Below are 67,522 nucleotides of genomic sequence, written 5' to 3' on the forward strand. Positions count from 1 at the left end.
CCACCCCAAACCAACCACCCTGTAGCTCTGTCATCAAAGCCAAAGAAAGTGAAAGCCAGCCACCGTGTCCCACCCAGCGCAGGCTGGTCCTCCTGTCATCTTGCTCTGGGGCGGCCTTTTTCTCGAGTGCGGGTAGGTATCTCGCTGTTTACATTTTAATCAAAAATGGAATACAGATTTTTGGTTTCTGTCAAAATCGGGATCTCCTGCAGGAAGGGACCTGCCCTCTTGGGGAGGAAGGAGGAGGCTTGGCCTTTGGGACTGGCCAGGGCTTCTCATGGCCAGCGGAGGACGGGACCAGAGCCCTCTGGGAGAGGACCCCGGACCCCAGGGGTCCTGTGCTGGTCAGTGCCCTCCTGCTACCCTGAGGACATTGCCCGGGGCCGGGGGGGGGTGGTAGCGGCTGCTGGGCCCCCGCAGGGCGTGCGTGCATGCTGGTGTCCGTCCGGCGGCACTCCCCGGCCTGAGGGGTCTCCACCCCCTGTGGGGCGCAGGTTCTGGCCAGGGCCCCTGACGTCAGTGCCCCTGCGGCCCCGCTCTGCTGCCTCTCCTTCCGCGGCTGCCTCCTCCCCACTCCCCCCTGCACCTTGTGCCCAGGCAGCCTTGGTCTCGCCAGCTGGCCTGTCGCTGACCAGCTGTGTGGCCTTGGGCAGGTTGAACGGTGTGTGACGGAGCCTCACTTTCCCTGTCTGTAAAAAGACGGTGATGCTTGTAGTTTTTTTGAAAGGCCTTAACGAGATGCGTGTTCTGCATGCCCCGTGCTGGGTCCCACACGTCGGGGCTCTCCGCGGACACTGGCCGCGCCCCTCCCCGGCCGGCATTTACAGTGGCCGTTGGGGCACCTGGCGGGGGCCTTCTGCCATCTGTAGATGCAGAGGCTTTGGGGAGGGGCCTGCCCAGCTTCCTGCACCGGAGACCGGGGTTTGAGGAGGCAGGAAGCCACAGTGAGGGCCAAGGGCACTGGATTTTGGGAGCCCGCGGAAGGCTGCAGTGGGTGGGTGCAGGATGCACGCACTTCCCCGTGGCTGGCCGGGCTCGTGGGCTGGGCTGAGCTCACCTCCAGGCCGCGCCTGGTCTGTGTGTCCTGGCCCCACACCCTCCCTTCCCCCAGTCACACTCTGCGGCCATTCCTGACAGGCCAGCAGCACCCCCTGGAAGCCCTGAGACCCCTGGCTGAGGGGTGAGCCTAGTGAGGGGCCGGCACCGGGAGCAGGGAGCCTGGCCAGGCTTGCTTAGCATCTGGGACCTCGTGGGAGACAGAACTCCAGGCTTGTTGCTTCTGAGCTGTGGGGCCGGGGGAGCCTTCCCTCTGTTCCCGGGGCCCCTAGGCGGTGTTGGTGGTCACTGCTCTCGGCCAGTACCATGGGCTGGGCTGGGTACCCCCCAGTCACCCTGTGCCATCTCCTAGTGCAGGGGTGGTGGCCCAAGTTCCTGACCACCTGACCAAGGAGCCCGCTTGCTCCGGGGCTGTCCATCCGGGGGGCGGGGCCAGCTGAGCAGGGTCCCCACTCTGCAGCCCCCTTGGAGGGAGGCCCCTACGTGGAACTGCCCCATGCTTCGAGGCAGAATGTGCTGGCCATAAACGGTGTCTTCTGCTCGTGTGCAGCTCTGTGGACCTTGGTTCCGGGACCCCACGTGGCTCCATCAACCCCATCACCTCTGTCTTGACGGCTGTCACTCTGTCTCTCTGGCTCTTCTTGGGCCTCATGTCAAGGGTCACTCGAGTGGCCTGTCCTTCTCGAAGCCTTGCCTGCGTAGTGCGTGCGTGTTTTGGTGATGAAGCAGGCCTGTGCCTGGTGAGGCCCACGGGGCGCTGGCCTGGTCGCCCGGGGTCCAGGTGCCACCTTCTCCAGCACGGGTGTCCGCGGGGGCATGGGGTGGTGGGGAGCCTGCCCCCAAGGTCATCACCACGAGATGAAGCAGGGGCTCGCATGGCCCGGTCTCCCCCTCTGTTGGATTTGGGGGAGCAGGCAGTGCCCTGTTCTGAGGATTCAGAGTTTCTGTTTGGGGCTCAGCTTTCTCCTTTCTGCTCCCGTATGGTGTGTTGTGTCGGTCACAGCCTCACGTCTGCGGAGGCGACAGGGCGCTGAGCATGGCCCCTGGGGGCTGGGGCGGTGCCAGGGTGGCCGGGCTGGTGTGTTGTGCTACTGCCTTTGGGCATCAGGGGCACACTCAGCTGGAAGCGGGCAGGGCCGGGCAGGGGGCAGGAGGAGAGCCCCCCCAGGCGGGTGGCACTGTCCTATTTCCTCAAGGTAGAGAAGGAAGGGGGAGCCTGCCCTCGGGGGCTCTGTGGCCCCGAGGGAAATGAGGATCCTTGCTGGTTTGTTTGCTTGGAGCCAGGCTCAGGGCGCCTTCCCTATCCCCATGGAGCCGTCTTCTGGGAGCGCGGTAGATGCTCTGTCCGCCGCCCCTCCAGCTCCGGGCTGTGGTTCACCAAGTTCGGCGGACAGCTCCGTCACAGCCAGGGAGCGGGGGCCTCTGAGCCCCAGGTGCTTGCCCTGCCCAGCTGCTCCGCGCAGAGTTGGGGTTTGCTGAGGGAGGTCGGTTCTCTGTACACGGAGGGCTCTGGATCCCGGAGGTGCCCCAGCCTGATCGTGTGTCCGTCTGGAGTCGCTGGAGGTCCTGCACACAGGCGGCCCTCCTGGCCCCCGGCCAATGCAGTCCGTGTGAGCCCCTCAAGTGGAGCTCAGGGTGGGAGCCAGGTTGCCCTTGGCTGTGACTTTGTTTTGTTTCCTCGGGTCAGATTGTCCTACTCCATCCCGTGCCCGGAGGAGAGGCCTGCTTCTGTCTTTGGGCGGGGCCGCGAGCCCCTCGCCTTCCCTCCCTGGGGGTGGGGGGGGCTGTGCTGCCGTCTCCTACCTCCTAGCTCTCCTGCTGACACAGCTCCTGGGACCTGGGGCCAGACTCCTGGGCCCCTCCTACTTCATTGGCCCTACCCTGCACACCTCTGTGCAGTGGAACTGGACGTCATGCTGTTCCCTGTCCTACCTGCTTGTCCTTGCTGTACTCTTTCCCAGACCTTTTCCTTTATTTCTCCTTCAGGCTCTGCCCCTGTTCACTTGCACTAAGGGAGGCCCCTTTCCTTCAACATCTCTGCCCACTTCCTGTGGGCTCCCTGAGGGCGAAGCCCTGGCCATCTCGGGGCACCTTCATGACCCATGCATGGGAGACGTGGGTGCCCAGCACTCTGTGCTCCCAGAGGCATCCTGGGACGGGGACTCCCTTGGTCTCTGGCCATCTGTGGGGATGGCCTCTGGGAACTGTGGTCAGGAGGGGCCCTAGTGGAGATGTCTGAGGAGGCCCCCGCCCTTGGGGTGGTGAGTTGGGACAGTGGACGTCACTGCCAGAGGCTGTTCTGTGTTAGAGGCCAGCTCTGGCCCTTTGAGCCAAGATGGGGCTGCCGCCTTGGAGGCGTTTCCCACGCTCCCCTGACGGCTGGCAGGGCCTTACTCTCCTGTCTCTTTCCCCCTTTTAGCACCCCTTGTTCCCGGGAGGTGACAAGACACTCCTGGTGGACAGCTGAGACCTTGGCCTGGCCCGAGCAGAAGGCCCGTGCAGGGACTGGGGCCTGTTGACCTGCCCAGCCCCAGGGTGAAGCTCTGCCTCATGGGGAGAGGCAGCGGCCCCTGCACCTGGATTTGGTGGGTCCAGGACCCTCCCTGGGCGGTCAGCATGCTGGCCTCTGGGGTGTGTTGAGTCAAGGAAGCAGTGGCCCCATCCGAGTTCTGGGGCCCTTTCACGGAGGTGCTCCTCTGGGCCCTTGGGGCCTTTGGGATTGGGGCTCCAGCCCTGCAGGGGTTGCATTTCCTGAGCCATCTGCCTGAGCATGACCTTCCTGGATCCCTCCTGGGAGCCCCTCCGTGGCACGGTGCTTGGCTGGCCCCACAGTCTTGGGGACACTCAGTTCCCAGGCCCTCCTGACGATCGCCAGCATCGAGTCTGGACAGGTGTATGTGCTCAGGGCGGCCGCCTGCGGTGGGGGCCCAGCAGCATTCCAGCCCCGTGAGTCACGCTGATCCTAGGAGTGGGGGTGGCAGGGGCCTGGCTGTGGGGTGGCGTGCCCGGACATGCCACTGGCCTGGTAGCGGGGAGTAGGGGGAGTGGGGTGGGCGGGGGCCTGCTCGTGGCCTCCTGGAGAAGCTGGGACATGGGCCGGATCTCAGAGGCCCAGCCTCCTACCAGCCTGGGCTGGGGGGCTCTCTCGTTGGGGCCCAGCCCTGTGGAGCAGGCTGGGGAGGCTGGGTGGCTGTGAGAAGCTGGTGCCTCCCCAGGTCAGTGCTCCCCAAGGAGCAGATGCTGCCTCAGTGCCCACCTTACAAGTGGATAGCAAACCCACGGGGAAGGGAGGAGGCAAGGCAGGAAGGCAGGTGGACACGGAGTCCGGCCCCTGCATGGCCAGGGGGCAGGTCTGGCAGTGTGGTGGGCCTGAAGATGCAGCCTCCTATGCTCCTGCCCCCACAGCCGCCAGCCCGGCGCTGGCCCACCCCGTCCCTGTGCCTGGCGGGCATAGACCTGGCCGCCGAGCCTCACCAGAGGCCAGAGCAAGGGCTCCGCAGGGCTCGGGGGCCACCAGTCCCGGGATCAGGGGGCTTAGAGCTGCAGGTGTCCTGAGGTGGACAGTAGCCACACTTCCTCCTGAAGGCCTGCCTGGCTGCAGAGACAGCAGAGCCCCAGGAGCGGGTGTGGGGGGCTGGCGCTCCCCGCTGTGGGGACTGGTACGGCTGGTGCGGGCAGGCGCAGGGCCAGGGTGTGAGCCCGGCAGAGCCTCTTGCCAGCTGCGACCTGAGCACAGCTTTCCAGGGCAAAGCCCCAGACCTTCGGGGGGCCGTCTGGGTACCACTATGAAAAAGGACACCCAGGAGCGGGGCTGGTGGAGCCTGGGGGAGACGGGGGCAGCTGGAGCAGGTCTGAGGCCCAGAGGCTTTGACGAGGTCACGTGGCTGGGAGCGGTGACCAGAGGGCCTAGCTTGGGCTGGGGGCTGGGGTCCAGGGATGACCCTGTTGGCCATTGAGCCTGTAGTCTGGGCTGGTGGGCTCAGACCAGCAACTACAGGGCTGGGGTTGAGTGCTCCGAGAGGGGCTTTTGGGGCTGGGGTTCTGTCTGGCAGGGGCAGGGGGTTCTTCCTGGAGGAGGAATTCCTGGCAGGAAGACCTAGAGTGAATGACTGCCTGCTCTGCGGGCCGGGGCTGTGGCTAAGAAGGGAGGATGGGGATACCGACTGGAGGGGGCTGGGGGGCTGGGCAGGCTGGACGCTGAGGCTGGTGTGGGGGCAGGTGAGCGCCCTGTGGCCACAGGGCCCCTCTGAGAGAGGGAGGTGGGCTGGCCTTGGTGGGAGTGTGGATGGAGACCCCTGGGTAAATTTGAGGTTTCCCAAGCTCATGGTTATCGGTCTTCAACGGCCTTGGTCAGGGCTCAGAGGACAGCCTCCCTGCCCCCCCATTAGTCCCCGGGCTCACGGGGGTCCTCAGCGGGGGCTGCTCAGGTGAGGCTGTTGGGGGGCCGACCCCGGACCCGGGAGGGTGGCAGAGGCCGGCTGGCTTCCACGCCGGCGCCTCCTGCCCACCCCTGGCCCCGTTCGCCACCCCCTGGCTGCCGCCGCGTGTGGGGAGGAAGGAAGCTGAGGTCTGGGTGGTGTGTGTGTTTGCTCCTCACGGGGCTCCGGGCGCGCTGGCCAGGGCCGGGCTCCGGCGCCTCAGCTGGGAGGGGAGGCCGGGGTGCGGTGGGTGGGGCCGCAGGGGCCCGGAGCTGGGTGCCGGGGCGGGTTGGCCGCGGGTGGGAGAGGGAGGCCGGCGGCGGCGGGCTGAGGGGGCGGAAGGCCTCCCGCGCCCCCCAGGCCTCCGGGCCGCCCTTGGACGTGGCTGACCGGCTGGGCGGACCAGAGGCAGGGGACTGACTTGGAAGGAGCAGTAGGTCTGTGGGATTCGGGGGTGTCGGCGGGGAGGGGAGGGGCCTTTCCGGTCCCGCCAGCCCCCTTCGGTTATAGACGGGGAAGCTGAGGCCAGGAGGGGGCATCCCTGCGGCTCCGGGTGGGTGTGGCGGGGGAGCTCCGAGTGGTGGGGGTTCCCGGTTTCCGTGCTGTGAACGCTCTGGCCACAGCCAACCTCCGGCTACCGCCGATGTCGTTCAGGGCCGATTGCAAAGGGATTCGTGTGAGCCAGCCCGCCGAGCAGGTGCAGCACCCCCTGGGTGATGCCCCCCGCCCTGCCGCGTTTCTGCCCACCCAGAGGCGGTACACACACTGCTGCTCCCCGTTCTGCTTCGCGCCTGGCACATTCTTGGCCCTTGCTAAGTGTTTGAGATTCTTTGGTTGGGCCCGCTCAGGGCAGGGCCTGTTGGTGAGACCCCCGTGCCCAGGGCCAGCCCTGTGCTGGTAGGACTCGCAGACCCTGTGACCGACATGCACGTGGCTCGTGTGCATGTGTGACGGGGTGGGGGGAGGTCAGCACACAGGTGGGCTGTGGTGGGGACTGGTGCCCAGGCTGCACCACCCGAGGCCACCGGTCGGCGGGATGGGCCCGGTGCCTGGTCGGCTGGGCTTGCTCCTTGTCCTGCAGAGGCAGAGGCAGGAATAAATCTGTGTTGGCTCTGGGGGGGTGGCCCTGCAGTCCTAGCCCCCACTTGTCACCTGTGGCGCTGAGGGTGACCTGGGGGTGGCACCGAGCACCTTTTCCTCCCCGGCTTTCTGGTGAGGAGACACTGTGCAAAAGTGAACTGGCCCAGTGGGATGGGGGCCAGGGGTCTCACAGGGACCACACCTCCCTGCCCTGCCCTGGGAGGCAGCTGAGGGGGAGCTGGGGGGCACTGTTGACCACAAGCCACAGCTGAGCTGGCGTGTTGCCTCTTGGGCGGAAAGCCTCGCAGGGGCTGGGCTGCGGTGCCCATTGCAGGCAGGACCTCGCCCCACGTGTCCATCAGGTGAGCTTATCTGGGTCTGGTCCCGGCCCCGAACCAGATGGGCAGGCGCTGGGAGGCGTGAAGAGGAGTGAATGAGGGATTGCGGCCCACACGGAGGATGAGAGGATTTGCTAAAATCAGGTTGTCAGAGGTGGTCTGTGTCATTATTATGAAAACAACGTGTGCATACGGCATAAAACCCAAACCAAATAAAGATGCAGGAAGTGCCGTCTCTCACCCCAGACCTGGGAGTCCCTAGCCCCTCCACCCCGCAGTATGACTCCTGGGCCTTCCCTCATGATCCTGGAACCCCAGATTGGGCAGATGTTCTTGGGGTGCCTGCCCCTTCTGGCTGGGGTGCAGAGGGGGCTGAGATGTGACATGGGTCCCTGATGACAGGATTGAGTTGGGGGATGTGACAGGCTATGGGGACATGAGCACCAAGAGAGCCTGTTGTGGGGGGAGGCCAGGAATCAGGAATTCAGTGGGCTCCCCGTGAGCGTGGACCTCCGTGGCAGAGGAAAGGGACTGCCGCAGTCCCGCAGCTGGCTGGGGTTCAGGTGGAGGGCGGCATGAGCGGTTGGGTGGGCAGGTGTGTGGTGCGCTGGAGTGGCCTGGGGCAGGGGGCCGGCTGGGCCTGGGCTGGAGGACTTTGGCCCATCTGTAAGAGTCCTGAGGGAGGAACGGCGGGTGCCCGGGGTTTCCACGTGCTCAAGTGAGGCTGCCCACCTGTCCTGTCTCTAGGATGACTGACGGTGCCACCAAGTACGACCTGCGGAGGGCTTCCAGATGGTGTGGGCCTGTGTGTGGGGCGGCCACAGGAGACTCCTCGTGGCCCTCCAGCCCCGGCCACGTCTTGGCGGCCCGTCCCCCGCGCCCGTGATAGAGGGGTGTGTGCTGCTCAGAGCCGCCCGTGTAGCCTCGGCCCCGGCGTCCTGGGCAGCGCAGCCCAGTGTGGAGAGACCCGGTCGGGCCTCGGGCTCCTTGTCCTGCAGGGACTGGTGGGGCGGAGCGCTCGTGCTGTGGTCCCCGTGCCCCCATGCCCACCGCCCGCCCGGAGCCGTTGGCTGATGGGCCACAAAAGGCATTCTGTGCCCTAGAAGAATGACCCGTTGTGTGGCTGAAGAGCGGCTGGGGCCGTGAATCTTCCTTCCCTCCTGCTTCCTGAAGACCCTCTCCCCTGAGAGTCTGAGTCCCTGCTTCCCTGGCTGTGGGGCTCCTCTCGCAGTCAGGCTTCACCCCAGCCTCCCTCTGTCTGTCCTCTCTGGGGCTCTCGGCCTCTGAGCCTGCACCTTTCTGCCCCCTCCTCCTGAATGACCCTTGCCTTCCAGGGCTCCGTGCTGTGCCTGCTGCTAGGGACGAGAGAGGACACAGCATCGCAGGCCGGGCCAGGACAAGCGCCGCGTGTCTGGACGAAGGCGCCCTCGCTGGAGGGCATGCTGGCTGGCAGCGTGTGGGGGGCATGCCCTGTCTGCACAGCAGCGTGCAGCTGGGGAAAGGGGCTGGCCGGGTCCCCTGAGCCGCCTGCAGCCCGGCAGCTGGCTGGCAGGGGCGCGGCTTGGACTCAGGTCTGCTTGCCCTGTTCCTCTGTCCCGGGCCCTGGCCGGGCAGTGTGCCCATCTGCTGCCCCAGCTGCAGGCCTGGACCGTTGTGTCTCAGATTGAGGAAACAAGGCCGGGGTCCCTGTCCTCTTCCAAGAAGTGCTGGTTTCAGCCAATGGGAGCTGCCTGTGGTCACAGGTGTCTGGGTGAGGGTGGTGGGCTGGGCGGGCCCTGGGAAAGGGGAACTCGCCCGCTGGGCCAGCGTGAGCACCACTTGCTCCCGACGCTGGCAGCTGCCCCACCGAGACACCGGTCCTCCTGCGCCTCCTTCCCCTCCCGGTCCCTGGCTGCTCGTGTCCCGCCACGCTGCGTCGCCGGAGGCTGTGGGACCCCAAGCCGGCGGGCCGAGGGCTGATGGGGCCGCCCCCATGGTGGGACCTGTCACCCACGCTGGCCATGAGGCTGCACCTCCTGGCCTCTCTTTCGGGAGGGGGCCTGGCCTGGCGGGCAGAGGACCACAGGTGGCTGGCAGGTGAGGGCTGGGATTGCGGGTCTGGGGGCAGCCCGGCCTGGGTGTGTGGGCACCGGATTCTGGGGTGGGGTGGGGAGGGCGGCCAGCTCTGGGGAGGGCCTCTCGGCGTCTGGCTCACTCCCCTTTCACACGGGCAAACCTGAGGTGGGGACCGTGGGACTAGTCTAACTGGAGGGGGGCCGTGGACAGGGAGGAGGCTGGCAGGGGGTGGGGGGCGGCTGGTGCCTGCTCTGCTGAACGGAGAGAGGCTGGAGTAACCCCTCGTGCTGATGGGGGGGTGCGCTCCCGCCTGCGCCGGCTCTTGGCACTTTCATCTTGGAGCAAGGCTGCCCGTGTGGTCCACGCCTGCCCGTGCCAGGGCCCGTGTAGGCGGCTGACTTGCCTTCATAGACGTCCCTGGGGGCACACGGTCTTCTGTGCCCAGGTTCAGGGGAAACTGAGGCCCAGGTGTGCAGGGGCTTCCCCAGGGCCACAGACGCTCAGGGGAGGGACTCAAACAGACCTGGCCAGCTGGGGTGGAGCTCGGACCACCTCGCTCCCGCGGGCCTTTTAAAGTCCTCTGGCAATTGGTGGACGTGTGACCCTTAATGTCTCAGGCTCCTGCTTGCGTCTCTGTGTCGGGAGCCGTCGCCTGGCCTGTTGCGTACTGTGTGGACAGTGCAGGGAACCATGGGGTTCTGGTCCTGGAATGCGCAGCTGGGCATCTCGCTATCCTGACTGGGGGCCGCTTGCCCCTAACATTCCCTTGGCAAGCCTCTCCTGTGCTCTGTGGTGTCAGGAACTGAGGGACGGGCCTGGCGCGCGCTCGCCCTGCACCCTCGTCCTGGGGCCGGCCCTGGCATGCTGGTGACCCAGAGCCCACTCTGGGCATCTCTGTGCCCCGCTTTGCCCTCTGTGCTGGGCCATCCTGGCCGAGTGACTGTGAAGACCCTCTCGAGGTAGGCCCTGCCCTCCTATGGCAAAGAACCTTCTGGCATGTGTCTTGGAACCAGGGGCTCGGTCTTTCCCGCTTTGAGGTGTCAGTGGGGGTTGGGGTTCACGTCCCTCTGGCGGCTGTTCCTTGAGGGTAAGAACTGCGTCTGCGTCTCTTGTCTGTCTCCAGGCTTGACCCCGGCCAAACCCCTTCAGTTCTTGGCTGTGGTTTCTTATCTGTAAAATGGACGCAGATAGAGAATTTCCTAGGTCAGGTTATTTCTTGTTGTGACAGATGTGTAAAATCATATAAGATGACTTTTATACAGAAAATGTCCGGAGCTATGAGGCCCCTTTCTGGGCTCCTGAACCGAGGATGGGGAACCCGTTCCATCTTGCTGGGCGGCTCTCCGCTGGAAGTGGTGGGGGTGTGTGAGATGTGTGAGCGGAGTAGTGTGGTTGTGTGTGGCAGGCGGTCATCTTGGGCATTTGGTGACTGGGCCAGGCTTTCTGAGTGTCCCGTAGGGCATGCTGACTGTCTTCCCTATGGATGGCATGGGCACGTTGCTCTGGCCACTTGCAGATGAGTGCGGGGCTGCCTGGAACATGGACCTGGCCGCTGGGCGTTTTGTCTGATTTTTAGACTTCTCCCACCGTCCCCTACTTGTCATCCCTCGCTACCACGTTTAGCTCTTTCTGATTCTTCGTTCCCTGGGAAGTCATCCCAGGTGGCATGCTAGCGTTGTGTGTGATGTTGAGTCAGTGGGCTCTGAGCAGGGCTGGCTTCTGTGAGTCAGATGCATGAAGCTCGTAGCCTCTGGAGTCTGCGGCCTCTGGTGGGAGCAAAGCAGGCTTTTGTACTTGCTTCTGGGGTCTTTCTGCACCCGGACCTGTGGTCTTCTGGCATCTGGGTAGGAGAGGGTGTTGTGCTGGAGGCCTCCGATGGAGGGAGGTAGTTCCGGGTGACACAGCTGGGTGGCCTTGGGGCCAGGTGGTGAGGGCTCCCCAGGCATCCGGCAAGCTGTGTGTTTTTGATGGGGGGATCCAGGCCCTTTTTTCCCACCTGGCAGGGGCTACAGCGCCGTGGACAGTGTGTGGGTTTTGGGACTTGGGGTGGGTCTGAAGTCTCAGAAGGCACGTTTCTGGGCCCCTGCTTTTCTCTCTCAGATGTTGAGGGGCTGTCTCCACTCTCTGAATGGAGTGAGAGCTGGACGCTGCTGTCTGTTGGGCTGGCCTCCCCCAGGCCTCTGCACACGGCCTTACCCGCTGGCTGTCCCCACCCCCGAGGCTGGGCCTCACTGAGCTCCAGCTCCTTAGAGCAGGGGTCCGGTCGCCTGGGCCTCTCAGCATGGCCCTGCCACTGGGCACACACGTTGTTCACCTGACTGGTCCTGTGGTGGCTGGCCCTCAGACCTGTTGCCCTCCACCCCTACCCCCCCCACCCCGGGCATTCAAAATTGCATGTTATTTGTAGTTCACGGAAGCTAGGACAAGGACAGTACCGAACAGTGGAAACATACTTTCCCCAGATCCCCTCCCCCACATTGACTCTGGGGATTGCTCGTGAGACTCAGAGAGGTGGACCTTAGTGAGCTAGAGAGGGCCAGGAAGGGACCTGGGGGCAGGGACGGCAAGGGCAGAGGCCCCGGCCCCACTCGGCCAGCGTGGAGGAGGCAGGAGTGCTGGGGCGCCAGGGAGCCTCGCTCGGGCCTCCACAATGGGCCAGGGGCTTTGGAGTTTGGGGGGTGTATAATGGGGAGCCATGGCAGGGGCTGGCAGTGACCGTGGACCATGGCCAGTCCTGCCGAGTGATCAGCAGCAGGGATGGCCGCAGTCAGGGCACGCGGAGGCACCCAGATCGGAGCGTGGCTACTTGCAGCTCTCCTCTGTACCAAGGGGGCTGCTCGGGCATTCGCGGGGGGGCAGTGTGGTGCGGATGGAGGCCGTGATCATCCAGAGCCGTGATCATCCAGGGACTCCTAGCTGGAGGCCGTGATCATCCAGGGACTCCTAGCCTACAGCCGCTGACCCAACACCACCAGAGGCTCTCTTGGGCTGTCTGTCCGTCCATCCATCCATCCCCCGTTCTGCCTGGAGACCCTGGGGGCTGGGTGCAAGCGAGGGTGCTCCCTGCAGTCCTGTCCTGGGTTCTTGGGGCAGGGGGCTGCAGGGGATGGAGGCCACCTGTCTCCCTCCGTGGCCACACCCCTACCCCCCAGGATGTCCGCAGTCGGCATCCTGGCAACATGGTTTGATGTTTGTGAGGACAGGGCAGAAGTTCTAGGCTCAGCTGGGCCTGGCCCCGTGCTTGCACGGCCCCCTCTGGGCCTCTGTCTCCCCTCTCCCTGCGCTGGCTGGCGGCCCAGGGAGGAAGTCGAGGGTAGAGCCTGGCACGCGGCAGGTCCCCGGTGGATGGCTGGGTGGGCAGTTGGATCTCAGCTTGGGATCCAGCCCAGCCCATCGGCATCACAGACCGAGCCCGTGCAGCCGGGGACGCGGCAGTGAGGGGTTTACGTGTCAGCCCGTGCAGGCCCGGAGGGGGCCCCGCAGGGCGGTTTCTTGCCCAGAGCCGTGAGGAGCTGGCGGGGTTTTGGCCGGGGTGGGGCGGGGGTGCCGAGCCGAGGCTGAACTGTGTAGAGGCTGCTCTGGGTTTGGTGGGGCCCGGTGGGGGGTGGGGCTAGGAGGCTGTGCCGTCCAGGTGAGTGCCGTGGAGGCCCCCACCCCTGTGGAGGGGAGGCGCCCCTGCGGCAGCTGACTCGGGGAAGCCCCGCTCCGGCGGGCAGACGCCCTGTTCTCGGTCTGTCTCACGGGTGAGGCCCCGTCTCCGGGCTGCACCACTCAGCCAGCTGGGCCCCCGCACATGACGGGCACCAGCCTGGGGCCGCCGGCTGAGTCAGTGTGGCGTGGGTGAGCCTCTGCCAAGGGGAGGATGCTGTGTGGCCAGGGCTCACGGCACGTGGCGGTGGGGGTCTTGGGAAGCCCTCCACGAACCCCTCAGGAACTGAGCAGACGCCCTGTTCTCCAGGGACTCCTGGCTTGGCCCGGCCCTGCCTGCCGTGTGACCCCGGGCAGCCATGTCCTGAGGGCTTTGAGCATTCATGCCCCCGTCCGGAAGAGGGGGGTGCTCCGTCAGCAGAGAGGTCCTTGGGGGTCGCCCTCAGGTGAGACCCGTGCACCCTGGGCCCGGAGGAGTTTCACCTGGAGCATCCCCAATCCCGAACCATCCCAGAAAGCTCTGACTTGCTGGCCACCTGCCCGGAGGCCCCTACCCTCCACCGCAGCTGAGAGGGGTGTGGGCAGGCTGGGCCCTGGGCATCTGGGCAAGTGTGTCTCAGAAGCCAGTGGGGATGCAAATGAAAATTAGAAAACAGCTGGAGTGGGTAGAGAGCACAGGCGATCCACGACAGAGCAGGGCCTCCGAGCCAGCTGGGGCAGACAGATCAAAGTGAAACAAGGATCATCTCTTTTCCTGTTGAAGAGAAACTGGCTCCGGCAGCCAGTGGGCTCGAGGGCCCCCCTGCCTCAAGATGCCATGCTGCAGGCGGGCTCTCATCAGGAATTCCCCCTTCCCACCCACCTTCCTCCGCCGTCTGGGCCACTCCCCGCAGGGGTTGGGGACAGTTGAGGGGACAGCCTGGAGGGGAGGCCACGGCACGCAGGAGTCCCTGCCTGGCCTTGGAGAGGTGAGCGCGCTTCCTGCTCCCGGCGCTCTGTCCCCACGGTGGGCATCGCTGCTGGCCACCGGTCCTGTGGCACCTGCAGCTTGGTGCCCGGCCACGCCACTGGCCACAGGGGGTCTTCGTGAGGGTGGAGGGTCCTGGCCGGCTCTCGCTCAGGCTTGGGAAGACCCTCGCCCCCCAAGCCCTCTCCCTGCCCGCAGGATGGGCAGAGGGGTGCCCCGAGAGCTCCTGGGGTGCCGCTTGCGTGGGGTGGGTGTGCTCTGCAGGCCCTGCCTAGGTTCCGTGTGTGCGATATGGGGCGTCTGTCTTCAGGGAGGCTTCAGAGCCCCCGCGGTGTGTGTGGCAGGCTCGAGAGTGCGGGGAGCTCCATTTTGCAGTGGCCTGGGTGGTGACAGTATTCCTGCAGGTCAGTCACGGCTGGCTGCCAGCTCCTCTGTGTTCCTTTTGTCACCCCCTTTCTGTGCCGGTGCCTCCCCCCTCCCCCGGGCCCCCAGCAGGTCTGGGGGTTTCTCGGCCTCTCTGGTGGTCAGCCCACGTTCGGCCCCCGAGCAGGAGGTGTGGCCCAGCTGTCGGGCAGCAGCATGGGCGGTCTGCCTGCTGTGCCCAGGGACACAGGGGTACCCCAGCCAGCCTGCTGAGGGCTCGCCTGCCACAGGGCTGGAAACCAGCTCTGGGGACTCTCCGGGACCCCTTGGCATCTTTCCGGGCAGGGAACACAGTGTTGTTGGTTGGGGCCCAAGCCGGGTACTGCCAGTCACTGTGCTGTCCTGACTCCCTCCTCGGTGTTGGCTGGGCTGTCCTCACCTCGGGGTCCCTGGGATGGGTGGCGATCCCCATCAGTGAGGCCACCTGAAGCCTTGTTACCCTCCCCCCCACCCCCACAAACCATCTCTGGGGTAGAAGGATGAAGGATGTGCGTACCTCTTGGTAAAATCAGATGCCCTGGAGCTCTCCTAAAAGGACTGGTCTCAAGATGTGGGGGCCCTAGGGGCTGCTGTGTGGCTTGCACTCTGGGGCTGGCATCCTTTGAGGTTTCTGCCTGTTGGGTGGATGGAGAAATAGCACCCAGAACAGGAACCTAATGGAGCACTCGGGATGGGACTCCTAGCCTACAGCCGCTGACCCAACACCACCAGTCCTGACCGCTGCCTCTCCACAGCCCTAGGCCTCTGGGGCCAGGCCTGCCTGCTGGTTCTCACTGGGTGCCCACCCTGCCTGTGGTCACATAACTTCTGGAAAAAGGAAGACCCTGCAGTCACAGGGAAGAGGGAAGGGAAGGGAAGGTGGGGAGTTGGCATTTCCTGAGCCAGTGTTTGGGGGCAGTCCGTGTGGTGTGCAGGTTGGAGCCAGGAGGGAGGTGTCTGTGCTAGAGGCCATGTTACCCATTACCCCGAAGCTGTGAGCAGCCTCTGGGATCTTCTCTCCGCAGACCCAGGTGCCTAGGGTGGCCTGGTGAGGATGGGGTAGGCCAGAGATGCAGGGCTCTGGGGGGAGTCCGGCCCCACCACCCGGGTGCCAGGCCAAGGTGTGCCGTGTGCCCCCACTGTGCCCCTCTCCTTGTGTGTCTCTGAGCTGTGAAGACTTAGGGGGTGCGTGCTGCCCTGCGACTCGCATTCCTCCTCCGCGCTGTGATGGTTTGAATAGTGCTCCCAGGTTGAGCACGCAGCTCAGCCCCCAGGTACCCCAGAGAGTGCCCACCACAGGCCTCCATCAGAGTGCTGCCAGCCTGGTGCGTGATGAGAGCGCCTGCCACAGGAGTTGAGGGGAAGGGTGCAGATGCATTTGGTTGACGCTGTAGCTGGGCCTGGTGTGGGGGCTGTGGCCACGGGGACCAGGGGCACAGAGGGCAGCCTCCAGCAAAGACCCTGGCCCTCATGCCCCCGGGCATCAGTGCTCTCACTCCCCAGATCTTTTTTGAGCACCTTCCAGGCCTGCTCATAGGGACCCTCTCCTGGCTGCCCCCTTCTCCTGTCTGTGCTCCCCATTTCCCCCACAGTGGCTGGACTCCAGCTTTACCTGCTCCCACCGGGCCTAACTGCAGTACCCCTCCTGCACGAGCTGGCTGGGTGAGGGTGGCTGCACCCCCGCTGTTCTTCCCCGGCACCTCACCAGCCCCACCCTGCTGAGTATGACCAGCAGCGCCCCGAAACACGGTGCCTTTCACTACTTGTGGCAAAACCCATTTAGCATCAGTCTCTCTGCGCTTTAGACTTTCATGTGTGCAGTGGGGCAGGGCAGGGGTTTGCTCAGGTAGTGAGGGTGATGATGGTGGTGGTGGTGATGATGGTGATGGTGCTGGTGATGATGATGATGGTGGTGGTGGTGATGTTGATAGTGATGGTAATGATTACAGTGATGGTGGTGATGATGGTGGTGATGATGATGATGATGGTGATGATGGTGATGATGATGGTGATGATGATGGTGATGATGATGGTGATGATGGTGATGATGGTGATGATGGTGATGATGGTGGTAGTGATCATGACAGTGGTGATGATGATGGTGGTGGTGGTGGTGATGTTGATAGTGATGGTAATGATTACAGTGATGGTGGTGGTGATGGTGATGGTGGTGGTGGTGATGATGATGATGATGAAGGTGGTGGTGGTGATGATGATGGTGATGATGGTGGTGATGATGATGGTGATCATGGTGATGGTGGTGATCATGACGGTGATGATGGTGATGGTGGTGATGGTGATGATGTTGGTGATGATGTTGGTGATGATGGTGGCGATGGTGGTGGTGATGATGGTGATGGCGATGATGGTGATGGTGATGATGATGATGGTGATGATGATGATGATGATGTTGGTGATGATGATGATGTGATGATGATGGTGATGGTGGCGATGGTGATGGTGATGTTGGTGATGATGATGTTGGTGATGATGGTGGTGGTGATGATGATGATGATGTTGGTGATGATGGTGATGGTGGTGATGATGATGGTGGTGGTGATGATGGTGCTACTGATGGTGTAGATATATTTGTCATCGAGTGCTTGCTGGATAACAGCACAAATGTCCTACCCTGAGCTTTATTATGGAGAATGGTTTCCCCTATTATTATGGAGAGTGGTTTCCTCTATTAGATCCTTTGGACCTTGATGGGGCCTGTGTCCATGAGGGGCATTGCAAGGGGTGTTTCCTCTGCCCTGGGGAGTTTGAAGTTGGTCAGGACTGAGAGCTTTAGGTTGCTGTATCTTGGCTGGGACCCAGAGGTTACTTGTGTTACTGTTCCTGTCCTCACACCCTGGGAGGCCATGGGGGACTCTAGGGGAGGGGCCTGACTGGGGCCTTATAGATCTGGGTTGCCAATCCTGTCCCTGCCTTTATATCCGTTTCCCCGGGGCGGGGGGGGGTAGGCGCCTGACCAGTTGTGCTTCATGCTGTGTACCATCCTGTGTCAGGGCCCAGGCCCCCTTGCCTTCAACCTGTAGCTCCTCACTTCCCCTTGTTTCCCATGCTCCACTCTGAGCCAGCCCCTGATCACGTATTGGGGGGCCAGGGTGGCTCCAGGGGGAGCAGGACGAGGTCAGGCAGAGGGCTGAGCCATGAGTTCCAGGAGCAAGAGCCCGGCTGCATGGCTGCTTCTGGGGTGGGGAACAGGAGCCGAGCCCCTGGTTTCCCTGATCTGGGTTGGGGGTTAGTGACCACAGAGGTGGGTTTGGCATTTCCAAGTCCTTGACGTCTCCTGCGCAGCTGGTTCCCAAGGGCCCTGAGCTCACAGAGGCAGTGGACAGACCAGAGTCCAGGGGCCTGAGCTGGCCCAGCCCACCTGGGGTCACTCCAAGGCATGGACGCCTGGGGCTCCCAGGGAAGCCCCAGACCCTTCCTGAGTTCTGGGTGGAGCCCCTGCCTGCTGGATCCACAGTCTCTGGTCATTCAGGGCCCCCACAGGGCCTTGGGGGAGGGTCTTGGTGTCTGTCCCTTGCCTAGCAGAGTGTCCTGCCTGTCCCTTGGCCTTTAGTGCCCACCCTGCCTGCCCCCTCCTCACCCCTTTGCTCCCGGGCCCCTGGGTATCCCTGTCTGTTGCAGAGGGCCAGGTGGGGCAGTGCCAGGAATCAGTACTTTGGGGAGGCTAGCTGGTGGTCTCCATGGGACCTGTGGGGGGTGAAGTCCCTGTTGGGTGCCCAGGGCCAAAAGCCCCTGGAGCCGCTTCCTGTGCACAGGTGGGGGCAGGTGGAGGAATGCATGTCTTGGCTCCCTGGGCCCCTTCTCTCTCCCTCTCCTCTGGGGTCTGGATGGATCTGGGCCACCGTGGGCTCCGTGTAGAGCTGTGCAGGTCCCGAGTTCTGGCCCCTGGGGGCCCGTGGGCTTGTTGAGCCTGGCAGACGTGGGTTCCTAAGGCTGCCTGCCTGGTGCGCTCCCCACGCACCCTGCTTCAAGGCCCCCGGTGCTTGGGGCAGGGCAGGAACAGGCCAGGGCTTCTCTTGACCCCCTGGGAAGGCCCAGCTGACCTGTGTCCTCCTCAGCCGGGCCTGAGATTTGGGGCTGGGACCATTGGTTTGGGAGAGGGCAGGGTGACCCCAGAGGAGCTGAAATTTCAGCCCCAGTCACCTGAGCCATCAGCTGACACTGGGCAGGGCGGCCATGGGGGGCTGTGCTCCCTGGGGTTGGAGGTGGCAGGCCCCTGGGTCTCAGCCCACCCTTTGCAGGGTGGAGAGCAGGTACAGGGCCCAGGGGCCACCACGGTAGCCTCTTGCCTTGGGTGCATTCAGTTTACAGAAGGGGAGACAGGCCAGGCAGTTCTGGGCCCATTGGCCCCGGGGGCAGGCAGGAGTCTGCTCTTACAGGGCTGGCATCTCCCCCTGTGCCTGCCCAGCCCCAGCTCCTGCAGGCCTCTCACCCTGTGGGGCCAGTGGAAGCTTCCTGTCTCCCCCTCCTTCTGTTCCAGCCACCCTCAGCTTCCCCCAGACCCAGACGCGCCATGGTCCCCACCACAGTGCCTGCCAGGCGGCCACTTCTCCCCCAGCGGCGGCGGCAGGGGAAGCAGTCCTTCCGGAAGGTGGGGGCTGAAAGTGGGTGTCCCAGGAAGCTCCTGAGGCCTGCCAGCTCCTTGACATGGGGTTTCGGTTCCGGGGGGGGTCCCCAGGCAGGGGCACAGAATTGCAGGGGTGGGGGGAGCTTGTGCTCAGAACCTAGTCTTGTTCTTGTGGGGTTCTTCCTTACCCTTCGTGCCCCTCTTCCTCCTGGGCACCTCCTCTCCTACCCCTTTGCAGTCCTTCCGGCCCCCCCTTGAAGCTTCTAGCCTACGCCAGCCCATGGGACCCCTCCCCACGCTCCTTCAGTTGGACCTCCCTTCCCTCCCCACCTCTGAGCTTCCTGCTTGGCTGGCCCAGTGTCCTCTTCTTTCCCACTGGACGTGTGGCCCCAGCCTGTGGCCTGCTTGGACCCTGCCCCAGTTGGTCCTGCAAAGTAGGGCCTTGGAGGAGCCTTGAGCTGCCCAGGAGGGGGCGGAGTCTGGGGGTGCACCCCCACCCCACCGCAGTTGGGCTGGCATTTCCTGCCACCTGCCCCTGTCTGCCATGTGGGGACTGGAAAGGAGTTGGTGGGGGTTTCCCAGCTTCCTGCTATGGGGTCCCTCCAAAACCCCATTCCAGAGGGAGCCCATGTAGGTCAGGAATTTTGGAGAGCGGTGGAGAGAGTCCCTCTCTCAAAGGGACCTCAGGGGCCACCTGCTCAGCCATTCCTGAGTGGTGGATGTAGTTTCTGCTTGTATGCAGTGGTGACAGGGAGCTTACCGCCCCAAGAAGCAGCCCCTGCATTAGGAGTGCGTTCTTTACTTTAAACTTCACCAAATGTAGCTCTTCACCCTCAGGCTCTGGGGCTCAGGGAGGTGCTGGGCTGAGATCCCAGGGCATCCCATCTCTGCTCCGTGGCTGATGCTGGCCTCCAGGTATTGGCATTTTAGAGGCAGTTTTGTGGCCTGAAGTGCTTTTTGTGCCAAAAGAGAGATCTGTCCACCACTTCTTCCATGTAGTCTTCCCGGACTGAATCTGGCAGTTCTTCCAGGTCTCTTTGCCCGTGCTGGGGCTGCTGGGCCTCCCCTCTGGACAGGGGCCTGTCTCTTCTTCGAGGTCCCTGTGAGCTCCCGGGCCACGGCCTCCTTCCCAGGTCTCACTGATGGCTCGTAGTCCCAAAGGGGTGTGTGCGTGTGCGTCCGTGTACGTGTTCATGCATGTGTGCGCGCGCATGTGTGTGTGCGCGTGTGTTTGCATGCATGTGCATGCGTGTGCGCGTTCATGTGTGCATGCGCTGCGTAAGGGACGTGGGGTGCTGGAGTGCTGAGGGTGTGAGGTTCCCCGTTCGGGCTTTGCCCCCTCCCTCGCAAGCCCCTCTGCACCCCTTGGGCAAGGAGCCTGCCGTCCTGCCATCCTGCAGCCCCGCCCGGCCAGCCCCCCCCCCCCCCAAGCAAGGATCAGATAAGTGTGTGGTGACCAGCCCGTGACAAGGCCCCAGCAAGTCCAAAGTATGACTTTAAAAAGAATAAGGCCTGATAACTGCCTCTGCTTATCAGTGGGTGGGGGCAGATAAATGGCTTGGCAACAGCAAGCATGCACGTGGTGGGGGGGGCAGGGCCTCTGCAGGCGGAGGATGTTTGGGCATTTTTTTTTGCCTTTTCTTTCTAATGTTCCCTTCCTGGCCAGAGTGTCTCTCTCCAGAAGACTCCAGAAAACACACCCAGCCCATTGTCACCCAGGCTCCGGGAAAGTGTCTGCTGTAGATGTTCTGTGTAAACAGGAAGCACCCAGAGCGGGGGCCTGGGGACAGCAGGGGTCCCAAGGAGGCACGCACTGCGGGGGGATGTGTGGCCACCCCCTCCAGACTCAGCAGCCCCAGGGGGCTCACACCAGTTTGGAGCAGTCGCTGGACACTTGAACATGCGCCCCTCGGCCAGGTTGGGGTGGGGCCACTGCAGAGGCTGGGGGTGGGTGCTCCTTCCCTGTTGTCACCCCCTCCTGCTGGTTCTCACCCCTGGGCTGGGTGCAGGCAGTGCCCTGGGGGGCTGGGAGCTTTGGGGTGCAGCCTGGCAGCTGGCAGTCAAACAGACCTCCTCCCTCCCTCCCTCCCTCCCTCCCTCCTTCCTTCCTTCCGGCCAAGCTTTCTCCTGCCTCTCCCTCCCCTTCCTGGGGGGAGCAGCAAACACACAAACAAGCGGCGGCCCAGGGCCCCCGCGGAGTGGAGTGGAGCGGAGCGGGCACCGGCCCCTGCAGATGGGAGCCGTGGCGGCAGCCGGGGCCCCTCCCACAGCCGTGGCTGCCGACTGCACCTGCCCCTTGAGGCGAGCAGCCCCTGAGAAGCCTGCAGTGCCCTGCTCTGATTCAGGGCCCCCTGGGCCCCCAGGACTACCCGGGCAGGGCTGGAGTCTAGGAGCGCCTTCTTGGCTTGGCCCTGGCTTCCTGGTCTCCTTCCCATTTCTGGGAAGAAAGGTGCGTGGGGGTGCAGGGACACCCTCCCGAGCCTGGGAGCCCCGGATGCCCCTGACTGTCGCCAGCCCCCGCCCTCCGCCGTCTCTGTGCTCTCCTGCAGAGGGTCCGCTGAAGCTTTCTCGCACAGTCCATCTTGCTGCCCCTTCGCTTCCACCCCGAAGTCGGAGAGGCGCTTCTCTGACCGCGTGGAGGGGGCAGCCCTGGTCCAGGCTGTGGCTGGCTCCTGCAGATCCAAAAGCCCAGGCTTGGGCAAGGGTGAAGCCGGCGCCAGGCCCTCGTCCAGGGCTGGCTGTGGGCCGGAGAGTCAGGCCACGATGGGTCCCTGCTTGCCTGATGCAGGGCAGCTGCGGATTTCTGCGCTCATGCCTTTGGGCGAGTCTCACACCGGCGCTCTGTGCCTCAGTCTCCCTGTCTGTCTCCGATGAGTGGACAGGTCCATAGGAACTCCGTGGACCAAGGACCTGCAGCCGGGCCTGGGTCTGCTGTGCTCGGACACCTCTCCCTGCCTGTCCTCTCTTGTCAGCCCTGCTGCTCCCCCCAGGCTTCCTGGGGCAGTTAAGGGGCTACGGACCTCTGGGCACACGGTGTTCAGGGCACTTCAGGACTAACGGGGTGGATCTGCAGCACCTACCCTTGCCGACAGGCGCTGCTTACCCTCCAGTGTGGCTGGAATTCCTCTAGGGTTCATTTCCAAGTTCAGTGAAATGGTTGATCCCCAATTTTGTGAACAGCTAGTTTCAGATGAATCGGATGAGGCTGCTTGCCGGTGGAGTTAGGGTGCAGGCAGGCTCAGCCACCCCTGGCTGGACTGTGGGCTTCTGGGCTGGCTTCCTGTGCCCCTGGTCCCACAGAGCGGGGAGAAGGAGGAAGTGCCCAGCGGGCCGGGGGCTGCGAGAGCGAAGCGGGTGGAAGCTCCCAGGGGAGGGCATCTGGCAGGGTGGCAGAGCTTCCTGTGTTCTCGCCAGGACCACCCCACCCTCCGGGCTGGCCACCCCAGCATCTCCAGGGACATGTTCCTAAATCCCTGGATCAGGGTTTTCGCCAGAGTCACGTGTGCTGAGTCCTGACTGGGCCGCTTGAGTGGTGTCCCCCGCGTGATGGTGTCTGTTCCCCGAGACTCACGGGGGCCTTCTGAACACAGCCGTTCCAAGGTTCAGGGAGGCAAGTGGTCCCCGGGGCCTCGAGGGGTGCAGCCGGGGTGGGCCCCCTGATCTGGGGTGTCTGCGGTCGGAGGCCAGTCCCCTGTGGGAGAGAGCAGTTTGCAGATGGGAAGGCTGAGGCCCAAGGAGGGGCCCGGGCTTGCCCGGGGCATTCCGCCCAGTGGGGGTGGCGCTCTGCGGCCTCTGGGCCCCTCTAGTTCTCGCTGGTGTGTTCCACCCGCCGTGGGCAGCGGATTCACCACCTGAGAGCCTTCCTCCTCGGGAGGCTTCTTCCTGCTGAGCCCTCAGGGTGGGGTGGAGAGGCCTCATTAGCTCTTGTTGGGGCTTTGAAATCCCTGAGATGAAAGCCTGTGTGTGGGAGGTCCCGGCCTCTCCCCCCAGCCTCTGTGGGCTGGCACGCCCCCCGGCCCTGTCCACGAGGCCCACTCGGAAGCGGGCATCTCTCGGGGGTCTCGCGGGTTGGAGGACTGTGGCCCCCGGCGCGTCTGAGCAGTCCTGGGCTGGGTGGTCTGTTGGGTTGAGGCCACAGAACTCAGAGAGAGGGTCAGCCTCCTGGTGGCAGACGTGCTGTGCCCCGGGCAGCTGTAGGCACACAGGGCCTCGGTTCCCTGTCTGTACAACGGGGCAATAAGAGTACTGGCCACGTAGCTCTCCGCTCCGTGCCCGAGTCTACCCCGAGGACATGGTGGGCACTCGGAAAACATCAACCGCGTGGTTTTTACTGTTACTCCCACACCTTTACCCCCGCCCCTTGAGCACACGGGCAGAGGGATTGGCACTCGTGGTGAGCAGGCGGCTGTCTGGCCTCCCTGCCTGGACGGGCATCGGAGAGCCTGCTCTCAGCCTGCTGGTCCTGCATCTGCCTCCTCCGGCCCAGCCTGAGCCCCACTGCTGGACCAGTGGGTGTCGGGGGTGCCGTCTGGGAGGGGGGGCTCCCTGTGCTCTGGCCTCACGTTGGTGGGACTCTGTGGCATGAGCCGTTAGGATCACCGTGGGGGCGCCGGGGCCTGGCCTCGCTGTGGTCTCCGTGCCCTGGGGGAGCAGGCCGGGCAGTGTGGGTTCCTGACTGCCATCCTCTGGGTTCTTGTCTTGCAGACTTCTCCACCCAGGTGAACTCCTCGTCCCTCAACTCCCCCACGGGGCGTGGCTCCATGGCCGCCCCCTCACTGCACCCCTCTCTGGGGCCTGGCATCGGCTCCTCGCTCGGCTCCCCTGGACAGCTGCACTCGCCCATCAGCACCCTGAGCTCCCCCATCAATGGCATGGGCCCACCCTTCTCGGTCATCAGCTCCCCCATGGGCCCCCACTCCATGTCAGTGCCCACCACGCCGACCCTGGGCTTTGGCACCAGCAGCCCCCAGGTAAGTGCAGAGGCGGGGCCCCTCCTGTGGACCCTGGGGGGCAGGTGCCGTCATTTCCAACCTTTATCTCTGGGAACCAGAGCCTCAGAGAGGCGGCTTAAGCCTGAGTTTGAGCCCAACTCTGGTTGACTCCCCAGCCCTTGACTCTCAGAGGTTATCAGCCAAGTTCCCTGCAGCTGGTCATCTACGCCATTGGGGCCCCTCCTGTCTGGGGGCTCTCTGTTCCTGTGGCCTGGCTGTGTAAGGGGGGGCTCTGTGTTTCTCAGGTTTAAACCCACCTCCCTGGAGCCCCTGCCCCTTCTTGGCCCTTCCCTCCTGGCCTCTGCTCAGCCCATGCCAGGTGGTTTCAGATCCCAGGGGGAATGTGTCCAGGCTCTGTGCAGATGTATCCTCCTCAGGCTGGGTGGTCTCTTCCACAGTCCTGTGTTTGGAAGAGTCTGGCTTTCGGGGTTGTCTCTGAATCGGGAAGCAACTGGTGCCTGGCAGGGCCTGGCTTGGTCCAATTCTTGTGGTGGGGATCCTGGAGGCCCAGTCCACCTTCTCCTGGGCGCCTCTTGTCCACACCCCTGCAGAGTTGTCCTGAGCTCTTCCAGAGATCCCTACGTTGTGAAGGGGCCCCAGGGCCCAGCTGGGTCTCCCCTCTCCCAGCTCCGTGTGGTTCCCGGTGGATTTCTTGCTGGGTGGCCAGGAGACCTGCCTGAATCCTAGCAGGCCTTTCCTCTCTCTGGGGTTGTCCTTCCTGAAATTGGCAGGGCTCCGTTACTGGTCCGAGTCCAAGTCTGGGTTCAGCCATTCTTTCCCCGGTGGATGAGGCCCCCCGGATGGAGACCTTTGGGGCACCATCTCCGCGGAGCCTCAGGATAGCCTGCTGGGGAGAGACTTGAAGTGCAGGAGTCCCTGCCCAGAGCCACACATCTAATTGTGTCAGCCACGTCCCATGGGCTCCCAAGCCCCCTGCTGCCACGCCACCTGCGGGGCAGCCCCCCTTGCTCCTGGCGCAGGAGGACTGGGGTACCAGTGAGCTGGAGCCAGCCCGCTGCCCGTCTGGCTGGGCCCCTAGAGCTGGCCTTGGTGGAGGATCTTGCTGGCTTTTCCAGAGTGACCTTGTCAGCCTTTGGTGGCTGGGGCCTCGGGCATCAGTGCAGAGCTCCCGTGCCCCTGTCATGTCATCTGGGCCCCAGAGGAGGCAGGGGGCCTGAGGTGCTGGCATGGGGTAGACTCGGCTGCCTTCCTGGGCCTGGCCAGGTTATTTTTAGCATAGCCACCCCACCCCCATTCTTGCTGGCAGCACAGTGCCATGCAGGGCGCGAGAGGGCACCTGAAGACTGAGCCCGCACCTGCCTCCTGGGGACCGTGACAGAGGCAGGCACCTGCCGACCCTCAGGCCCACTAGGCTCCCTGCTGGTCTTGGGCCTGCCACCTGTCCCTGACACCCTGAGGGCTCGTGCATAGCAGGAGCCTGGGCGTGGCAGTGACACTCCTTAAACCTCGGGGGCGCCTGCCCCTTGGTACCAGTCACCCATCTGGGGGCAGGGGCGGGGCGGTACTGGGGAGTGAGGGGTTTTCGGGACCACGTCTGTCCTGTTTTCTGTCATTTTCTGCACACAGCCTGGTTCCTGGCACTTAGTGGGTGCTGGTTGAACCCAGGTTGTGTGTGAAAAGGGGCTCCAGGCCCCTTGAAGCTGGTGAGGAGGTCAGGGCAAAAGTTGGGCCTGGGGGGGAGCAAACCCGGTGTGTCCCAGATGGTCATTACTGTCCTGTGGTCGGCCGCCCGTCTATGTGTCCATCAGTCAGTTGGGCCACAGTGAGTTTTGCCACAGTTTGAGCCCACCCCCTTCCGCCCCCCTGCCCCTTGCTCAGCCTCTCCTCTGGCTGCCCTTCCCGGGTAGGCCTCAGTCTCCCCTGAATGCTGCGCCCCCATAGCTCCTTCCTGGAGTGAGTGCAGCTTCTGGGCTTCAGCAGCTTGTCTTGGAAACCTGGGGTTCCCCATATTCACGGGAGTGTGGGTGGAGTTCAAAGGGGGGCATGCCCCACCCCCTGCCCCAAAACCACAACCGCGAAGTCATGGTTGCCGGAACAAGCAAGGTTCTCCGACTTCTGCTGTTGTTGGGGAAGGCCTGGTGCTCTGCCGAGCGCTGCCTGCTCGAACCCCCCACACAGCCGGGGAGCGCCGTCAACACCTGAGTCCACCCCACTTGACCCTGCCCAGAAGTGGTTGCCTGGGGGTCTGGGCTGGGCCAAGTGCGCAAACGGCCCCATGTCCTTTCCTGGTCTGGGGGCTCCGTCTGCACTGGGCCCAGGGGTGTCCCCAGCTCATCCCAGAGCCTGCTCGCCACACCTGGCCGGCCGTGGGCAGCACAGCATCCAGGCCTCCCCAGCCCAGCAAAGCTTCCCTGGCACAGGATGCGCTCAGGCCATTGGGGTGGCCGGCGCTGCCTACTCTTTGTCGGGGGTCCTGTGGCTGTGAGGCCTCGGGGACAGGGCATCCAGGTGAAGCGAGTGCACGTCATAGGGTTTGCCCCTGCTTCGATGGCAGTGTGAGGCTGGCGAGGCTGAGGACCTGCTCTTGCGTGTGGCCAGCCTGAGTCTTCAACCCCAGTTCTGGCCGTGGGTGATGGAGGGGGCCTGCTGTGGGCTCAGGAGGAAGGGCGTGGTGGGTGCGGAAGAGAGGAGCCTCGTGAGGCGGCAGGAGGCCCTGGCAGGGCATCGAAGAGGCAGGTGGCTATTTTAGTAAGTGCTGTAGGCTCCAGCGGGAACTGAGATGAATGTCAAGGATATGAAAGGGGAAACGGGACCAGGCCCCCACCCTGGCCCCACCGCGTGGCCGTCAGGCTCCAGCGAGGGGCTGCTGGTGCTGGGGGTCTCCCCAGAGTGAAGTGGGGTGGGGTACAGGAGGAGAGCAGTCCCCCACAGGTGGGGGCTGCAGAGCCCGCTGGGGAGGGGTATGTGCAAGGCAGAACGAGGCTCCAGGAGTCGCTCCATGCTCTGTTCTGGGAGCTGTGGACCCAGCCCAAGGCCCATCAGCTCAGAACTGGGGAGGGGGAAGAGCGACCCCTGACCCTAGCAGCCTTGCCCTGGTGGGTGGCCCCAGGCCTGCAGTGAGTGGGGTTCCCAGCCCAGCCTTCGTCTCCCCGCACGTGCAGGGTGTCCTAGGGCTCCCCAGCGTGACTACTCTGCTCATGGGAAGCCTGGGCCCGGGAGAGCAGCACTGACCGTCCATCCTGCCTGTGGCTCCTTCCCCTGTGGGGCCCCGGCCAGCCCTCCTCACTGCTGTGGCCCTGCCTCAGTTTACCTAGAGCAGGCAGCAGTCCCAAGGGCCTGCACACATATGGGAGGCGGGAGGGCAGGTGGCCCGCTAGCTGCCCAGCATGATGTGGTCAAGCATGAAAGAGGAAATACCCAGGTTCCTCTCCCTGGTGCTTCCAAGTGGATCCAGCCACGTGGAGTCGTGGCCAGACTCCCACAGTATGGGGACAGGCCTCCTGCTCCCGTGTCTTGGGTGGCTCCCTGCAGTTGAGCCTATGGGGACCCGCCCCCGCCCCCAGCTGCACCCCTCTGGTGCCCTTTTCCAACAGTCCTTCGGCTTCCCCACCTGCACAGGGCGGCTCGGTGGCCCCTCTGCCTGGGACCAACTGGGGGCGCCTCCTCCTGGAGGCCTAGCCCTGGCGCAGCGCGTCTGCCCCATTGTCCTGACAGCAGCCCTCGGTCCTGCACACGGCCCCGGGGACCTCCAGCGCAGAGTGACTGAGTAATTTCCCCAAAGTCACACAGTGAATGGACGAGGTGTGATCCGGAGGCCCTGCCACTGCCCTGCTGTCCCCCCCCCCCCATCCCCACCCGGCCCACAAGCTCTGCAGCACTGTGTCTCTGAGCACCTGGCTGGGCACCCAGTGAACCGTGTCTGATGGATGGGGTCACCGAGTGGCTCTGGGCAAGCCGGCCTCTTGGGGCCTCGATTTCCCCTTCTGCAGCATGCATGGAGCCCCCCGGAGCTCACCGCCTGCTACTCAGAGCCCCGAGCTTAACATGCTGCTCCGCCAGTCCCCTGACCCTCCTGAGCCTCCACATCTGTACCTGGGAAACGGGGAGGGGCTTTCCTGCGCTCCGAGGGGCGCGCACACGGAGCCAAGCCCGGGCGCCGGAGCACTTAGCCCACCGTGCCCCTTCTCCGTTCCCTGTGCGCCCCCGGGGGTGCTCCTGGTGCCTCGGGGACGGAGTGCAGCGGCCGCACCCCACCCGAGTCTCACGGGGGTTAAGTGTCCTCACAGCCACACGGCCCACCTGGGTGGAGGAGGGACCGAGGACGGGCCGGGCCGCACAGAGGCCAGCGTGGAAGGAGGCTTTGGGTGGTTTCTGCTTCGTGTGCTTTGAGCACCGAGTTCTTCCTGCCCCGTGAGAAAACCGGCGGGGGGGGGGCCGTGGGGAAGGAAGGATGCGAGGTTCCCGCCGGCAGGAGGGGCCCGGGGCTACCAGGGGGCAGCGTGGCGCCTGCCGGCCTTCCCCGGGGACGTCCGCACCACCCGGTTTCCGCCTCTCTCAGGGGTTTGCAGAAGTGGGGGTGCGGGGGGCCGCGCGGCCGGGGTCCCGGCGCCCGTGCAGACAGGCCAGCCTGCGGGTTGCCGCGGGAAGCACCTCTGGGCCCTGGCGCTGACAGGAGCGCGGGGCTGGACGCAGCAGAACCAAAACTGCTGTGTCACCGCGGCGCGCAGCTGTTGCCAGGGTGACTGGTGAGTTTCCCACGCTTCCTCGCGGGCAGCGGCCGGGGCTGCGGGCGGGCGGGGCGGGGCGGCGTGCGGGGGGCTGCTGGCTCCGCCCTGCGCCCGGGCCCACGTGACCGGAGGACCCCGCCCCGCCCCCTGAGGCCCCGGCGGGGGGGCGGGCTGCGGTGTGGACCCCGCTCTTTCCTTGCTGTGAGCAGGCCTCAGTGCCCGTGTGTGGGTTGGGGATCCCCAGAGTGCCTGCCTCACGGGGACGGTCGCCAGTTCGCGCGGTCCTGTCCGGGCATGCTCAGTAATGGGCGGCCGCTCTTACTTAGCCCGGCGAGGGGCAGGGCGTGTGAGCAGGGCCTCGGGGGTCCTCCCCTGACTGCCCTGAGGCCTGGGGTCGGCCATGGGAGGCAGAGCAGCGTCCAGCAGCTGGGCCCTGCCCCTCCTGCGCTGTGTGGCCTGTGGCGGGCAGGGCCCCTCTGTGGGCCTCGGTTTCCCGCTCTGTGCAGTGGGGGTACGTCGGCGTCGTCCTTACCATGGGGCCGGTGCGGGGGGGACGCTGGCACGTGCCCCCTGGACACCCCCGATGTTCCCTCCTCAGCTCAGCTCACCCATGAACCCCGTCAGCAGCAGCGAGGACATCAAGCCCCCGCTGGGCCTCAATGGTGTCCTCAAAGTCCCGGCCCACCCCTCAGGGAACATGGCGTCGTTCACCAAGCACATCTGTGCCATCTGCGGGGACCGCTCCTCAGGTAGGCCGCCGGGGGGCGCGGGGCCCCGCAGGCGGGGTGCAGGGCTGGCCGGGCGGACCCCCTGGAGGGGCAGGGCGGTGCGCTCACGGGCCCCCTCCCCGCAGGCAAGCACTATGGGGTGTACAGCTGCGAGGGCTGCAAGGGCTTCTTCAAGCGCACGGTGCGCAAGGACCTGACCTACACCTGCCGGGACAACAAGGACTGCCTGATCGACAAGCGCCAGCGCAATCGCTGCCAGTACTGCCGCTACCAGAAGTGCCTGGCCATGGGCATGAAGCGGGAAGGTGGGTGCCCGCGGGGGGGTTCGGGGGGGCGGGGGTACGGGGGGGGGGGGGGTTGGGGGGCCGGGGGGGCCGGCCCCCCGTGTCCCGCCTGCCCCGGCGCCTGCTCCCTGCAGAGCCCGCTGCTGCCAGGCACCGGGATCACAGAGGGGCCTGCGAGCGTCCTCCCAGCCCTGTGGCGGACCCGCGTTGCTCACAGCCCCCTCCTCAAGGTCGTGGCGGCCCAGAGCCTGGCCCCCGGGGCCCCGGGCGAGGGCGGAAGCACAGTGAGGGCAGGGGCTGGAGGTGAGGGACGGGGCAGGAGGTGCCCAGGGGCCGTGTTCCGGCTGCCTGGAGAGGGGCTGGTCGAGGAGGCCAGGGCAGGACAGCGCTGGAGAGGGTGCGGAGTGGAGCAGGGAGCTCCCAAGGCCATGCGGGTGACCCCGGGGTCACCCTGAGCCTTGCCTCCTCCTGCCCACCTGGAGGAGGTGCCTAGCAGCACCCAGGTCCTCAGAGTAGCCGGACTTTTGGGCTTGGATTGGGTGCCCGTTTTATCGACAGCGTTTGTTAGGGACACCGTGGAGGGATACTCCCCTGAGGTCTTTGAACTTGTCAAGTGATTCAGCCAGACCTGGGTCTGAGCCCTTGGCCCCAGCTTTGCAGTGTGATCTCCGCCCAGCCCCTCGCCGTCTGTGGGCCTCAGTTTCCCCATCTGTAGGCTTGGTGACGCCTGCATCGTGGGTGGATTCGCTGGGTTACAGTCTGCCCCTGTGCTTGAATGCAGCGGGGCGGTGGGGGGTTCCTCTCACTGGGTTTCGTGCCTCGGGCCCCGTGGGGCTGGGGAGGTGCTGTCTGGGATCAGGGGCTGTGTGTCTGTCCCCATCTGTCCAGCACTGCTCCTGACGGGGTCCCTGGGCTGGTGCCTCCAGTCCGCCAAGGACTCTCACCTGCGGTGCTGCAGTTCTCAGCGCATTTCCTGTTTTCGCCCCGGTTATTCTTGTGGAGAAACTGAGACCCCAGCTGGGCCACACAGTCCTGCAGGATTTCTTGCTCGAGGCTACAAGGGCAAGCAGGACATGGGACGTCCTGCAGTTGGCACCACTCCTGGCAAGGGGAGCCTCCGGGGCTCCGGCGCTGAGCTGCAGGGGCTGGCCCGGGCTATGCGGAGTGTGAGCCCCCAGGCCTTCCTGATCAGGGGGCCTGTTTCTTGTAGCGCTTGGTCCACCCACTTGTTCTTGTACAGGCCGAGAAACTGAAGCCCAGAGCGTCCAGGGCTTGTCTGAGATCACGTGCCAGGTGGGACTTAGGCCTCTGGCTCCCGGTGTCTGTTCTCATTCCTTTAGGCCATCACGGGGCAGAGTAAGCACGTGCCCAGCCAGAGGAGGGGTGCACCTGGTCCTGGTTCCTCTGGATGCCCCCATAATCAGGGAGGGCTTGCTGAGGGTGGTCTGTGCAGTGTTGTTGCTGGGATGGGAACTCAGGCAGGGTGAGCGCGTGGTGGGCAGCGGACTGGTGTGTGCCCAGGCTGTGTGCCCAGGCGTGGGGCCTGGGCAGAAGGCCGGGTGCCAGCGTGCTGGGGGAGGCTCAGGCTCCCTCGAGGACACCCTAGCACAGAGTGAGCTTGGGTTAGTGCCTGAGACCACTCGCTTGCCAAGCTCAGTGCTCCTGGTGCCAGGCGCCATGCTGGGTGTTGGGCATGCGGCAGTGAGCTGTGGGCATGCGTCCACTGAAAGTGATTGTCACGTTACCAGGCAAGGCCCCCAGGTGCAGTCGGTGTCGATTGGGGAACCCAGCTGCGGGCAGATGTCCAGCCTGATGCCTTAAGAATGGAAGGATGTCAGGGAGAGTATGAGCCCAGCCGGAAGGCACGGTGTGCGCAAAGCCCGAGAACATCAGCAGATACAGCACACTGCGAGGCCTGGATGCTGTTCCCAGCCTCAGACAGTGACCCCCCCGTGGGTCCCTGGACGGTCCAGTGAATGCTGATCTCTTCCTTAGGCCCCCTCGGCCTGGCCGCTTGGAGCTTAGGCATCATCAGACTCTAGCTGCCTGACCCCCTCCCCTGCCAGGCCTGGGAGAGAGTGGGTGATGGTCCTGTCCTGTCCCAGTGGAGCCACAGAGGCCCAGGGCTGGGAGGCCTGGTCCGGCCCCTGCCCCGATGCCCACAGTGACAGGGTCTTGTCGGGAGTGGCTGTTAGAAGCACTGCTGTGTGTGGGGCCTCACTGGGCACCCCGCCCCATTGCCACACTCCCTCTGGTTCTCTCGCCCGTGCTGTGGGATTGCTGCCCTACATTCCCAGACAGACAGATGGGCTGCAGAGGTGGGCACTTGGGGGCCGGAGGCCCGGGCTGCCCTCGTCAGCTTGGTCCAGAATCACGCCAGCCTGTGTGTTTCTCTGGCCTTGCTCTCTTGTCAGATGGATAACTCTGGTGCTTTGGGCGCATTCCCGAGGCAGCACACAGCCCTCGAGACCTGATTTATGGGCCGTTAGATAAATACCTGATCCTGTCAGGACCCACCCCCCCCTTGCCTCGTCCGGGATTTATAAGTCACGAACGTGCAGCTCTCTCGTGCCTCAAACACAACAGCATAAAGCCGGGCCTCTTACCCGTGCTTGCCCGGCGTGCGGCTCTGCGGCGTGTTTCCTGGTGCGCGGGGCCCAGCGCACAGCCTCAGTCTTGGCCGGAGCGACCAGTGGCCCCGGTGGGACTTTGGTGCCAGCCCCGCAGGGAGCTCCATGGTCTCCCAGGCCTGGCGGCCTGTGGCAGGGTGCTGGGAACTGGCCCCTGTGGCCCCCGGAACCGGTCCTGAAACCGCTCCTTTCCTGTCTGTTGTCTTGGAGCCGAGGTGGGGCCCCTGGCAGCAACAGGACAGCATGGCAGCCCGGGGGCTGGGGGCTGGGTGTGCCCAGCGGTCTTGGCCTGGAGCACGTAGGATGTGAGGTGTTGGCTTCCGCGGGCTGGCCTGGGCTGCATGGCCCCTCAGGGAGGCTTGTGGTCACGCCCCTGGTCCACGCGAGGAAGCAGGCTCGCACCCAGACGGCGTCAGCCGGTGCAGTGCGGGAGGGAGCAGCTCGGGGTTGGCACCTGGACCGGGTGACCGCAGGGAGAGCTCGGGGGCGGGGCTCGCTCTGGCTCAGAGCTGATGGGGACCCCTCCTTGGTGCCGGCTAATGAGGGATGCTGTGGGCAGATAGCATCTCTGTTGGGCAATGCAGGGGCCTGTGCACACAAGCACCACCCGGGACTCGCTCTGCAGCATTCCCCGGGGAGGTGGGGGCCGAGGCCCATGTGGGAAATGCCAGCCGTCTGCCAGGCTGAGCCCGGGCCTGTCTGGTGCAGCGCAGGGTGGCAGGGCTTGGGGGGAGGCTGCTGGTGCTCCTGTCTGATGGGGGGACCTGACCCTTAACGTGGGGTGACGCTGACCCAGGCTGAGGGTCGCCCGGCTGCCCGCCTCTCTGTTTCCTTCTTTCTCCTCCAGGAAGGCCTCTCCCTGCTTCCTTCCTGCCTGGCTTTGCTCTCTGAGCTCCGTCGCCTGACTGCGTGTGTGTGTGCGTGTGCGTGCACGATCGCCCCACACATTCCTACTGTGGAGAAAGAGCCCAGCTGGGTTCCGGCGCTGGCCTGTCAACATCGAGCAAGTGACTGCCTCTCCGAGCCTCTGCTTCTGCATGTGACAGTGGGGGCGGCAGCCGGCTCCCCGCGGGCTCGTTGGGACGAACGGGGCAGTGGCTGCCCTGTGCCTGGTGGTGTGGGGTGGGAGAGTGGAGAGCGTGTGTGTGTGAGTGGGTGTGTGGTCACTCTCGCGTACCGACTCCTTGTCCTGGATTGAGTGCCCTGAGGGCAGGAGGGATCTGTCCTCTGAGCTAGAGAGCCCAGTCTGCAGGGCATCCCTTCTCTGGGTCTGAAGAAGGGGAGCTGGGCCAGGGTCTTTTGGTGACCGTCAGCCCTGCCTTCCCCGGGAGCTGCACGAGGGACAGAGGAAGGGCCCAGCCGGCTGGCAGTGCCCAAAGCAGAGGAAGCAGCAGGCTGGGGCGCTGCCTCCCGGAGACGCCCCCTTCCCACCTCCTGGCTTCCTGCCTGCCCAGCAGCCTGGAGGGGTGGCAGCGGGCACGGCAGCAGGTCGGGGGTGGCCTGCTCTGGCCGAGGGGAGCAGCATCTCCCCTGATGCCAGGGACCCCGGTCTCATTGGGTGTAGACCCCCCCCCCCCCCAGCCTGTGCGTCTCCAGTCTTCCCGGGGTCCCACAGCGCTCAGGCCTGGGGGGATAATGAGGCCCTATGTTCGCAGACGCCTCTTGCCTGAGGCTTCCCGGCGCCAGCAGAACGTAAGTCAAACATGACTACATCTAAAAGGTGATTGAGCTGGCAAAACATAAATCCCTGGGCTCCCTCCTGCCCACTCCGCCGTCTATAAATAAAACCATAATATTTATAATGATGCCGCTCAGAGCTGCCGGCCCTCCACGGCTTCAAAGTGCTTCACGGAGCATTGGCTAATTAATTCGCGCCGCCCCCACGGAGGAGGCAGGTGCTGGGGACCCCCACCCACCGCTGCTCTGGGCGCTACCCCCACACTCGGGGCCACCCGGTCAGTCCCGTCTGTGCCGTGGGAGCAGATCCCCCTGGCTCCGTGTGAAGAGTGTGGGGGCGAGAGGCATAGAGGCGTGAGTGCGTCGCGGGTCCGGCCCGGGGCCAGCGCTGTGGTTCCCCCCTCCAGGCCTGAGGAAGCGGGGCCACACGGTTGTCTGATCCGCCCACTGTCCTGTGAGCTCAGCCGTGCCCCTCTGCTGCTCTGGGCCCATTTCCCCAGCTGGTAAGGCGAGGCGCCTCTCAGCCATGTCCTGGCTCTGACAGCTTAGTATTCTGCCCAGAGCACAGACCTTGGGGACCGCCCCATCCTCAGGGTCTCAGGGACATGGGCCTGCCTGGATGCAGGGTCCGTCGCCTGGCTGCTGGCCACATTGCTGGGGTGGCTCTCCTGGCCTGTCATCCCATGCACTGTGGCCTTGGGGGTGACAGAGGAGGTGCCCCGCCCCTGCCCCGGCCCCGCCCATGTTGGGGTCTGGAAGCCTGGCTAGAGAGGGGCCGGAGATCAGCGTGCCGGCCGCAGCCCTGCCACCTGCCTGCCAGGTCGAGTGCCCTCTGCAGACCCCCCCTGCTGTCAGAGTTTCTGGAAGAGCCAGGCTTGCAAGTACTTTGAGGGCCTCCTGCCGGGCTCCTTGGCCCAGCCGGTGTGGTGGGAAGGTGTTAGCTGGCCCGTCCTTGAGACTTGCTACGTGGACGGCAGGTCCCCCGCTTGAGTCAGTGCTCTGGGTCTCGGAGAGTGTAGCCTGTGGTACGGGGTTGTCTCTAAACGGCCACTCATCAGTGCACGGGGGACTGGGGCCTGCCCTCGGGGCCCCCCGGGTGGTCGAGAGGTGTTCCTGTGAACTGTGAGGGAGCCGTGGGCCGTGTTGTGGGAACCAGGCAGGCCTGGGGGACCCCTGGGGCCAGCACCATCGGGGAGCCCTCCCAGCCCTGGGCTGGAGGAGTGAGGGGAGTGAGGGCTTGTGGACCCCGGGAGAGGGCTGCTCCTCAGGAGCTGTGGGCTTAGGTGGAGGTGGCAGCTGAGATCCTCCCGCCCTCCTCCCTCCTGCCGGTCCCTCAGCATTTGCCAAACCCAGCAGGGAGCCACAAGGGAGAGGGACTGGTCAGGCAGCCTGAGTTCGGGCCCTCCAAGCCAGAGCAGGGGGGTGGGCCTGGGGGTTCAAGCGGGGGTCCCGTGACAGTGGGCATCTGCGAGAACTGGGAACTGTGTGTGACTGCCTAGAGAGGAGGCTGAGCCCCATCTGAGGCCCAGGGGCCACGGTGCTCAGGAAGCCCCGGGAGGGGCCACACCATCCACACTCCAGAAGGCACCGCCCCGAGACGTTGGACCAGGAAAGAGGGTGCTGAGCGCGGAGTCCCAGGGAGGTGTGAGGGGGTGAGAGTAGGGTGCCAGGCTGAGGCTCTGGAGGGACTGGGGCTCCGACCTGGCTTTGGGGATGTCCGTCTGGGATGGGTCAGAAGCAAGGAGTGGGAGATGGCTTAAGGAAGGCCTGGTGGAGGGAGAGCGGTACCAGCGTCTGGCCGGCAGCCTGGGGAGGGCCTCCAGGCCCCTGGGCTGAGCCCGCACCTCCAGGCCGGCCGGAAGCTGGGCCGTGGGCCAGAGGCCCTGCAGCTGTCGGGGTCAGCTCACCTGACTGGCTCCTGTGCGGGAGCGTGCCCTGGGCAGGTTCTGCTTCCCACAGACGTCACTGTACGTGATCTTCATGCTCTGCTCTCGGGTCCCCCAGCAGCGGGCTGTGTTCCAGGCCCTCTCCAAGGCGCAGCTCGGGGTGCAGCCAGGGAGTGGGGTGGCGAGGGTCCGGGTGGTCTGGGCGTCTGTCCAGGTGAAGGTTCTGCGGGGCCCATGAGGTCTGTGGGGTGCTTGGCTCAGCAGAATGGCCTGCTGGGTCTTTGGGGTAGGGGGCTGCCTGGGGCTGTCTCCTGAGGACCAGCTGCTGCCAAAACCTGCCCAGCTCTCAAAGCCCTGGGGTTTCTGGTAAGGGAGTGAGCGGCCTGTGCCACTCGGCATGTTATGAGGGACCCAGGCCTGCCATGCGGATAATCTTCCACCTCTTACGAGGAGCCTTCTGGACCCGGTGTGGGCCCAGCCCCGTCAGTGCCCGGGTACTCCCCAGGGGTCTACGGCCCCTGGGCTCTGCAGCGCAGGGCCATTTCTAGGCCCTTCCTCTCGGTTTGGATGGCCATGTGGACAGAGGTCTCAAGGCTACACTCTGAAGTCACCTCACCAAGCTCCCACTCCGTGGTCGGATCTCCAGGGGCCCCAAGAAGCCGAGGGCCTTGACTGGGGTAGGGGCTGAGGAGCCGGCCTTGCGGAGGCCATGACCACCCCAGGGCTCTGGTGGAGGGGGATGTCTGAACATGTCTGGCTCGGGAGGGCAGGACCACAGAAGGTGGGCTTGGGTGGGCTCGGCGGAGGCCCACCTGGTGCTGCTGTGATGGCATCTAGGTGCCCCCGGCATACCTACTGGGCTCAGGCTCACGCGTAGACAGCCCTTCCCGGCCCCTCAGCCTGCCGCAGGCTGTGACTTCTCCCCGCTGCTGACTCATTTTCCCCGGCCCAGGGCCCTCGGTGCTCCTAGCAGAGCAGAGGGGCTGGAGGTCGGGGTCAGCCTGGGAGGCTGCAGCAACCTCAGGAGCCACGTCAGGTGCTCGTGGGGCTCTGGGTGGGGTGCACAGCCTGGCCCCTCTTGGGAGAGGCAGCTTGAGCTGCACGGGCTCTGCAGTCTGAGCTCTGCAAACACGCTGCTCGGCCCCTGATGGCAGGGGGGCTGCCGAGGGAGCTGCCTTGCAGAGCAGCCGCAGGGCTGCCCTGGCCTCCTCCCTTCTGTCCATGTGGGTCTCCGTGCGGCAGTGAATGCCTCCCTCTGCCTCCTTCCATCGGCTTCTGACCACCCCCGTGCTCAGCCCTCTAGCCCCAGGGCTGCCCCCACCCCCACTGGGCCAGCCCAGGCCATCCGGATCACGCTCGGGATTGGCTCCAGCTTCTGGTCTCCCCGGGCCCCCCTCGTCTTTCCGCGGCGGGAGGCGTGTGTGCCATCCTGTCTCTCTGCTGTGGCACGCCAGACCCTGTCCGGGAACTCGGCCCTCGCCCCGCTGGCGCCCTTTGCGGTGGCTCTCCAGCCGGCAGGAGCGGCTCTGCTCTGGCTCTGCGTACGCTGCCTTCTCTGCCTGAGCTATCCCCCTTGTCTTCCGTGCCGCTTCTGGGAAGCCTTCCTGGCTTTGTTTGACTCCGTAGTCCACTGAAGCCCTTACTGCACCTCGGGACCTCTGCCGGGCTGTCGGTCAGCTGCATGAGAACTGGGCCTGTGTGCTCCGGCCGATGTACACCGGGCCCCGGGCGGGTGCCGGTGGGGGCATCGGTTGGGTGTGAGTTAACGAGGGGCGGCTGTGCTCTGTGTTCTGGGCGTGCGTGGCTGCAGGAGGCCAGACCTGGGGCAGAGACGGGGCGGGGCTCGGCCAGCTCTGTGGCCCTGGCAGGCACCCTGGCTCGGCGGGGCTGGGCTGCTGGGCCCTGAGGGCAGGGGGCTGCCGAGGGAGCTGCAAGCTGACCGCCCCCTTCCCCCACAGCCGTGCAGGAGGAACGGCAGCGGGGCAAGGACAGGAACGAGAACGAGGTGGAGTCCACCAGCAGCGCCAACGAGGACATGCCAGTGGAGAAGATCCTGGAGGCGGAGCTGGCTGTCGAGCCCAAGACCGAGACATACGTGGACGCGAACATGGGGCTGAACCCCAACTCGGTGAGCGCCAGCCCTGCGCACACGGCCTCCCCGGGGCGGCAAGGGCCAGCACTGCTTGGGGACTGTTGGCCCCTGGGGGGTGTTGCTGGATGGGAGGCTCCAGCTGTCACGGGCCATGCTGAGGGCCAGCACCTGCTCTCCTGCTCCGTGTGGCCTGGGGCCACTGCTCAGCTGGGTTTTGGGCGTCCTGCGCCTGCCCCAGGTGTGCAGGTCGTGGGGAGATTTCACTGTGCCTTCATGTGGGGTCGGGGCTGGGATCAGAGCCCTGTGGCCGGCCCTGAGGTCACACCGGCCTCTCTTCCTCTGTCCTCCGCCTGGCCCAGAGTGGCCCCTGCCATGCTGGACACACCCCGCTTATGCTCCTGCAACTCCAGGGCCTTTGCACGTGTGGCTCCCTCTGATTCCTCCTCAGGCTTTGTCTGGCCTGAGGTGTCACTTTTCCCGGGGACCCCTTTCCCCCTGGCCTGCCTTCATGGCCCTGCGACATGGCACAGAGGTTCCTTCCTGTCCCCTAGCGCACGGCAGTGAGTAGTGGGGTGTGTGGTGTGGTAACTGTCCCTCCCCGCCATGTGGCTGGGGGTGGCGTGTGAGCGGCTGTTCATGGCCCAGCTCCGGCCGGTGCCCTGCCCGCTCGTCCCGTGGGCGCTCCCACGCAACCCTCATCCCAGGCCGGGAGGGTCCATGTGCTCCGAGAGGCCGCTGTGGCCGGGTGGTGGGCCGTCCCTGCTTCCCTGCACTTCCTGCACACCAGGGCCCCGCTCAGCCCTCTGCTCTGGGCCCCGTCAGGGAGAAGGTGCACACGGGGCTCGACCCCTCCGCGTCCCAGGGAGGGGAGGGGCGGCCAGCTCCGAGGCTTGCACGACTGAACAGAAACTCCAGAAAACATTGGGTGAGGGACAAAGGGCTGTCAGCTTTCTGTTTTGTCACGTAAGGACGTCATTAGGAAAAGCCGTGGTGCCCCCTGGTTTGGCCGCACAGAGGGGCTGGCTGAGCGGGAGTACCTGTCATCTCGGGGGCAGCACGTGCCTGCCTTCCTGCGTCTGACCTTGCCGCGGCTTCCTCTAGGTTGGCCTGGGTCCCCCTTCGGGGACAGCTTGTTAGCAGTGCAGCGCACTCAGCATCAGGAGGGTACCTGCCACCTCTCGAGCCCTGGGGGAGCCTCGGGCCTCTGCTGGGGGGTCCCGCCATCGTCTGTAAGGGCACTAGCCTGCCCGGGAGTGGCTTGGGGACAGCTCTGGGCCCCTCGTGGCTCCTGGGGGCCAACAGCCAGTGGCCAGGGAGGCTGGTTCCCTGGGCTTCATTCAGCCTGTGGCAGAGCTCTGAGGCTCCTCCCAGGTGTCCCCCGCATCCCCCCGCCTCCCCCCTGCGTGGCTTCCCTGGGCCCCTCTCCACCTGCCTGGGCCTGGGCTCTCCCCTGATGGGGCTGCCCCGAGCCTCTGAAGAGCAGAGCCTGGCTAGGGTGGCGCCTGCTGGAACCCGGCCCTGGCCTCTGGTGTGCTAGCTGCTGGGCATGTCGCCGCGTGAGCTGGGGACCCCGCGCAGGCCAGCCTCTGTGCCCGCGTGAATCACAGGGTGAGGGGGAGTGCCCCCGGGGGGTGCTGGGCTGGGGCACGTGGCCCCATTGCACGGAATCTGCTGAGGGGACAGAGGAGGGACTTGGGGTGAGGGCCAGTGTGGGGGGTTCTGGGTGCTGGCACCCTGGGCTGGGGATCCCGTGTGCCCCAGAAGCCGTGGCTGATGCCTGTCCCTGCAGCTCCATGTCCCCATCGGCACACGCCAGCCCCTTCTGACCCGGTGGCCTCTGTGCCAGTTTGTCACCGGGCGTCCCACGCGCGCCCTCGGCGGGCCCTTCCCGCGGGCCCCGGGAGTTCAGACCGCACCTCTCTTGAGGGCAGATGGTTTCTGTTGGTGGGAGCTCTTCAGAGGAGCCCCCGGCCGTCGTGTGTGGTTGTTGTCCTCCCCCTCGCTCAGGGCCCAGAGGGAGCCGGGGAGGGGCTCCACTGAGGCCTGCCTGGTTTCCTCATCTGTGACAATGAGGGGAGAGTCCCCTTCTGGCCAGAAGTTTCTGGAAAGGCCTCTGATGCCCCCATCTGTGTGCAGTCTCCACACCCAGTAGGAAGAAGTGGCCCGGAGGGGCCGGCACCGTCTCCTCCCCTCAGGGTCCCACCCCAGCTCGGCACTCACGCCTGCACCTAGGTTTCCCCGACTGTGCCCTGGGGTCACTCGGCCCCCACGCTGAGGGCTTCCAACAGCACCAGTTTTAGTCTCTTACGGTCCTGGAGGTCCGAAGCCCACGGTCAGCGGCACAGGACGAGAGTCGCGGTGTCCCCAGGGCTGGTTCCTTCTGGGGAGGACGTCCCCTTGCCCTTCCCGGGGCCGGAGGCGCCGCGTCCTCGGCCCAGGCCCTCCTCCAGCATCGAGCCAGCGGCTTCTCTCCTGCCTCCCTCCGCGGGGACCCTGCCTTCTCTCCTGCCTCCCTCCCTTCTCTCCCGTCTCTGACCCCTGCCTCCCTCCGCGGGGACCCTGTGCTGACACTGGGCCCACCCGTCATCCGGAGGCCCTCCCACCTCAAAACCCTCCCTCGATCATGCCCGCAAAGGGAAGCATAAAGCGGCACCAGCCACAGGCTCACCAGCCACAGGCTCACCACCCGCAGGCTCAGGGGATTAGGACACGGTCCCTGGGGCCCTTCTTCAGCCCAGGGCAGGTGCAGCACGCGGGGCGGGGGGTCCGGTCTGGGCCATGTTCCCAGCCGGGTGCTCACTGCGTGCCTCTCCCCCTGCCCAGCCCAACGACCCCGTCACCAACATCTGCCAGGCAGCAGACAAACAGCTCTTCACGCTGGTCGAGTGGGCCAAGCGGATCCCGCACTTCTCTGAGCTACCCCTGGACGACCAGGTCATCCTGCTGAGAGCAGGTAAGTGGCTTGGCTGGCCCGGGCTGGGGAAGATAATGGGAGGGAGAGGGCCGGGTCCCCGGGGACCCATGGGTGGGTGGGACCCTGGGACACCCCTTTCTTCTGCGGTGTGGGGCTCCCACCTGGGCCCTGCCCCCCTCTGGCCTTGCTGCCCCTACCCATAAGGAGGTCATTGGTTTCGGGTCTCTAAGTGGCCTTCGGAGGGGTCGAGGGCTGTCTGGGGACCTCTGGAGAGGGCGGGGGCGGTGTGCCCAATACGGGCTGCCCTGGAGGGTTTGGGCTCTGCCCTCTCGCCGCACTGAGGCCTCCGCTTCTCCTCTGCGTGGGGTTGCAGTGCTGGCAAGTGGGGTGGAAGCACAGGCTTCGGGGTTCGGGTCAGGCCCGGTGTCCGACGTGTGCCCGGCATGCCAAGTGGAGACCGAGTTTCCGCGGAGACTAGGGTCTTTGGTGCAGGTTCCTGCCGGAGGGACGGGTGCACCAGCTGTGCTGGCGCTGGGCCTTTTGGGGGGCCGGTAGGGAGCACCCCCTGTCCTGCCGGGCCATCTGCACGTGCTGGGCGCTGCGGGAACATCAGAGGGCAGCCTGGCCCCGTGCCTGCCAGGCCCTGGGTGCGCTTGGGGCAGCGGGAGAGGTGGCAGCCAGCCCGGAGGTAGGGGGAGGCTGGGCAGGCCGCAGGGTGGGGGGTGATGACAGAGAGAGGCAGCGTGACTGCAGAGTGATCCTGCCCTGGGGGGGACCATGGGGGGAACAGATGCACTTGGGGCCGGCTCTGCCCCCAGCAGAACTCTCGTCCCTGGCGTTGTGGGCCTGGGAGGGGGCCGGGAGCACCTTCTGGAAGAGCTTTCACTCCAGCTGGCGCATAACACCCAACACCCAGAGCCACCAGGGGAAGGCGACGGGGGCCGGGGGGCCGGACTCACTGTGTGATGGGGTAAGCCCTACCCTGCCCCGGGCTTCAGTTTCCCCTTCTGGAAGACGGGGCTGTCCCTTGTTCTGTAGGATTGTAGTCAGTGCGAAGTGGGCTAGCCCGTGCGACGTTGTGTGCCACGGAGCCCAGAGCTTTCTGGGCGTGGGCAGCGTGGCTGTGGACAGGGCAGTCTCTGTGGAATTGGCTTGGGGCTTCCGTCCACAGGAGTCATTGAGAACCCGGCGCAGAAATCGTTTCTATCTCAAGTTTTGCTTCCGCGCTTTTTCTTAACCCTAGACACCTACAGCGATTTGTCTGAGCCGGGAGCTTACGTAGAGAGAGTGTCGTTTGCCTGAGGCTCTGACAGGCCTTATTTCAGTGGAAGGATTTACTGTCTCCTGGTGCCCCGTGCAGCACGTGGTAACTGGAGAGTTTGCTGCTTGGGACCGGGTGGGCAGCTGCTCTCTGGCCGTCCCAGAGAGAATCCCCCACATCCTCCGTGGCACGAGCATCCTGCTTTTGTGGGAAGAGACCTCCCTGGGCACATGGGTTTGGGAGCAGCTGGGTGACACAGAGCCCAAGAAGATGCTCTGCGCGGGACTTCTCAGGACCTTTATTGCCCGAGCTTGCACCATGGAAGAAAGCGGCATTGCCCGAACATCGGTGCTCGGGACCCTTGTTTCTGTGGCACACTCATGGGGGTGGGGCCCACAGAGTCTGCTGTGGGATGTTGTGCGACAGCCCGCGGCCTGTGGGGCTCAGCAGCAGCCCCATCGGGGAGGGGACAGAGCCGTGTGACCGTGCACCCTCCTCCCCTCAGGCTGGAATGAGCTGCTCATCGCCTCCTTCTCCCACCGGTCCATCGCCGTGAAGGACGGGATCCTCCTGGCCACCGGGCTGCACGTCCACCGGAACAGCGCCCACAGCGCAGGGGTGGGCGCCATCTTCGACAGGTGGGGTCTGCGGCCTGCTCCGCACGCGTTCTGTTCCATGTGGAAGTAGGAGTGCGAGGGTGGAGGTTCGCGTCTCTGCAAGCCCGTGTGCTGGGGGCACTCGACCCGCACAGCGGAACGTGCGGATTGGTTTCTCGGGCTCTTTTCTTTGACATCCTGTACGGGAAGGAAACTACACCTTCCGACAGGAGGCGATTCCAGCGTAGTTACCGTCACGCAGCGGCCGCCGTGTCGTCCGAGCCGTGACCGCAGCACGGGAGCCCGCGAGCCCCCAGCTCTGTGTGTGCTGCCGCACCTGCGCCTCCCCGCACCCCTGCGCTCCCCGGCACCCCCGCGGAGGGGCAGCGCTGGACTGGGCGGCAGCCCCGCCTCTCCATTCTGGTCGCTCTCCAGACACGCATCCGCCTTGCTCCAGCTCCGGGGCCCTGGGTGGCGTCTGCCTCAGCCAAGGGGAGGGGAGGTGGTGGCCAGCTCCCAGGGAGCCCCTGAGTGGGGGAGCTCCGCAGTCAGAGGCGAGCAGAGCCCCCGGCTGTCACCCCGGGAACGTAAACTCAGGAAGTGTGCTGCCCCGCAGGGCCGTTGGTAGAACCGAGAAGTAGGCCCGTGAGCTTCCTGGGACGTGCCGAGCGCAGACGGGGGTTGTGGCCACGTCTCCTGGCAAGTGCTGGTCTGAACAGTGGATAGATGTGTCTTCGCTGCAGGACTTTTCAGGGCCTTGAACAAGCTAACGTATGGGGTGCCACCAAAGGCGGTTAGGGAGTGCAGCGTTTTATTGTCCACAGAAGCCATTTTAGAGAGTATAGCCTCCTGGGGTCTGCTTTGGTTTAGAAATGCAGCCCCGCCACACTTCGAGCTGCCAGTTCTGCGTCCAGCTGCTAGAGGTGATGGTGACAGAGGTGCGGGGTTAGACCCCAGCGAACAACATCAGAGAGAACCAGCTCCCCTTTGCCCTCCGAGTGAATGGAGCGGGGGACCCCGGCCTCGGGGCACCCTCTGGAGCGCCCGTCCCCTCCCAGTCTGTCCTCCAGGCTCCCGGGGATCTGTTCCTCTGCAGCCTGCAGACCCTCGGGGACTCCCCAGCTCTTCGGGGTGACTGTCCAGGCCCTCCCCAGGCCATTGTCCTTTGTTCCCCTGTGGTCCAGCCTCACTGAGCACTTAGCACTCCCTGGGCACGGCCGTTGAGTTTTGGGGGCCAGTGAGTAGGTGGAGGAGGTCGGGGAGCTCAGGCCACGGAGGCAGGACACCACTGCCTTGTTAGGGGCTGGGCCAGCCGAGGGTGGCTCAGAGTTCTGCCCTCTGCCTTGCTGTGGCCATGAATGCCTGGTGACAGGAAGCAGAACCCCCACCGGCAGCTAGGGAGGATAAAGGAGGGCCACATCCTGGGGAGAACAGCTTTCCCGTGGACCCCAGGGAGCGGCCTCAGGCTGTGGGGAGCCGCGGCAGTGGACTAGCCCTACGTGTCTGGGTCCCTGGCTCCCCTCCGTGCAGTGGTCGCGGGGCCCCTTCCTGGTAGATCCCACATGCAGACCATCCTGAGGGCAGGAAAGCAGCGCCTCTCCGGGTGGGAGGGCACAGGCCGGGCGTGGGAGCGGGCAGCGTCCCCGTGTGGCCTCGCCCTTCCATGGGCTCTCCAGGGCCACGCCCACATCCCGAGCCAGTCCGTGGGGTCTTTCTCGGGGGAGGGGTGGTCCAGGCGGGGGCACAGTCTGACCGGGCGGCGGTGTTGGCCTGCTTCCTCTGCAGGGTGTTGACGGAGCTCGTGTCCAAGATGCGGGACATGCAGATGGACAAGACGGAGCTGGGCTGCCTGCGCGCCATTGTCCTCTTCAACCCCGGTACGGCCTCCCTGGCGCGCGGCCTGCTGTCCGGCCTCGGGCCCCGAGCGCTCGCTGGTGCTGTGCTGTGGGGCCAGTCGCCCGTCTCCTCGCGAGGGTGGGCTGGCCGTGCCACCCTCTCGTGGCTCCTGTGAACGCTCCACGCGGCGCGGCTCGGGGAGCTGTGCTCACCCTCCGTGGTTTGGGCGCTGCATCCGAAGTGTGGTCCCACTTTGCCCGGAATCCTGGGCTCCAGAAGAGGCAGCCTCTTCATGAACTTCTCGTGGCCAAGTCCGGGAGCCCGGACGGTGGGTGGGGGCGTGGAGGGGCGGCGTCCCTCGGGGCCGCTGCGGGCTTCTGGGGAGAGCTGGGGGCGCTGGCCAGCCGGCGGGGAAGCCGGGATGGCGCCAGGTTGGTGGGCCCTGACCTCCTGCCTTCCATCAGCTCCAGCGCGGAGGGTGTGGCTGTGGGAGAGGAGTGTCTTCTCGTGGGGAGAGCCCATCTCCGGGGGAATTTTGTCCCCGGGTTTGTGCCCCGAGCCTGTGCTCCTGCCAGCGTGGGAGGCGGGGCTGCGCACCTTAGCCCTGCCAGGTGGGGTCCCCGTTCCAGCCCCTTGTGCGCGGCTTGGCTGCTGGCACGGGTTCCCTGTCCCCCAGGGTGTAAGGCTGTTGGAAGGACATGGCTGGCGCTGAGGGCCCCCCCCAGGGCCTTGGGGTGCTGAGCTACGGAGAAGCCTGGCACGTTCCCAAGGTGCCCAGGGCCCCAGACTACCTGCGGCTTTCACGCTGGACCCCGGTGCGCCTGCTGGGGTGTCAGGCTGCCAGGGGCCGTGCTGGCATGAGCCCCCCAGTCTGTGGCTCAGAGGCGCCCTGACAGCAGGTCTGTCCCACCGCGGAGCCACTTGGGGCCAGCGGCTTCAGATGGCTCCAGGCGGGCAGTTGTGGCCTCCAGCCTCTGTCCCCTCTGCCATCAGGATGGGCCACACTTGGCTGGGGCCAGACCCAGGACCTGTGAGCCCTAGCATGACACCACGTGGTGGCCGCTATGGAGAGAGGGGTTCATCTCTGTTGGCTTGTCGGGTCGTGGGAAACCCCAGGAGACAGGGAAGCTGAGAGGAGTGCCTGGCACGGGTGGGCTCTGACTGGGTTAGGAAGGCCCGTGACGGCTCACCTGCTTAAGCCCTGGAACGTCTGTCCCGTCCTCCTTAGATCCCACCCCTGGGCCCTGGAGGCTTTGGTGGCTGAGGTCCCAGGCATCTCTGTCCACGGGCAGAGCGCCTTCCAGACTGGGCTCCCGCCCCCAGGGTCCCAGGGCTCAGGCTGGCTGTCGGCCTCTCCCCCCACTGCCCTGTGTGGGGCTGGCTGTTGGGGGTGACAGTTCTGAGCTTTCCTCCCTCTCAAAGGAACTGAGTCCTGAAGGCAGCCAGGGTCCGGCTTCAGCCTGGTTGCCGTGGTAACCAGGAGAGGGTGAGGGCAGCTGGTTGCACTTGACCCCCGATGGGCAAGCTGAGTGCAGGGAAGTCCAGGGATGGGCTGCATGTGGCCAGCGAGTGGCAAGCCGGGACTCAAGCCCGGGGCGCCCTCCTCAGGGGCAGAGCCTGCCCCGCCGCTGCTGGCCCCAGCCGAGTGGGGACGTGAGGCCTGAGTGCCCCAGTGCCCCGTGCAGCTTTCTGGGCCGAGGCCTCTGACCTGCGACCCCTCCCCCTGCAGACTCCAAGGGGCTCTCAAACCCAGCGGAGGTGGAGGCGTTGCGGGAGAAGGTCTACGCGTCCCTGGAGGCCTACTGCAAACACAAGTACCCCGAGCAGCCGGGAAGGTGAGCCCCCCGCCCGGCCCCTGCTTTCGGGGGGCCTCAGGGTCTCATGACCCCCTGCCCCAGCAAGACGGCCCCCAGCCCTTCTGGCACCTTGTGTGAATTAGAAGGCGGCGCCCTCCTCCGTGGAGGGAGCCTGTGCCCCCGCGCCCCCGCGCCCCCGAGCGAGTGCGTGCTCTCGTGCTCCTGCCGCCCACCCAGAACACCGGTCCGCGTGCAGCGAGGGCCTGTCCTTGCAGAGCACGAGGTTGAAGCTGGGGCACTTCTGCCCCTCAAGGGAATCCCTAGAGGCAGGGCCTTGGCGCGCTTACCCCCAGCAGGGATGGACGCTGGCGCATAGTGGGTGCTTTGTGCACGTGTGCAGGGCTGTGTGGGCGCCCAAAGGGCTGGGGTCTCATCCCCGGGTCCACAGTGCCGGGCGCACGGTTGCGGGGACGGGGAACTGTTTATGGCTTGGTGCTCTCGCAAGTCTTGTCCTGATTCGTGCCCCTCCCTCCAATAAGGCTTCTCTCGGAGGGCGCGTGCCCCCCACCCCTGGGCGCCAGGCCTCCCTCTGCCCCGCCCCTGCGCCCCCCCCAGCCTGGCGCACACTCAGCCGCACGCACGGGTGACTGTGCCCGGCCCCTCGCAGCCCTCATCTGGTTTGGTTTAAAGTGAGACTTGCCGGGGAGGACGGAGGGCCGGCCTGCTTGTTTTTCCTGGCTCCCCGCCACAGCCCATCTCGCCAGCTCAGCAGAAAAGAGCTTTCCCTGGCCCCGGTCCAGCCTCTACGCTGCGTTTTTGCTTTAAAAACGTGGGTTGTATGGCCGCCAACCACAGGGCTTTCTCCTCTGAAATACAGACGTTGTGAATAATTAATGAGGGTCCATGCCGTTGTGGGGGACGGTTGTGGACATCCCCGGAGGGGACAGGGCGCTGTCCTTGATGGCTGAGAAGCTGAGCCTGGCGTCCCTCCTCCCAGAGCCCCAATACCTCCCGCTGCCCTCCCCAATTCGGTCTCTCCCCACCCCCCGACCGGGCCAGGCAGGGCCTGGGGATCGGGCTTCTGGCTCAGCTCCAGCAGAGCCATTTCTGGGGAAGGGGTGGGTGCTGGCCTGGGGCACACGGGATGCCGATGCTTTATGAGCGGAGGCTTGCTTGAGCACAAACCTGTTCCCCTGGCCCAGGAGCTGCTCCATCTTGGTCTCCCCACTGCAGCCAGAGGCATTGCTGATACTCAGATCTGTTTTTGTAGCTCTCTCCCCTGCTTAAAATCCTGCCGTGGCTCCCTGTTGGCCTTGGATAAGACCCACGTATTTTAACTTTCCCATGAAGCCCTACTGAGCCTGCACCAGCTCAGCCACCGTCTGGCCTCTGGTCCTTCACCCCAGGTCTCTACTCCATAGGCCTTCTTCGGGGTCTTCGTGTCCACCCAGCACACTCCTGCTCCCAGGCCCTGGCCTGCTCTCTGTGCTGCCTGAGGGGCTGGCCCCCCCCCTCAGGCTCCGCGCAGGCCGGGCCCTGCTGCTACGGCTTTGGGACCAGCTCTGTCCCCAGGAGGGCGCCAGGCGCTGGGTGGAGGGTGGGAGGATGGCCCGGCTCGCCCTCACCCGGCCCTCCCACAGGTTCGCCAAGCTGCTGCTCCGCCTGCCGGCTCTGCGCTCCATAGGCCTCAAGTGCCTGGAACATCTCTTCTTCTTCAAGCTCATCGGGGACACGCCCATCGACACCTTCCTCATGGAGATGCTAGAAGCCCCCCACCAAATGACTTAGACCCGCCAGCCCGGCCGCCCCGCCTGGCCGCTCTTCTCAGCTGAGCCCCGTCCCCGCCCCTTCTCTGCCTGGCCTCTGCGGACGTGGGAGCCCAGCCTGCTAAGCCTCCGAGCGTGGCCACCTCGCTGTTTTCAGTGCTCCTCGCCCGCAAAGCCGGGCCGTGGCTTTCCTGGGGCCGGAACTGCTGTGAGCCCGGCCAGGCCCGCACGCTCCCCTGGGCAGTGGGGGCGGCTCTCCGGGTTGCAGGCCCCGCCCCCGAGCCGCGCTGGTGTTGGGAACATCCCGTGCTCCCCTCCTGTGTTTGGAGTGACCCCCGTCGCCTCTTGTCAGGCGCCCTACCCAGGCTCAGGAGCAGAGCGCAGAAGACCCGCCCCGCCCCCCGGGAGGACGAGGGGGGCTCTGGGGCGAGCAGGCTTCCCTTCCCTCACAGTGAAGGGCGAGAAGCCCCTTTTCCAAAGATGACTTGCAGTGTCGCCCCCGAGCCAAGCAGGACAGGAGCCGACCTCCGTGCAGGGTTCCGGGCCCCCCTCAAGGCTACAGGGACTGGGGTCACCCACCTCCCCACCTTGCTTTTCTCTTCGCGTCACCCTGGCTTCCACTTCTCCCCCCGCACAGCCTCACACAAGCCGGGGTAGGCAGACCCCGTGTACGGCCCGCCCTCGGTTCTGTCCGCTATCTGTGCGGAGGGGCAGCCCCCCGCCCCCGGTCTCTGCAGGGCTAGCCCGCTTCCTGGCCTTCCCTGAAGTCCTGGGCCGTGCTGATCTGTCATGGGCGGAGGTTGGGCCTGGGAGGCCCACAGGGATGGGAGGAAGGAGGGTGCGTTCCCCAGGGAGTGTTCAGCAGCTGTGCACACTTGGAGGGAGCCGGGGACCCACGGGGGGTGTGCAGAGGGGAGGGACTTGGGGGCACGTAAGCCCGGCGGGAAGGGGCAGGCGGTGTTGCTTCCTAGAGCTATTGGCAGAGAGGCCCTCTGTGCTGGCGGCCTGTCCTGTGTGGGAGCCTCTTGGAATCGGGGACTGTGGCGGGCCAGCGTCCTTGGGCCTGCAGCTGGTTGCCCCTCGGGGACAGCCGGATGTGGGGCCCCTTCAAACACGTGCCCTGGCTGACGGCTCCCCAGGCCAGGCCGTGCCCGCTTCTGTAGCGTTGCCACCGAGCTGGGCAGGGGCGCAGCCTCCTGGGCTGGGGCACTCTGGGCTCTGGGCGTGCAGGGGCTCTCTCAGGTTGAACCCGCTTCTTTTGCACTGTAATGCCCTCCCTTTGGTCTGAGTACTTTCCAGTCTTACGCCTCCTACTCCGTGAACCCAGCGTTCGTCGCTGGTGGGGGTGACGCAGGCAGCTCCTGAGGGGTTGCTCGGTAGCCTGGCTTCCCTCCTGCGGCCCCCTCGAGCAGCCCGGGGCGGGGGGGACGCCTTCCCCAGAGTCTGGTTCCCCAGCTGGGGCAAGGCGGGGGGGGGTCTCCAGGCCCCGTGGGGAAGGAGGTGTCCCTGCTTTGCCTTCCAGGGTCCCCAGCCAAGCTGAAGATGAGGCACCAGGCAGAGGCTCCAAAAGACCGCAGAAAAGCCTCCTTCCTGTGCCGCCCGCCCGCTTGTAACGCGGGGAGGTGTCCCCTGCCACGTGGGCGGTAGGGGCGGGGCGTGCAGGGCCCGCCCAGCTCCCAGACTCGGCAGCCTTTGGAGGCTCGGTTGTGGCAGTGATGTCCACCCTTGGGGACTCCCTCTCGGGGTCCCCCAGCTGTGGGAACGGTAGACTGCCCCACATCCAACACCCCGGTGCCTTCTGCAGCCAGACGCACCCCGTCATCCACGCCCTGCCCTCTCCCACTTCCCTGGGGGTCCTTGGGAATGTGGGGGCCTCGAGTGGAGAAAGCCCTGGACTGCGTCTGTTGGAGCGTCAGCTTCTTCCTAAGAACGTCCCCCCCCCCCCCCGGCTGCTTGCCGGAAAGCCGAGGCCCCTAGGCTACAGCATAGAAAGCCAGAAGCCCCCAGCCCCTCCAGCCCGCAGCCCCAGCACCGAGGGCACGCGGGGCCGTCCTCTCTTCATCCATCTGCTGTCCTTGTCATGCGTTCAGTGCTGTTGGAGGAGGGGGTTAAGTGGGGAGATGCACATGGCTCAGTAGAGAGGTAGGAGTTTTATTTAACCAGACCGTTAGTAGTGTTATCAATCTGGTTCAATTACGGTGATTTTTGTAATTATTTTTATTATTATTATTATTTTGGTGGGACAATCTTTAATTTTCTAAAGATAGCACTAACATCAGCTCATTAGCCACCTCTGCCCATCCCCGCCTCGGCCCGGCCCGGGGTGCCTCCGGCGCCAGCTCCGTGGACTCACTTCCCCGCGGGGACACCGGGGACGGGGCTCCCGCCGCAGGGGAGCGAAGACGACCACGCCCGCGTCTGCAGGGGGCCTCTCCTTGGAAGCCGGCCTGCGCTTGGCACCTGGAAGCACGCGGTCTCCGGGCAGAGACGGCCCCGCGCCCCCGGCTTCTAGAGGACTCGGGCCGGTGACAAGCGCGGACACCACGCCGGAGGCCCCTCACCTGCGGGGGCCGCCAGCAGGGCCCGGCCGGACGCACGGCCAGTGGGTAATCAGCTGATGTTGTCCCCATCACGGGATTGGGGCGCGTGGCCCGCTCCCCGTCCACGCAGGTGTGCCGTGTGACACGTCTGTGATGTACAGAGACCGCGGGGGCCGAGGCCGCCGACAGCAGCCGCGGGGCAGTTACCAACGTTCTGTCTTTATTTTTAATCAAGACTTTCCCCCCGTTTTCCTATAAATTTGCTTCATGTAAGCAAGTACATAAGGACCCCTCCTTTGGTGAAATCCGGGTTCGAGTGAATATCCCAAGGCAAGGAGCGCATCTATTTTAAGATGCTTTGGAGCAAGCAGCCTTATCGGGCCCCGTCCTCAGCAATGCCTTAGCCGGGACGCGCCGCGGACACTTCAGAGGGTGACAAGTACATACAGAGAGTAGAGAGAAAATGTCTAAAGCATCGGGAAAGGTAAAAAAAAAATCTATTTTTGTACAAATGTAATTTTATCCCTCATGTATACTTGGATGATGGGGGGGTGGGACTTGTTTTGTTTCTGCTTCTAGAGATGGAGGAGAGCTTTCTCAGTGGAGCGTTCGGACGCGGACGCAGCGCACGGGCTTTGTACGAACCGCTGCGTGGACGTTTCCCCTCGGGCAGGGGTGGGGCCCAGACGGTCAGGGGTTTTCTTCCCCTTCTGAGTGATTCTTGAAGCCTCGCTCTGTCCTGCCCCCATTGCCAGCCGGCCTTCCCGAGACTCTGTTTGACTGTGAACTCACTTCCCTGCGTGTTCTCTGAACACCGCCACGGGTGCCGGCCACGGACCAACAGCGGTGTTAGAACGTGGAAAGGAAAACACAGAAAAACGTGAGAGGAGAAACAAAATATGAGCGTTTAAAAATAGATCATCATGCTGTTCTTGTTTGTTCTGCCGGGGCCTTTCCTGTCTGGGGCTGGCGGGCGTCCGGGCTGCTGCCCGACCTGCGGCGGCGGCCGGTCCAGGGCAGTGAGGCCCCAGACTCGGGTCATCGCCCCCCGCCCCCCGCGCCGCCGTGCTCCTTGCCCGTGCGGGCCCCTCCGCGTCCTAGGGCACCGGCCACCCGCCCTGCCCCAGGCTGCCCGAGCCCGAGTGGGCGAGCAGCTCACACACCGGGCCACAGAGTGAATGATGTCATCGGCTGCCCCGTTCCTAATGAGATAATGACACCGCATCTGCTCCGTCCCGTGTGATGGGCGCTCTTTGTCGCCACACCCTCCGGGGGCTGGGCCGGGCGCGGCCGCAGTTGGGCGATGGTGTCGGATCCTCTCGTGCTCTCGGTCCGGCGGGCACCTTCCCAGGGAGGCGCCGGGCGCCCTGGAGCTGGGGTGCTGCCCTGTGGCTCCAGGGCCACTCCCAGCAGAGTGGCTGAACCCCACGGTCGTAGGTCGTAGGGCCCCTCGTGCTCTCCTCCCCAGAATGTGCTCCCACAACACGTGTCCACGCATGTGCACGCACAGGCCACACGCACACAGCACTTGTGCACAGCACACGACAGGCCTGCTCACAGGTGACACTTGCCCACAACGTCCACGTCCACGCAACACGCGTGCACACACGGTCCTCGCACCGTGTTCACACTGCACACAGCACGTGCACAGGTCCCACTCTGCACACCGGCGCGCAAGGACCTCCTGAGGCCTCGGGAAGTGAGAGGCAGGACAGAGGCGGCCTCCCCCGGGGGAGTCGGCGCCCCCCACGGGCTCCCCCTTGGCGGGCCTGAGGCCTCGCGTGGCTCCGGGGGCCCCAGCCGTGGCTGGACCAGCCTGCTGCTGCTTGTGCTTGTGGGCCGTGCGCCCCCCCCAGGTCAAGGCCTTGTCCTTGCCCGTGGGAACTCAGCCTGGACTCCCTGGAAGGGGGTGGGCACGGGGAGCCCCACCTCTCCCCCCAGCAAGCCCCCCACCCGCCTCTGGGCCTGGCTGGGACTGGCCTGCTCTGCTTCCCTTCGGAAGCACGCACTACCAGCCGCGGGGGCTCCTTCCCAGGTCTGCAAAGAGGATCAGGCGTGGGGGGCCTGGGGAATTGGGAGGGTGGCCTCCCTGTGGAGGGGCTCCTTGTCCTGCCTTCCACATGACCAAAGCCACTGCTGAGCGCGCTGTGTGGGGCCGCCAGTTCCCCGGTGGCCCGCTTCCCTGCACAGGCATCAGCCCCAGCTCTGGGCGGGGCCTTCAGGACGTGCCAGGCGGTCCCGGGGGGGCTGGGAGGGCGCAAGGTGTCCGCGTCCCCTTCAGAGAGCAGGCTCGGACAGCTGCCAAGCCAGGAGGGGCTGCTCGGATCCTGCGGGGAGACCAGGAAAGGAGTGTTCCTCACAGGTTTTCAGGATGTGGCCCTGCCTTTGGGGCTGGGAGGGCTGATCCCCGTTTTCCTAACGAGCCATGTGGGGGGCCCTGGGCGGTGCTGAGCCTCTTGACCCGGTCTGTCGGTCTCAGTCAGGGGCGGCCCTGACTGGAACAAGCCAGTGACTGAGATGACCTCCATGGGGGCCACGCCTGCCCAAACCCAGGGTCCTCCAAATGTGCTCCAGGATGCAGGCCCCAGGGAGCACAGCTGGGGCGGTGTGCTAACCTCGGCGAGGGGGGGCAGAGGGGCCCGTGTGCAAGAGGCAAGGGCGTCCAGCTGGGCGGGACTCCAACCCCAACTTCCTGCTGTGAGTGGAGCCCCTGGTGACCCCCCCCCAGGAATGGGACCCAGGTGACACATGGGCGCACACAACACTGCATGGTAATCTGGCCTTGGGCCTCCCTGCTGCCTCCAGTTGCTATGGCGACCCCTGCCCAGAGTGGTGCCCCTGGACCAGAGATGCTGGGCTCAGAGAGCTTTGTCACCAGCAGGATCAGGTGGTGACAGGCCCGCCCAGCAGGGCTGGGGTTTGTAACCCAAGAGGCGAGGGTGGGAGCAGGGGGATTTGGGACGGGACCGTGCTGAGCACCAACTACGTAGCAGGTCCTGTCCTGGCTGCTGGGAGCCCAGCGACAGGGAGGTCCCGCCGTCAGCAAGCAAGCGGGCAGTGTGCTGGAGCATGGGCATGCTCGGGAGACGGGGGTGGGGGGCTACTGGGGAGAGGCCCTGGCGCCCTGCCTCGGACACACAGGACAGGAGAGCTGGTGCCACCGCTGGGCTTGAGGGCAGCAACACCCCGAGTGACAGGAACCCATGGAGGGGGTCGGGGAAGTCGTGGGGACCGCAGGCCGAAGGGCTGGAGCTGGGGGGTGTCAGGGAAGGGGGGCCATGTAAAGAGCTCAGTCCCCAGCCCCTAGTGCCCCAAGGATCCCATCAGCCCCTAAACTCGGGGGCTGCTGGTGACCTTGTGTTCTCCGAGTGTCAGATTATCGGCCATTCCAGCGAGCGTTTCCAGCCGCAGAACCCAGAGGGCCCAGGTCAGCCTCCCCGCCGCACGCAGAGCCCCTGGGGGGTCCTCAGTGGGGACCAGCTCAGCCCGGCTCCCCCGTGTGGAGGGTCCCCGAGCGCCGGGGCGGCCGAGGCGTGGAGCAGCGCTGCCCTCTGCTGGAGGCGCTGGGGCACAGCCCACCCTGCTCCCTCGGTCCCTCCCTGTCCTAGTTCTCTGTGCGTTAGAGTCACCGGGAGCCGGGAGCCATCCCCCAGCCCATTAGCTTAGGAGGTCTGGGGTGGGGCTGGCATCTGCCCGTCTTGTGGAGGTACCTGGGGGGGGGGGGCGGCAAAGCCCCTGCGTGCGCCGCCTGGGCCTGGATCCAGAAAACTGCTCCCAAGTCACCACTTCCTGTTTTATTTTGCTCCGAAGAAGCTCTAACACAGGGCGAGGACCCGGACAGGGGTGGGGGCTGGAGCCCTTAGAGGCCAGCCGGGGGGGTCCCCTTCCCGAGGAGGCCAGGGCTGTGGGCCCAGAAGGTGGGGCATCATTGTGCCCTTGAAGGTGCAAACCCAAGGGCAGGTTGGAGCTGCCTGGGGGAAGTCTGGAGGGTGGGGACTTCATTCATTCATCACGGGATAGCACCCCACAGCCCCGGCCTCCGCAGAGTGGCCTGGGCACGGCTGTCCCTGACCCTGAACCTCAGGCCCTATCCTGACCTGGCAGGGCTGTGCAATCTATGACCAGAGCCCGTGAAGCTGGCGCTCTGCACACACTGGGGCTGGGAAAGCCTGCGTCCACGGACGGACGGGCGGATGGACAGACGGGGTTGGCTCCAGTGTTTATATGGGCAGAAGTCGGTTGGGAGCTTCCGGGCCAGTTCGGCCCCTGCCCAGAGAGGGCTGTGGGGCGGGGGTTGGAATGGACAGTCTGACGGCGCCTTCCTTGGCCGCCCTGCCCCTCAAGGGTGTCCCGATGCAGCAGGGCTGGGGTGCAGCTTGGAAAGGTCTGCTCCGGTCTCTGGGGCAGCCACGGGAGCGGGGCCCACTTCCTCCTGTTTGGTGCCAGTAGCCGCCCGGCCTGGCCTGGGCCATCCGGGGAGACATGAGGCCCTGGGTCCCACCCCAGCTGGGGATCTGTTGGGCACAACACTTCTTCCCGGGCCTCAGTCTCCTGGGCCGAGTGGACACGGTTGAGAGCGTGCCCTGTGAAGGCTCAGAGAGTCATCTCGCCACTGCTCAGGTCAGAAATTGAGGCCGGGAGGGCAGGTGACAGGTCCGGGTCAGGACGCAGTGGAACCCGGGCCTCAGCCTGCAGGCAGCCCCCAGGAGAAGGGCAGGCCCGACGCCTGCCCACCTCCCCGGCCCATCTGCTGCCCAACCCGGCCGAAGGCTCTAGATCCCTGCGGGGGGCGGGGGTGGGGATGACACACGGCTCTGACGGGCACAGGCCGTCCAGCGGTCACTGTGCTAGGTGTTCACACGACTGCCGTGGCAGCACGTCCACCCCAAACCTGCGCACGAGCACGGGTAGCAGGCTTGCTCCTCGCCCCTGAAGGCGGAGCCCCCGCGAGGCCCCCAGGAGGTGACGGGTGAGCAGACCTGGAGCTCAGCTGCACAAGGGAGTGAACGGTGGAGTGGCAGAGAGACACGGGCGTGTCATAAATGCGTGTCGCTGAGTGACGGGAGCCCTAGACGGGGGCAACACGGAGCCTGGTTGTGAGCAAACTGAGTAGCTCCGGGCGGGTCTGGAGAAGCCCAGGGCGGATGCCCGGGGAGGCGCCAGTCGCCAGTGTGTAGCTCGGCCGGACCACCCTGAAGGGGTGGAGGGAGAGGAGCGGGGTTTGTGGACGGCAAGGCCGAGGGAGCGTGCGTGGGAGAGGCGGTACTCCGGCCCACAAAGCTGCTCCCCGGGCCACAGGCCTGGCCCTGTCGGAGGAGTGGGGTGTCGGGCTGGCGGGGGCAGAGCCGGAGACCTCTGTGCGCAACCCCCCCTGCTTCCTACAGGTGGCCACGTGTGGCCACGCGAGGGACCTGCGCACACGGCACGGGGGAGCGCGCCCACGGAGCCGCCCTGCTCTGCCAGCGGAGCGAGACCAGAAGCCCCCCTGCGCGCCCAGACCCCGGTCTCTGACCCAGGCTCCTGGGGCCCACGGCCGAGTCCAGGAGCCGGAGCTTCTGGTGATGCCGGAGAGGGAAAGGGAGCGAGTCAGCGAGAGTGGCGAGAGCGCAGGCCTGGGGCACGCCAGGACACAGGACAGCTCCCCGGGGCCCAGGCTGGCCAGGATGAGGTCGCGCTGGAGGACCGCTGCCTGCCTGACGCGGATACGCACGCGAGCAAGTGATGCGGAGTCGGTCCAGGCACCCGATATTCGCGTAGACGCCACACCCCCGAGAGGTGGTGGCTGAGCCCACTCTGGAGTGAGGGCCGTGCAGGGGGACATCCTGATCAAGGGGACAGTGTCGAAGGGGAGAACAAGAGTGAGTCCGCAGTGGAGGACCCTGGCAGCACAACCTCGGCCAGTGACCAGGGCCACCACGGCGGGTGACAGCCACGTGATGAGGACGGCCCCCCCACCTTGTGGTCTCCCTCCCAGCCCCACCACCCGCCCAAGCACCGGGCGCACAGGCAGATGCCCGCTGAGGGACATTCCTCGGAAGCCAGTCCCCCTCGAAACCGTCAGGGTCATCAGAAGGGAAATCCGTCCAGAGGGGCCCAAGGAGATGTGGTGGCTCAAGGTCCTGTGGGGTCTTGGATGGGCCCCTGGGCCAGGGAAGGGGCATTAGGGGGACAACAAAGACACAAAGCCCACGTGAAGTGTGGGCATGACACCCCGGTTCGGCTCCTTCGCCAGGACAGACGTGCCCGCGGGCACCAGAGGCTGGCGCGGGAATGCTGGGTGTGGGCGCGGGAGCGCGGGGCCACCTCTGTGCCCTTCGGTAAGTGTGATGCCTTTCTAAAATAAAAAAGTTTATTTAGAAATTAAAGCAGCGTGTATACATACAAAACGTCACAAACTGTTACCTGAGTACTTACTCATGGAAACCCACATGTTCACTTGTGAGATACTTCAGCTGTTGTAAATAAGGACTTGGCTTTTCCGAAAAGATTCCACATCAAGCCTTTATTAATAATATCTCATATTTAGAGAAGAAAGAGAGAGGAAGGTGGGGGGAGAGAGGGGGGAGGGAGAGGGGGGAGGGAGAGGGAGAGGTGGAGGGAGAGAAGCGGGAGGGAGGGAGGAGAGAAAGGAGGGAGGGAGGGATGGAGGTGGGGGAGGGGAGAAAGGGGGAGAGAGGCAGGGGAGGGGAGAAGGGTAAGAGGAAGGAGGAAGGGAGGGAGGGACAGAGGTGGGGGAGGGGAGAAAGGGGAGGGAGGGGGAGAGGCAGGGGAGGGAAGAGTGGTAGCAGGAGGGAGGAAGGGAGGTGGGGGGACATGGGGGGCTGGTGATGGAAGGGTGTGAAGTCAGCTGCCAGGCTGATGGGCTCTTCCTCTCTCCCTCTGCCCTCTTTCGCTCCCTCCTACCCCTTAAGGTTAGGGTCACTAACTAGGTCACTACAGTGACATCACAGCTTGGGCCCGAGCCCCAGTTTCTCCAGGAGCGAACCTCTGCGGGAACAGGTACGAGCCTAATCACAGCACAACCACCCCGAGCAGCTCTGACGCTGCGGTCAGAAAAGCCTCGAGGTCAGCCAGCCCAGGGGCAGCCTGGGTGCTTTGGGGACAGCTGGCCGGGCTGCAGGGGGAAGCTGCCCTCTCACTCGGGGCCCACCTGGCGGCCATGGCCTGGCTCCCAGGCCCAGGCTCGTGGACACACCAGGGACCTCAGGGGGCAGGGACCCTGGCTTGGTGCCCGGGCCACACCGCATGCCACCCCTCTGTGCCTCAGACTCTAGCTCTCCCATAAAACACCAGACCTGGGGGGAGAGGCCCCAGAGCCAGGGGTCCGAAGGGAGCATCCCACTAGAGAGGCGAGGTTTCTCCTTTGTCCGGGGTTGGCGGCTGTGGGTGTGGGAGGGGAGAGCAGGGCATCCGCATGGAGCAGAAGACGTGGGCTCTGCAGAGCTTCGTGGCTGGGCCTCAGGTAGTGGCTGGGGGACTGGGAGGCCCAGGGCCTCTCCCGCTGCCCCAGGGGTCCGGAGTCGCACGGGTCAACTCCCCCACTCAGCTCTCCAGGCGAGCCTTAGTTTCTGCATCCGTGCAATGGGCCAGTCCTTGCACCTCCTCATGGTGCTGAGCCAGGCTGAGCTCGGTGCTCGCAGGCGTGAGCTCCGTCCGGCTCCAAAGGAGCGGATGGCGAGGACAGCGGTGCCTGACCAAGGACAGGGGCGCGTCCGGGAATCCTCGACGTGTGTGTCCGTCTAGAACCGCCGTGCTGTGATGCGCGCCCGTGGGGGACACCCAGACCCGTCTCCGGGCTTTCCCGGCGGCGGGCAGTGTCCCCGCCCGACGCGGGAGTGGAAGCGGGGCTCACCTGGGCCGCAGGGTCCCCGGGCGGGCAAAGCGGAGACTGCCCAGGGCGCTGAGGACCAGGACAACGGGGTTGCGGGAGGGCCATGGGGTCTCAGAGGGCCGTGGCGGGGACAGGTTGGAGTCAATGAATGTTGGATGTGACAAGTGATAACTTTACTTAGGAAAAAAAGCAACTTCCAAAAAAAAAGAATGAGCTAGGGGAAATGCAATGTGGGTGGAGGAGGGGCCCGCCTCTCGCCGTCCCACCGGACAGCGGGGCTGCCTGGGGCGCTGCACTGAGAAGGGTTCTGAGGTCTCGCCCGGTGCAGGAGACAGAGGCCAGCTTGGCTCGGTCTGGGGGGCTTCGGGAGTCGGGGGCCGGTGCGCTGGACAGCGGGACAGAGCTGCCGCAGCCCTGCGCTCCCGGGGGCTGGCGGGGGGTGAGGGCGTGAGTGGGCCGCCTGCTTAGAGGCCTGGAGCTGTCACCCCCGTGACTGTGATCAGCTCCTCCTAGGGCTCTGGAAATCCCCCGGGGCCCTGGCCGCCCTGCCCTACCCCCCGGTGGAGGCTCCGAGCGGGAAGAGTTGCAGCCGCTTGTAAAGCTGGGTTGCAAGTCTCCGGGTGGACAGTGGGTGGCGCTATCTAATGCTTCCAAGCTGAGAGTCCCTCAATTTTGCAACTTTAGGGTTTATAAAACCAAAATAGGCTCAGGAGCGAGCGAGTTCAATAAAGCCTGTCACTGCAGACGGAGCTCTGCGGATTACAACACGGACTGAGGCAGAGTCAAGGAAAGAGACGTTTCTTGAGCTCTTTTTATTCCCTGCAAACCGCTTTCCTTGCCGTGTGGGGCGGCAGGTGAGGCCGACTCCGGCAAAATTAACGTCCCTGGAGTACAGGGTGGTGGGGAAACTCGCCACAACTGGAGAAGCCCCTGCCCGCCCGGACAGGTGTGGTGCACGCGGAACGAGGGCGGACCTCCCCAGGTGTCCCCGCCCGGCTGGGGACGCGACAGCCCAGGCTGTCAGCACCTGCCGCCGCCACCAGAGGGCAGCGTCGCCCCGCTGAGCGCTCCCCGTCGCCCAGCGGGGGCCCCTGCTCATTGGCTGAGCCCGCCGTCTCCTTGGCAACCGTCTCCGGCCCGCCCTCTCCCCGCGCTGCCAGCCGGACGGGCCCGCAGGAGGTCCGCACCGTGTCCCCACGCGTGGAAGCGTCGAGGGGCCCCATACCAGCATCTCCGGTTCCATCTCGTCTGAGGGGTCCTCCTTTCCTCAAACGCGTGTCCTTCCCACGTCCTACCCTGAAAGCACAGGGCGGAAAATAGGGAGGGAGCTTTCAGAGCCGGGCAGGAAGGCGGAGGAAACGCTGGGACCTGCCTCGTCCCCGCAGAGCCCCTGCGTGCCCCTCCCAGCTGGTCTTCTCACAGCTGGAGGGTGGGGAGTGGGTGGGGCGGGTGCACCTGCTGCTGGGGGGAGGGATGCAGGTCGCAGGGGCTCTGGGGCCTGGGCCAGCCCTAGGGGAGGTCCAGTGGGAGCCGCCTCCGTGGCCAGGCCTCGGCAGGTGTGAAGTGACTATGAATTTTGACCACCTTGGACCCCAATGGGACACCCCAGCCTGTCCCCAGAGCCTGCAGAAAGCCCCCAGGAGTGCACCTTTCCAGGAGAGGTGGGGCATCCCGGGAGCCTGCATTGGGCATCTCGAGGCCGCACTGGGGGCCGGGCCATGCGTCCCAGCCAAGCACTCTGAGGAGTCAAGGTGTGCGGCAGGTGGGAAGGCTGTCCATGGTGCAGGCCTCCTGAGGAGCCAACCCCGCGGAGATCCAGGGGAAGACATCCCAGCAGGGGAACAGCAGGCGTGAGGGCTCAGAGGCAGTAGGCGGCCGGGCATTCAAGAGCAGCTCAGAGGTGAGAGCCGGGGAGAGGAGCAGCCGATGCGTGGGGTCCCGGGGCAGGTCAGGTACGGGGCTGGGTGGCACGAGGGCCACCCTGCTGAGCATCAGCCTGACCCCTCACAGTCCCACTGGCCTCCTCTCAGTCCCCTTCCAAACGACTCTGCCGCTTACCAGCCTTCCATGACCCCCTGCCCTGGAGGCTCGGCCTACTCTGTCCCTGCCGCTGCCACCTGTCTCCCCTCCTGCTTCCCTTCTCCTCGGCCTCGCAGGCTCCGGGGAAAAGGCCGGCACTGGGCCCCCCCATGCCCCCCTGCTTCTGCCCGCTCGGAGCCCCTAGGCTTGGTCAGGGGCATGCTAAGCAGCCTGTGAGGCTCCTCCCTCATTGCAGCCCCCCGGCGCCTCTTCGGGGTGCCCTGAGACCCCAGCACAGGGCCCAGCGCCCCGTGGGGCTGAGTGCAGGATGTGCGGGTTGGCTGTAGACCCCAGGGGAGGGCGCTGTGCTTCGGTAACGCTACAGGTCGTCTGCGTGACGACAGGGCCATCGTACTGGGTGAGTCAGACTCCGGGGCGCTCGGCCTGAGCACCCACCCACACACTCATTCGTTCGCCCATTCATTCATTCATTCATTCAGCAAACACTGCCTAGAAACCTGAGCTGGCTCAGCAGTTGGCAGAGTCTCTCTGGCAGAAACACAATGTGGGCCACATATGGGATTAAAAACGTTCTAGTAGTCACATCAAGAGCCACGTGAATTTGAATAATATAGATTTTATTTAACCCAGTATGGTGAATTATTATGACTTCAATATGCAAGCAATATAAAGGTTACTAATGAGCTATTTTTCATTTGGTTTTTGGCACAGAGTCCTTGAGATTTGGTATCTATTCACACTTGCAGCACATCTCCGTTTGTGCGAGCCACGTTCCCAGCTCTCCGAAATCGCATGTGGCGAGTAGCTGGCCTATCAGACAGTGAAAGTCCAGAACATTCTCATGGGGCTGCATGCAGACAGCACGTGTGGGCCGATCTGTGTCGGGAGGAGGGCACGTTCAGAGTGCTGTGGGAACACAGAGGAGAGAGCAACCGTTGGAGGGGCTGGAAGGCTTCCCCTCTGAGTGGGCACTGAAGGATAAATAAGAGTTCTTTGGGCACAAAATCTTCCAGTTTCATCCCTGGTACCCCGGGTAGGGCTCATGAAGATCGAAGAGAGTGTGAAGAAATCAAGGACCTCCGATGACCTCCCCACCAGGTGCTCCTGGAGGAACCCTGGGTTTAAATCCTCTGATTTCTGCCCCTGAACCAGTGTTGATGTTTTCCCATCTTCCGGTCACAAACACCGCGGTCCAGGAGCTCAGCTACTGGCAGGTGGCCCATAAATCTCGAGCTCTATTGGCCAGCCCACTGGACAGTATGGCCTGGTCCCATTGCTGTTTACAAGGCCATTGTGCCTGTGCTTGAGAACCTTCCGGAACCTCTGTTTATGTGTTACAGGTGGGGAGTCCCGAAGCTCGTCCGTAACCAGGCAGGATTCTCTAGTCACTGCCTGTTTAGTCTTCCTGAGGCCTGACTGCAATCTCTCCTGCTGCTGCTGGGGCCCCCGCCGGACTGCTTGGCAGGGTTGCTCAGATTCGGCCCGCCTATCTACAACCCTCAGATATGGATCTTCCAAATGTTTTACGAAGAATCAAAAGATTCAGCCCGCATCGGGGACATCTCTGGATAGGTGACCAGTGTGGGGGAGGCTGAGGGCTGCGACAGCTCTTTGTGACCAGAGGCACGTCCCTTCCGCTCTCTGGAGGGGTCCGCATTCCCTGCTGTAAGGGGAGGGGATTGTTCTGGAATTGAGGTCTGTGGTTCCGGGTGGCAGGGTGGGTGGCAAGCGGCCTCTCCCTCCCCCAAACCTCCCTCCTCTGCTGTGTGCACACTGGGGCTTCATCCAGGGGATGAAGTGCCCCCCGGCCCCTACAGACACTTGCTGCACCTTCCACAGTGGAAGGGGTCCCGCGCGCTCTTCTCGGGGGGCCTGGGCAGGTTGGAGCGGGGCCGAGCAGTGCGGCCACCGTGAAGGGCGCTCCTGTCAAGTCCAAACTCCACGTGGAGCCGAGGGAAGTAGCCCGGTGGTGACTGGGGGAGGCCGCATCCACACAGCCCCGCCCCGCAGGGTTTCAGAGCCGCTCGCAGTGAGGGCCCACCTCCCTCGGGAGGCCAAGTGGGTGTGCAGTGTGAGGTTGGGCGTGCATTCGGGCTCCGTGACCCCGTCTGGCCTCCACGCATCACCTGTAGGGTGGAGGTGGCGGCAGGTGTCCTGGCCCCCGTGGGTTGGCCCTGTGTCGGGCGGGCTGGACATCTGTCAGACGCTTCTCTTGCCCACTCTCCCGCGCCTGGGCTCCTTCGGACTGGTGCTCCCCCGCCCCCCCTGGCACATGGTGAGTGCATCACTGTGCAGGAAAGGGTTAACTCGGCAGACCCCATGTGCCCATAGCCCACATTTTCCAAAGAAAGGTCTGGCCCGGGCCCAGCTCCTGGGAAGCAACCTCTGAGCCCTTCGGACGTCCTGCCTTGGTTTCCCTGGGGCCTTGGCCCACACCAGAGAGTCTCTGCTGATGATGGCATCTATGGGGGCCCTTGGGTCGCACGGTATCAGCTCGACCTCTGGAGGGACAGAAGACTCAGGTCGGCTGCGTGTGTGTGACCGGCACCCAGCGAACTCAGATGGCTTCCCTGGTTGGGCCCGCGTGTTGTCACACAGGGTTTTGGGACAGCTGACCACCGTCCACACGCAGGAGGCCACCGTGCTGCTGCTTGGCTGAGCTCTGGGAGTCCTGGTGAGTCCCTGAACCCAAGGTTGGTCTGGGGGGCCCCGGAACTGCATCTCTGCTGGTGGGCCCTGTAGGCAGCTGAGTGGGGAAGGTGCCGGCCCATTTCTATCACAGGCCACAGAGAGCAGTCCTGTCCCAGGACCCCCCAAGTACAGATCCCTGCACATTTTGCTGAGGCTTCCCCGGGCCTTTGACACCTCTCTCCAGCTGCCCGCATTCCCAGCTCTGGTCCCGCAGAACCCCGCCCCGGATCCCCGAGTCCCCGGGAAGAACCACAGGGCTCCAGGTGTGGGGAGCCTCCGTGGGCTGGGGAGGCCTGTGCTCGCCCTCCTGCCCCGTCCCAGATCTGCCCTCCTGGCCACGAGGAAGCAGACAGGGTGGAGGGGACACTGCGTGGCAGAACTTCGCACACGAAGACTTGTGTCTTCTCAGAAGCTGGGATGCTGGGGGCTGGTGGGGGCTTCCGAAGGCGGCATCTGGATCTTTCTCCTCAGGCTCCGGTGAGGCTTCCATGTTGGCCTCGCTGAGGCTTTGGGTGTGCCAGCAGAGCTGGGATGGCCCGGCCCCGTCATGCAGCGCCCCCGGAGGCCCTCCTGTGCCGGCCCTCCCAGAGGGGTCTCAGGCCCCAACAGTGGGTCTGTCTGGCCTTCGGGCCGTTGCTCAAAGTGGTTCCCCTGCCTTGACCACTCTCCCCCATCTCTGCCTGGGGAAAACCTGGGCTCCCTCCGGGGCACAGATGCCCCTTCTCCCCTGAGCCCTCTGGAACCTGCCCTCCCTGTTCAGCTCCACACCTGCGTCCAGGTGAGTCGGTCTCGATGAGGTGCTCCCTGGTGCCAGCACGGGACAGAGGCCGCCTTTAATGAGGCTCTGCGTGGAGACGTGGCTTCCCGTGGCTGCAAGCCTCAGCCGTGGGGCTGGGAGTCCCAGCAGGCCAGTCTGAGCCCCAAGCCTGGTCCTGAAGCTCTGCCCTGCTCTTTCCCGGGCCACGGCCTCCCCTGGCACCCCCCCCCCGCCGTGTGGCCAGGACCCTGGCATCCGGGGAGAGGGGCCGTCCTTAAGGCCCCGTGGCCCCAGGCCCGTGTCCTCCCAGGGTCCAGCCCCGGGGCGTGGAGGCAGCGGAGGACTCGGACCGGACCGGGGCCCGCCGCCTCCCTGGCCTGCAGACGTGGCCGGCCGCCCCCGCCCCGCCACGTCCGCACTTCCACCCGGCCGGCAGGAAGCCGCGCGCTCTTGCTCTCTTTTTGTGAATTTTTGGAGGGTTGTTGTTGCAGGAAACATCTGGACATGGTCCAAGGAACATAATGAAAAAAAGAGAGAGAGAGAGAGAGAGAGAGCGGAGGAGGCAGGGGTTGGGGGAGGTTTGGAAAAACCATCTGATTTCACTTTGCAAAGACAACTGCAATTATGCTCGGAGGGCCTCACAGCCACCTCGGATTCAAACCATGCCGCTGACGTCAGGGGGAAACTATGAAGCTCGAGATGCTTTTGTGACACACACCACACAGAATGGGTCCCAGGCCGGCTCCTGGCTTTCGAATCAGGACAGTTGATGAAACGCGGGGTCTTTTCCAGAAGTGAGAGAAGCAGAACAGGGGCCCTCGCCCTGGGCTTATGGGGGTGTCTGGTCTCAAACTCGCGGCCGGGCCCCGCTGGGCTGGGCTGCCCCTCTGCGGGAGGGAGGACAGAGGAGGAGCACTCCACCAGACTCTCTGCCGAAGTTCAGTTTCCATCAGGCCCACCGCAAGCCCCCGGCCCCAGAACCCAGCGTGGCTGAGCCGGCTCTGCTCTCCCCGCCACGCCTTTGGTGTCGAAGCTCCCGGGCCCGGCAGGGTGCCCTGGGACTGCGGGGCTCAGGGCTCCCCGGTTCAGTGCACCCCCTGCTCCGGTGCTTTCCGAGCATGTCCTAGGGTGGGGGCCGAGGGTCGCTAACCCTCACGCGGTGCCCGGGTCCTGGCACCTCTGCCTTGGAGCTGGGGGCAGGGTGGCAGCCAACCTCTACCTCCTGCCCTGGGGCAGTTCCAGCCCCGGGGTCGGGACGTGCCTGTCCCAGCACCGCTCGACGGGTCTCGGGAGGGCCAGGGCCCAGAGCCAGGGGTCCGGGAACATGACGGGAGCTGCACGGAGAGGGTGCCAGCTGCCCATCTTCGAGATTTTAGGGCTTCTCTGTAGATGCCTCCGCCCAGCCCCCCCGATGGAGGCCCAGGCTTCCGACCAAGGTGACCACAGCTCCACCTGTGGACCCCTTCCAGACAGGCCTGTGATCCCTGAGGACCTCACACCCGGGGGGTGGGGGGCCAGCTTAGTGCCGTCTCCATGTCTCATCAGGAATGTTTCTTGAAGTAAAACCCCACGGAGAAGCCCGGTGACATAGCAAGGACAGGCGGGTGTCTGCCTGAAGCGACTCAGGTTCAAGGGGACCAGCTGACCCTCGTCAGACCTGGAAGCAAGGCCCTGCCCTGGGAGCCCACCCAGCAGGGCGCCCCCTGAGCCAAGCCCCGCAGGTTCTTCAGGCCCAACTGGAAACTGCCTCCACCTCTCCTTCCACTCGACAGGTGGGAGGCCGAGGCCTCGGAGGACACGGGGTGCGCGGCAGAGGGTCGCCGGTGGGGTGCGGGCAGAGGGCTCCGGGCCCGCGTGGGGCTGTGGGGCTCGGCCTGGAGGGGGCCCGGCCGGGCGGGGGGCAGAGCCTGGCTCGGGACACGGGGCGTGGGGCGCAGGGGGCGCCGTCTGTCTGGGTCACGATTCAGCGGTGCTTGCAGCAGAGTCTTGAGTCATGGGCTGGGGCCTCCTGGCCTCTGGGGGGGCCTGAAGACATTTTTTCCATGGAAAGTAGCCGCTGGCTCTCTGCTAAGCAGGGAGCTCTCGGTCCCCCTCCCCCCGCCTGTGGGAGCCTTGGCCATGGGCTATGGCTGTCCTCGCACTGATTCTCTTTGTCGGACTTTCCACGGGCCCGGGGTGGGGTGGGAGCGCCAGGTAGGGGTCAGACGGGCAGGTTCTGGACCTGGGTCAGCCCCCAGCTGGCGCCTGCCCTCTGAGCCTTTGGTTTGCTTTCTGTTTGCATCTCGCTTTGGGGCGAGGTGGGTCAATGAATATCAAGGGTCTGGCTGGGAGGGGACAGACCTGACTCTTTGGTTGGCGCTTCAAGGGGCGACAGGTTGGGGCAGGGAGCGGCAGGAGGTGGACTGTCCCAAGACGGAGGGTTGGGGGCATGAAGACAGTGGCTGAATTTAAGAGCAGCCACCCCGAAACCTGCCCGCTGTGGCCCTGGTGGAGAGACACCTACCTGCTTTGTGTGATGCCCTCGGCCACTTCTCCACTGGGGGCCTTGGCCATAAACCTGTGAGTCAGAAATCCCTCCTCAAGCCCCTTGAGGGCCTCCTCCCGCCACGGGAAATGCAGGCATCCCCAGGAGCCCCAGAACTTTCCGTGCCAGAGGGGCTCAAGCTAGGGGGCAGTGGGTCAGCAGTGATGATCCGTGGCTCGGTGTCACCTAAGAGCAGTGGTTTGTGGCTGAGCTTGGGAGCCTCACCTTCTCTGTCTTCTCCGTAGCACGGGCGGGAGGGCAGGGGGACAGGCTGCAGGTCTCCAGCTTAGGGGGGGCGGGGGGCCTCCTGGCTGGATGTGGATGCAGCCTCAGGAAGACCCGAAGTGGGTTATCCCAAGGGGTCTTGGCAACGTGGCCCTGGGGCTCCATTAGGGGAAGCTCTGTGATGATCCCTGACCTGCTCCTTCCTCCAGGAAGCCCTCCTGAACCATGTCTGCCGGTCTGACCTTCATGTGTTCTAGGTTTTTGTGAACAGAAGTCTTGTCTCCCTGGAGATCTCGGCTCCTGCAGGGCTCCCCGTGCGCCCCGGGTGTGCTGCCCGAGGGGCGAGCGGGGCCAGGCGTGTGGGCCTGTAGCTGGTGCTGGGCTCTGCACGCAGACGCCACACACAGCAAGTTGCCCGTTGCTCCAAGCCTCAGTTTCCCCTTCTGTGAGATGGGATCATAGCAGCACTGGCCTCACTGGGTTACTGGAAGGACTTAACGGGGACAGATCTCCTGGCCCCGCAGACTGTCCAGGCCCCAGCTTCCCCCAGAAGGCCCTCCGTCACCACGCAGCCCTCAGCCCTCACCCGTGTCCTGGGAACGCGAATATCCTGTTTGTTCTTGAGCTTTTGCCCGTGAATGTGAGCATCCAGGGGGCTCCCGCACACAGTGGTCACTGAGCACATCGATAGCTAACGGTGGGCTTCGGGCTGGGTCTGTTTTGTCCCCCTGCAGAGTTCCTGGGCAGCTCCCAGGGGCAGTGGCCCTGTTTGTCACAAGGCAGCAGGACAGGCGGACAAGGTTCTGGGCCTGGACCGGAAGAACCCAGCCGTGCCATCCTCAGCTCTCTGACCTTGGGCAATGACAGACCCTTCCTGAGCCTCGGTTTTCCCGTCTGTGCCATGGGGCCAGCGCCCACCTCAGAGGGTTCTGGTGAGGAGTCCTGCTGCCTGTGAACGAGCTCAGGGCCAGGCCATGAGATGCCCAGGAAGGGGCGGCCGGCGGCGGCCGGGGTGCTCTTGCCCGTCCACCTGCCTTGCTTCTCTGGGCTGTGAGGACTTCTGGCTGTGGCCACCTCCCTTTTACTCTTTCCCCAAGGCCACGAGGGCTTGCACGGAGAGTCCTTCAGGATCCCCCCGAATAGGGGAGCCTGGGTGGCTCAGTTGTTAAGTGTCTGCCTTCGGCTCAGATCATGATCCTGGGGTCATGGGATCGAGCCCC

At 65.1% G+C, this 67,522-nt stretch overlaps 1 protein-coding gene across 4 annotated transcripts; it reads left to right on the top strand.

The window, feature by feature from the left end:
* Positions 1-23,253: 23,253 nt before the first annotated feature.
* RXRA (retinoid X receptor alpha) lies at positions 23,254-51,150 on the top strand. Of its 4 annotated transcripts, none has more exons than XM_032418802.1 (9): positions 23,254-23,519; positions 28,827-28,977; positions 29,082-29,261; positions 37,392-37,561; positions 40,349-40,478; positions 42,206-42,338; positions 44,082-44,173; positions 45,862-45,967; positions 47,569-51,150. In XM_032418802.1, the coding sequence occupies exons 1-9, from the start codon at positions 23,310-23,312 to the stop codon at positions 47,714-47,716; spliced, it is 1,320 nt and encodes a 439-aa protein (XP_032274693.1). In that variant the 5' UTR covers positions 23,254-23,309; the 3' UTR covers positions 47,717-51,150. The 4 variants fall into 4 exon arrangements, with proteins under 4 accessions (XP_032274693.1, XP_032274692.1, XP_032274690.1 ...); XM_032418801.1 differs by lacking the exon at positions 23,254-23,519 and adding an exon at positions 27,566-28,246; XM_032418799.1 differs by lacking the exon at positions 23,254-23,519 and adding an exon at positions 28,368-28,739.
* Positions 51,151-67,522: the final 16,372 nt, after the last annotated feature.

This window comes from Phoca vitulina, unplaced genomic scaffold, assembly GCF_004348235.1.
Source record: "Phoca vitulina isolate PV1807 unplaced genomic scaffold, GSC_HSeal_1.0 scaffold21, whole genome shotgun sequence".
Classification (NCBI taxonomy): Eukaryota; Metazoa; Chordata; class Mammalia; order Carnivora; family Phocidae; genus Phoca; species Phoca vitulina.

Bases quoted from the DNA above. Each gene is read 5' to 3' on its own strand.
- RXRA (XM_032418802.1), top strand. From the start codon at position 23,310: ATGGCCGCCCCCTCACTGCACCCCTCTCTGGGGCCTGGCATCGGCTCC. The intron at 23,520-28,826 runs GTAAGTGCAGAG...TTCCCTCCTCAG, and splicing joins TTGGCACCAGCAGCCCCCAG to CTCAGCTCACCCATGAACCC. The intron at 37,562-40,348 runs GTGAGCGCCAGC...CCCCCTGCCCAG, and splicing joins TGGGGCTGAACCCCAACTCG to CCCAACGACCCCGTCACCAA.